Below are 72,089 nucleotides of genomic sequence, written 5' to 3' on the forward strand. Positions count from 1 at the left end.
GAGCTTTCATATTTGAATCATGCTCTCTTGCACTCTGTGGATAGGGAGCTCTAAGCCAGTATCCAAGCATTCCAAACTCATGGAATCACTTGCATAGAAGGTTTTAGAGTGTAACACATTTATAGTGTACATTTTTTTCACCCACTATGGGGTAAAACATCCTATTTTTTCTCTTTAGCGCACTATATTTCTTGTATTTTTAGCATTTTTGTTCATATTTTCTTTTTTTATAGTCACAACTTTTGGGCAATACTCAGCCAATATCATGTAACATTTGTTGTATTGAAGTGCAATACTTTTTTGGTAAAAGTATCGCATGCTCTTAGTAACTCTATCACCTTCGTATTTTAAGTTTTGTTGCTTGGCTTAAGAAAAAAATTTGTGTAAGAGAAAACTATTGCATGTGTATATTGAGAAGTATCATGAGATAGTCTTCCAACATAAACTATTGCCTGGCTTGAATTTTCTTGTTTGAGTGATTTGGTCATTTTATTCAATTATCACTTATTGTTTTCTAGATTTACTAGGTCTATGGTTGTTTGATAGTATGCTATTAATAGATTTCATGCTATTTGCAGACTAACTCATGGGGCTAAGAGTTGTGTTTGTAAGTTTTTGCCTTGAGATGTTTGTATAATCACCTAAAAAAGAATGGTTGTCAAAGCTTCAAATTCACAAGGGCCATAAAAATCCAAACTTGCTTGTATTTCCTTTATTTGATGTGTGGTAATACTGCTAGTTGTTTTACTTTCATAGGCACATTAAATTTGCAATTAAGGTCCTTTGGTGATAGCAGAGTATGGTCATCACCCTTGTGATGAATCAAAAATCTAGACTTGACTCTAGATTTTGAAAACAAGGGGATAATTGGATCTTCTTGGCATGTTTGGGGGAAGTGATCAAGATAGGAGAGTATGCTCTTCACCCTTTTGGTGTATCACAAATCTTGACTTTTGAGAGTGAATCTAATCTATGGTAGTTAGAATCATTTAGAGAGCTTGCTCTTGGGAAACCAAGAGGAATGACCCAAGTGGGGACAAGCAAACTCAGCTATTCCAACCCACTATAAACTCAAGGCTATCAAGGACACAAAACCTTGGTAGATGAATTGGTTTTCTTCACTTAGTGTGATTGAGTGTGGGATTGCAACCATGAGGAGATCACTAGGCAAGAATGCTTAAGGTGCTCTTGTGACTATGAGGTCTATTACCCACTGATAGGTAGGGTGTCTTGTAATTGGGTGCAAGAGGAACATTATAAATGAAAGCCCTTTCTAAACACTCTAAGTTAGTAGCCACCTTATTTTTCCGCTCAACTTCTTGGTGCAAGGATCGATCCTAATGGATTACCTATATCACCCCAAGATTTTACGCTCACCGTCTATGTTTCCTTGGTTTTACTAATGTCACTTCCATGACAAAGCCAATATCTCTTGTGGGAAACCACTTGGTGTGAGGTGAAGGAGCACTTAGCATGGGCCAAGTTGTTGAGCAATGAATCGTGACTCTAAGGTAGACTACTTGGATAATATTTTTGAATGTTTTGACTTGTGTAAATGTTCTTAGAAATCAAAAATCTTGATAAAATCGGTAGGAAGGTTGTTCTAATATCACAAATGTATATTGGATAGATTGTTTTGACCCTTGTTCAATTGTTTGAGACATGCTAAAAACCCCTACTTTTTGCAAACCTTGTTGTTATTGGACACAAACTAAAATTTGAAAATGTCTGATCTAAAAATTATTTGACTATCAAACTGAAACACAACAAATTGGACTCAAAACTTTTTCTTTTTTTTTAAACATAAAATTGGCACTTTATCACACTCTCTAGAGAAATATCATGCAATATTTATTTTCACAAATTGTGTTGCCATATTGTTATAAAGTTTGTTTTCCTACTACACTAAAATATATCATCACACCTTGTGTGAATTTTTTCCCAAAAGAAAAGTGTTGCACGGGTATCATAAACTGTCATACAATATATTGTGCTATCCTACTATCACTTGTGTTCTAAAATAATATCACCTGAGCCTTTTTACAGTCAAAATAGAGTCTGTGTTCCACTTTATCTAATCTAGGGTCTTGTCACTTCAATCCTTTCTAGTCCTGCTCACACATCTATATGTTAGGTGTTGTACCAAGTTGAAAATATGGGTTTAGTCTATCAATGTAAGTAACAAAACAAGATTGATGATCACTTATCAAAATCTAGTTACCGTTCTATGCTAGCTATTCTCTATTGAGCTTCTTGCTCCCTTGCTTGGCTTGAGTAACTAGTGTTGTAAATTCTAAAGCACCTTTGACAAGCCATCTATTCTACCTTGACAAGTGATTATTCTTGATTGTAAGAGCTTAAAATCTGAAACACTTCTCTTATCCTATTAATCAAAGACATGTCCTTACATGTCAGTTATTACTAGGTTCCATGTTGGTAATGGTAGTCATTCCCCTTTCATTTTCTCATAGTTAGAGACTCCATCTAGGTGTCCTTGTGGAAAACCTTATGTGGAAGACCCTAATTCTAGTCAAGCATAGACAACGTACATCTGGCACAATCTGCTTTATAGTTTTGAGAACCCATTTGGAACCCCCTTGGACACACCCATGGGTGGAAACACTTTGACCAACAAGCATCTTGATGAAATCAAATGCCACTTAGAAGAGAAAGAACATAAAAATGAAAGACCTTTAGAAATTATTCATGCTAGGGAAAGAGGAGATCAACAAGCTAAAGCTAACTATCATACACATGATGAGGAAATTGGAGGAGACTATTATCACAATCCTTTTGAACATATTCCCATTGATGGCAACAATGGATACCAAATACCTCCAAGGACTCCTAGTGTCAATAGGAGAGAATGTACATCACCACCCAAACAATCAAAATCACATCATGAAAGTTAGGATGAGATCACTAGTGAAGATGTTGTAATATTTCAACAAGACAAACCCACTCAAAAACTTATGCTAAAAGCTTTAGAGAAAAATGGGGATCAATACTTCAAATATATGACAATGAAAGGATGGAAACTTCACCAAGATTTTTATGTGTGATGAATGATCAAAAAGTGAGAGCCTAATGAAGCTAAAACCTTGAGAGAAGAAATGCAAGAACTAAAGAAATAACTTGCACAATTGCAAAGTTCTAAAGAGACACCTAAAACTTCATTTATTGAATCAATATGTGCTCTTCCATTTGATAGGAGTTTATACATGCCTCAATTTTCTAAGGATATAGAGGTTCCTAAGTATGAAAAATATGATGGCAATGTTGATCCTCATGATCATGTGAGGCATTTCTATGCTATTAGCATGGATTTCATGCATGAAGAATCTTATCTTATGTGTTTGTTTCCTAGAAGTTGTAAGAGGGAAAGCTACGGAGTGTTTCACAAAATTAACTCCCCCTCTCAAAACATTTGACGAGCTTGCACAACTCTTTATCCAAAAATACTCTTATAACATTCAACATCCTATAACTATGTTCGTATTATGCCAAATTCAACAAAAATAGGGAGAATTTTTGGCTATCTTCAATGATGGAGATACTTATACTTGAGGTACCCTCAACACATTCTTGAACCTAATAAAATTGACATTTTTTTCAACACACTTATACTTGAACTATACTTCGACTTAAGAAAATAGTTGTTCACATCCTTTAAAGAAATGGTTGATAGTGCATATTGCATTGAGGATATTGCTATCAAGAAGGGTGAAATTGTTGTGAATAAAGACAAAAAGAACAATGGAAATGGAAAAGAAAAGGGATAACCTTGGAATAAAAACAGATATGTTGTCAATGATGGAGTAGTGGAAACTCCTAAGACCAAGGAACCTATGTTTAACCTTTCCAATGTCATCCATGCTACAAAATAAAAAGAAGGTTTGAAACCATAAACATCAGACAAGAGCTCTCAATTTACCAAAAAATGACATGTTTATACACCGATGGTTGAGCCTTACAAAGTGGTCTTAAAAATCTTGATTGGAAACAAGCTAGTTACACTACCAGATAATTCATGTCCCTATAAACCACCCATTAGATCATGTTGGTGGTGAGAGGATCATGTTTGTAGTTATCACAGAAGCAAAGGAAACAACACTAAAAATTGTTTTAAGCTTAAAGATGTTATCCAAGATCTCATCAAGACTGGTAAAGTTGTCACATATGGTCTTGTTAAAAATTTTGACCATAAAGCTTTCAAACAACCTTTGCCTAAATATCAGAAAGGTGAAACTTCCAAATCTCCTAAGAAGAATCATGATGCCAAGATTAGCTATATCTATGTTGACACAGACAACATTATAGAAATGCTTGAGCCCATTGAGTATCTATGCATGGAAAGTCCCAATGATGACAACTGACTTGAGGATGAAAGACCCAAAGTTGTCTTGAAAATGTGAAATGCTCCCCAGCACCATAATGACACTAAACCCTAAGGTGGTACTTTGAGTGGTTGAATCTTCCTCTTCACAGAGTGAACCTCTTAACATGGTCACTAGGGGACAATCTAAAGTTGTTCTAAAAGTTGCTCATGATCCTAAGGATGCATTATCTTCTAAACAAACAATTACTTCTAGGATCTCCAATTATGACTTTGTCAACCAACTACAATGTACACTGTGTCAAATTTCCATTTTTGAGTTGTTAGAATTATCCCCTTAGTACAAGGATTTCCTTGAAAAAGCTTTACATTTGGCCAATGTTCCCACAGATATTGATATAGAAAGATTCAAAGCTATTGTGAACCATATCTCTTCACCTCACCACCTCACCTTTTCTGAAGAAGATGACCATGCTCTCAGTCATCCCCATAACCTTTCTCTCCATGTCAAAGTCCAAATCTTTTGTACTTACATTCATCAAGTCTTGATAGACAATGGTGCAAGGTTGAACATCATTTCATTCAATGTGATCCAATAGTTAGGCATGTCTGAATTTTCCATTGACTCTAGGTGCAAGATCACTATAAAAGCCTATGATGAGGTTGAAAGACCTTCTAAAGGTCTAACTATGCTTCCAATTAGAGTTGGTCTAGTTGAGAAACATGTCATTTTCCAAGTCCTGAAGATACCACTTGCATACAATTTGTTGTTGGGATGACCATGGATTCATGATATGCAAGCAGTACCTTCTATGTACCATGAGCGCATCAAATTCCCTTTCAATGGTACTAAGATAGTTACCCCTAGTGACAACTCAATATCTATCAATACATTATCTGCTACAAAAACACTGGTTCCACATAATCACTCTTCTCATGAGCTGACACCATCCTTTAAAAAGTGTATACAAAAATTGAAAATGATGAGCCTTAGCATGGGTGAATACACTCTAGGATCTATTATTGCTTTACTTGTTTCCCCTCAGTCTTATGGGAAACCTGCTACCAAAAAGAGGCCTTTTGCTTCTATGATGACTCATTTTGGCACCTTTGTGCAATCCTCAGTTCCCTTAGAAGTAGGAAAAGAAGAACAAGAAATGAAATATTGGATCTATAGGGAAGAGGAAGATGAGGAGGATTTCATAGTTACTATTCCCATCTCTCCTAAATGTTATGGAAAAGGATATAAATTTCTTGCAAACATGGGGTATTAGGGCCACAGATCCTTAACTAGTAATAAAAAAAGCTCTAGTTGAACCTTTAAGTCATACTCAGGGTCATGACACTCAAGATACTATTGGCCTAGGTTTTGGGCTAGAAGATGAAATACGAAAATTTTATCAAAGAGCACCAATGTCTAGTGATTTAGAGGATGGTGATCCTCCCTTTCTTGCTACAAAATTTATATATTATTTCAATCTTTTATTTTTTGAAACATAAAATCCTCTAACCTGGGAAATAATCAACTCAAAACCACCTATGACATGACTTTTCTTGATTCCATGGCTTGCAGCAACCTTTAAACCTAGCAATAAGGCCTCATATTTGGCAATATTATTGGTACATGAAAATTTTAGAGTAAAGGAATACCTAAATGTATTTTTATCTGGGGAAACAAAAACTATTCTTTCTCTTGATCTTTCCTTTGAACTTGTTCCATCAAAATGCATGCTCCAAAGATTTGGTGAATCCATATAACATGTGACCTCTTGTCTTATTAGTGCTGGTAGTTTCTCAACTTCTTGAATAATCAATTCAGCTCTAAAAGCATTCAATTTTCTATCTAAGAAAGAAGTTATATCCTTATCAATACTATCTTCAAAAATGTAAGTTACCCTTGGCTCTTTGTTTACTCTGATAGCCTTTTTCCCTACCTAGAAAGTAGCATATGACAAATCACACTACAAACTACCTCCCATCACAAAAATCCACTTCCTAGAGAGTAACATCCCATACTAAGGGGGAATATCTACTACAAGGACTAACATAGTTAGTTCTTCATCAACATAAGCATAAGGTTTGAAAGGTAAAGCATTGATAGTACCTATGACAGGTACTTCCTTGGTATCCATTTCCTTACACCTACCTTGCTTAGTGTCTAATTTTAAACCAAGGTTCTCCATAACCTTAAAAGGAATTATGGTATTTGATGCACTAGAGTCAATCATACAATTCTTTAAAGTTTTACCTTTTATGATTAAGCCGAGGAAAAAAGGGTCAATGTCTTGCAGGTATGCAACTGATGAATTATCCAAATACATTTAGGGTATTTGAGACATGACTCCCTTATCCTCCTTTTCTTTTACTAAGGCTGGGAGTTGTTGTATAACTATTGGTTCTTGTGTAACAACATTATTATTTCCTATCCCCCTAACCAAGAAAGAGCCTTATTTTTGTGTTTTTTATCCTAAACATTTTTGATAAAGGAACCTTGATAGTAATTTGTCATAACATTGAAATCATGTCAACTAGATCATAATTGGTAGGTTTGATATTAATACCTATGGGTATAGAAGTTTGCACAACAAATGACTCCTTTTGCTTGATAATGTCAGAGACTGGTCTTTTATCTGGTGCATTTGGCTTGATAGCTTCAATTTCTTGAAAATGTACATTATTTTTTGGTTCCCACTTCTTATTTTTGTTGTCCTTGATCTTAGAAGTCTTAGGAGTGTCCTTATTTTTATTAGTAACCTTTGCATTGGTGTCCTTGATAAAAATACCAGCTGGCTTTATTGAAGTACCATTGACAATTTTGTTCCTTAAATTGTAAGTGCTTTGGGCTTGAGCCACCATTTGAGAAGTGTTCTTGTCAATTTCATCCTTGAAAGGCTTTCTCAAATCTATGTGATCCATGGCAGTCAATGTGTTGCATGTAATTCTCTCATCCTAATCTTCACTATCAGAAAATACTTGCTAATGATGCATAAGATATAAACTTCCTTTTTCTATAACATCATGTTCATATTCCTCAATGTTAGACTCTCCATCATTTTCACAAAGGTGGACCATATTGCATGTCACATCCTCTTGAATTTCTTCTTCACCTTCCTCATTATTTTGTACTTGTTGATTTGCAAAAACAATTGAGATACAACACAATAGTCAAGGGAATGGGGGGACTGACAAGCAATACACCAAGGCATTTCCTTTGCCATATTCATAGAATTTCTTTGGAAAGGATCCGGTGTTCCTTTATCTTTGTTTGATTGAATGGGGTTTGGAACTAGCTTATCATCCTTCCACTGAGTAGTATAAGGGTATTTTTGCATCCTAGGTTGCCTATTAAAATTATTATTAAAAGGATCCTTCTCTACAACATTTGATTTATTTTCTTGGTAAGTTGAAGGACTAAATTTCTTGAGTAAACTTAAAACTTTCCCCATTTTATCCTCTTTAGGCTTCTTTCCTATAATATTCTTTTCATTATCTTTCTTACTTCTAGGATTAAACAACTTGGGGTCATCCCTTTTTCCAAGTTTACTAGGAGCCCTTCTATTATTTTCAATGTTTACAACCATTATTAAGCATCCCTTAATGTTTTTGGGTCCTTTTCCCTGATATCATAGGCCATCTTTCTATCAAAAGCATTAAAATAAGTAGTAAGACAAACATCTTCATTCAACCTGATAACTTGGAATAACTTGTACATACCTTTTTGAAATCTCACATTGAAATCAAAGGCTGACTCTTAGGGTTCTTCTTGATATTGTTGAATTAATTTAGCATGAAACCAACATTGGTCTTATCACCATACTATCCTTTGAAAAAAATTTCAAGATCATTCCATGACTTGATACTATCATCTAGTAGTCTTCTGAACCAATCTCTGGCATCCTTAGTGAATGAATGAACAAAAAGTTTCATCACTACATCTTCATATTCCACTTCATAATTATTTAGCATATCAATGAACTTTCTAAGATGGTCTTCACCAGTAATAGCATTATTTCTAGCAAACTTTGTGACCTTGTCTCTAAGGTCATTTGAGATGAGATGAGGAAAACTAGGGATACCTAAGAAAAACATCTATCTATATTTTCCCATATAAATTGGTCTCCTTTGTTAAATTGGAACACTTGAGGTACCTGCTCCAATAGGCTGACTTTGGATAGGAATCTAAGTCTATTGGGTTTTTTGAGTAAGAAGGATTTGACAAGTTGTAGCAGAAGTTGAAATAGGGGTTAATTGTGAAGAGCTTTGACCTATTGTCAGAGGACCAACACTAGGTATAGCAAGAGCAACTTGTGAAGATTGACCAAGTTGAAAGGCTAGGGTAGAGTTTGAATTAATGAATTGGATCTTTCTCCTAGTCTCAGTTGATTGAGCTTCATTCTCTACTTTCTGAAGTTCCTTTGCTAAATCTCCTTTTTCCTTTTTAGCCTTTTCAAATTCTAGATCAAGCTTTGACATGACAAAGGAAGTGGTCTTACTAGGAGGATGGGGCTCATTAATTTGTATCACAAAAATTTTTTTTTTTCCCTTGTCTAATTCTTTCTTATTCACATATTGCACTCTAGTCTCTAATGGTTTGTAAGGTTGAATCTATGCAACAACAGGGGCCTCATTTTCTTTAAGAAGGTGCTTGTACTTTTGAACAATTGACTTTAAAAAATCCATATATCCAAAGATATCATAGTGTAAATTAGAAGATCTCTCCTCCAATTTATTGTTTTGTTCTTGTAGGGAAGCCATTCTCCTAAGTAAGTTATCTCTTTCAATAATGGTATTCAAAATAATTTTTTCTTTTTCTTTTTCCAAGTGCATATGTCTGGCTTCCTCTTCTACAACTCTCCTCCTAAGAAGGACAAGTTCTAGATACAACTCCTCATGGCCTATAGTACTAGCTTCAGAATCCACTAGATCATCTAAATCTATGAGGTTTGATACATATGGTTCTTGTCCAGGACTAAAACTTGTATCCAAGTTTTCCCTAAAATCCTAACTATGGTTTATTTCATTTGCCAAGTTTGGTCTATAAGGGATACCTCCATAGGAGACATAGTTTTATCATGAAAGACTCATTCCTTCCTCAATGGAGTTGTGAATGTCTCCCCCAATAGTGTAACTTCTTTTGATTTAGTGCTCTTAGAAGATGACTCTTTTTCTACCACAAGGTGATATAATGATTGGGCTGGAATATTACCTTTGGGAACCCATGTAGGATTAGACACAGATTTCTTTTTGTTTTGGTTCTTTCTTCCCCTAGAAGGTAACTTAGCAAATAGTGGAATTTTAGGGTGGTCCTTTGTAAAGGCATGTGTACTCTTCTTCTTCTCAGCCATTTGTTTAGGATTTTCCTAAAATTTATAGTACTAGCTACCAAAACCTTAGACTTGAATCACCACCCTATGAAGGGAAAATAAAATAAAGCCTGAGAAATGAAGAATAATACTAAAGATTTGTAACAATAACCTTGATATAAAGTCAGAATGAAAACCCTACTATACAAAATGATGTAGAGTAGTCCCCAGCAGAGTTGACATTTTATTGGAGTTCTTTCTGGGTAAGGAACATATTAGGTGGGTTTAAACCTAATACTAGAAAGCATAAGATACGGACAAGCCTAAGGATGAGCTAAATCCTATATTCAATAGGGCTAAATCTTAGTTTTGGACCAACATTAATAGAGTCATCAGGACTCACTTCAATTTAGGCTCTACAGGGCCAAGGTGGGAGAACCTTAGGGATTGATCTTATTAACTTGATACTCTTCTTCTTTCAGACTATCCCCTATAGTAGAAATGGTCAATATTCTTCTATCATTTGCTACTAAACTTCTTGAGCATAGTAGCTAACTACAACCAAAAAGTAGATGCAAATAAGCTTAACTCTTAGTACATGAAATAGTAAATTGATTTGTTGTTATGAATTTCCTGCAATTAGTGAATCATCAACTTGCTCTTGAACTTTTAATAGACCAGTGTCTTATCTAATGGGATATAGAGGAAAAGATTAGCATATTTGGACCTTTCTAATCAACTTGTGATTAAAATTGTCAACATTTAACTCTAAGTTTCATTGTTACCATATCCTTTTCACATACCCTAAACCTTATCAATTATAGAAGCAATTACCTAATTTTTTAAATTAGTAGCAATCAATAAAAGACATATAATTTGTATGAATTGCATTAAACTAATTGAAATTTTTTCATATCAATCTCAAGATATGAATATATGAGAAAGGAGACAAAACTCAAAGATAAAGATATTTAAGGGAAAATCCTTCTTATTAAGATGTTTATAATACTAACAAAGACTCATAATACCACTTAGAAAACAAGCCATTGGTACCAAATATTCACTTTTCATATTCAAATATGCAATAACTAAAATCATTCACATAATTATAGAACAAATGGATAGACTGTAAAATAAAACATGATAATGAGAAAATTCTATAGATGATGACCTCTACTCCTCATCTTGGAAATCCATATATAGGATTGCAACACGCTACAGATGAGAGGACACATTTCAAACCAAGAATGGATACAAAAATGTGGAAAGATGGGAACAAAAAGGTATGTTGAACATTCTTCAAAAGATCAATCAGAAAAGGAAAAGTAGTTGAGATAGCAAGTGAACATTTATGTCATTCTTTTTTATTTTTCTCTTCTTTGTCCTTCACTACTCTGTATGAGAAATACTCAACAACTTCTTGCAGGTAGAGCTTTAATTTCTCTTACTGTTTCCCAAACATAAATTTCCCTTTTTATAGGTCACTCTTTAGTTTTGACCTTCTGTAAATCCTAACTGGCTTTTCTCCACCTAAAATCCATAATTGCTTTAGATTCAACAATAAATTTATTCAAATCTATTTCTATCTTAAAAAGGGAATCAATTAATTTATTGTATGGGACATTTGAAGTATCTTCAAAAACTAACATTGCAGCCTCTTGAGTTAAAATGATACCAAAGGAATTAGACCAATCCTACCAATCTATCACTATGTTAGTAGCATCACAAATTGATGGTATATAGGGCTATACTCCCTGAGATAAAACCTTCAATTTTCTTTGTATAATTTGTAATTTTCTAGTGAAGAAACCAATCAATTCCTTGGCTATTTCCAAACCCTCCTTCACTATGATTATTTCGTCAAGAAAATTTGGCTTTTTAGCCATTAGTACAATGAGCCTCTCCAAGAACTAAGTGTATGACCCCGAAAGATTAAATGTGGGTGACAGCCATGAAAGTGCCTCATTGAAAAATTGCTCAGCACTTTGTAAAGCAATGTAAAATTTATGAGCATGTTGTGACATATTTTTTAGAATTTCAATCCTATACCTCATCAAACTCTTAAGGATATATGTCCTTGTCTCATCTCACTAATGAGTAGATTGAGCATCAATGCTCATTCACCTAGTTTTTATTTTTCCCTCTTCCCCCAAATCTTTTGTTTGTGTTGGGGCTGAAGTTGTGTTCTTAGTTGGTTGTTGTTGATCTTCATGTTCTTGTCCCTATTTTGCAATAACTACCTACTTTACCTATACAAGTTGCTCCCTAAGAGATGCAACTTCATTTTCAAGTGCTTGGACCTTGGCCTCAAGCTTTATAATCCTCTCTTTTTACAAATGGATTTTTCTAAGCTCATCTTCATAGAGCTTTCTTACATCAATGTAATCATGTATGGACTTAGAAAGCCTAGTCTCCATCTCCTCTACCTTGGTTTCATTCATAAATAAAAAATGTTTCATGGCCTTAGAAATCTCTATGTTTGAGGTTCCCTATAGAGTCCATACAATCATATTACCTTGTTTAGTAATTTTTACATCCATTAATTTTGGCTTATTTGAAGATGTATCCATACTCCAAACTACTAGAAATTTGGTATCTATGTTGAAACATGTTCCCCTCTACAATCCATTAGCACCAAATACTTCATATGAAATGGCATTTTCTTTCCTTCTTATTTGATCAAGCATAAAATCTTATTCTAGATCCCATCCAGGCACTACTAACATGTCACTCCTCTATACAAGATCTCTTACCTCCTCTAGAGTCATGACTTCACTATTAGGATCATAAGCCTACAATTTCTCCACTAGTTATAGTTTTTGTTCATATGATTACCTTGGCTTCATCTTTAGTATCAGCTCACTCTATTTTATCTCATACAAAAAGCTCTTGAACTTAGTGGATCTAATGAATTCATCATCTTCTAAGAACTATTGGGCTTGAATGATGCTATCATCAAAACTTGCTACTACTAGTTCCAAGTCAGTGAGTGTACCCTCAACTGCATTAATTCTATCTTGGAGATAATTCTATCTAAAGTCAAAAAAATACTGACTAGTGCTAGGTAAAATCTGCAGTGTCCTCTACTTCACCTCTCCAGGCATATGGACAATCTTTTGTCTCTTATTTCTCTTTGTAACCGATGATGCTTTAGGGATATCTTCTTCTTCTATCTCTAGGGTCACATCAAATTTAGGGTTGTCTGGGCATATCCTATCTTCCTCTCCTATTGGTTCTTCAAGAATCTTAGCCATAATCTCAGCATGATTAGTTACCATCTTCTTGATCCTCAGAGGATACAAAATATCGATATAGAATCCCATAAATTGGGGATCTGTTCTCTTCATTTCTCTTTCCACCTTCAAAAAATCATCTAGCTTTTCTAGCCTATCAATTTCCTCACCCTTTGCAACTAGATTTGGAATAACATCCTTATGGGGTAATTCTATAAGGACTAGTTGATAAATTGTAATGATGGAGGAAGGTATGGATCTGGTCAAGGACCTCTTTTACAATTGTAAAATCACCCACCCTAAAACATCTACACAAGAAAGTGCCCTTGTGCACTTTGGGTCTTGGATACTCCCTGTTGACCATAAAAAATTGCCATATGAATTCTATTATATCCAATCTAGGAGGGATAAACTTTGGTAATATATGGGGTGGTTGAGGAAAACCATAGACTCTCATTAAAGAAAAAGTTGTAAATAAGAAAATGTTCCCCCAATTATGGTCTATTCTTTTTTCTTTAGGAGGTAGGATTGGTCTCAAAAGGCTTTTTAAAATCTTAGGTTCCCTAAAATAACCTAGATCTAACATTCTGATTATTACAACACTAAAATAATTTTAAAATGATATAGAATTAGAAAAATGATAATTACTATCCCATAACTATGTCCACAATTGAACTGATAGGTCTCCATTTGCCTCAAAAGTATGATCACTGAAATCAAAGCTCACATACTCTACATTCTTGTAGAGGATCAGGTACATCAGCAGTGAAGAGTGATGAAACTTAAAATCTCTTAATTCTCCACTTTGAGCCTAGGAAATGTTTTCTTTCATCACCTCCAAAATGTAAATAACATAATCATACCCCCCCCCACCCCATGGTAAGAATCTTGCACATCTCTAGCAATTATGAACTCAACTCCATAGAACACATCAATTCCAATTTTGCCAACCACCTTGTGGACACCATATATTGTTTTTACAAAATAGTTTTTAAATTTAGCCAAAGGCATCATTTTTTCTACATTCTTAGGATAATCACCCACATTCTTTAAATCCATGGGAATATGCTGTAGCATAGATTTCCTAGTGTAGGCCTTGATATTCTCGTCAAACTACCTCTACAAATCCTTCAAATCTATAGGCTAGCCCATAGCTCCATCCAATCCAAAAGCATCAATGAAATACTAATGATCAAGTGTACATAGAATATTTCCATATCGCTTATGGAAAGATTTGGTGGCTAGATTATAGAAATGAAATAGGGCCTTCATCAAGTCCACATCCACAAAAGCTTTTGAAAATATCAAATTAGCCAAATTCTTCTTCCATGGATTACACACAAGAATCTTCTTCACTTTTCTATAGTAGAAGTACTTGAAAAGTTCATAACCAATAACATGAGGGCACACTACATCTCTAAAAAGAGCCTATGGGTCAATAAAGGCATGGTCATGTGCAACATTAGCATTAGGAGAACCAGGAAAAAGCTTAATCCATTCTTCAACAAACCTATTTGGTTTCCTTTGTCATGATTTGCCCACCTTAGAAGTTGAAGTCTTTGCAACTCCCATATATGATGCTTGAATCTCTTCTACCTCTTTATCAGACATCTTTACAATATGTTAGTAAATAGGGAATGGAATCTTCTCTTAGGCTCTAAAACAACTATCTGTATATATTGAAAATTTTGCAACAATTCAAAGTCTCTTTCTCTACAAATAGTGAACTATTATTGACAAATAGGAAAACCTTTATAACTCAATAAAACAAAATCAACATTCATCTTTGCATTGATTTTTAGCATGTTTGAAAAATAATATCAGCTTATTCATTCACCTCAGGGGAGTTTCACCATTACTATCTAGTAATGCACTTTTGTTTCAAATTTAAATCTCATTGGTTGAGAAGCTTATTTTCATTTCTAGCTCAGAAAAGTGATTAGCACACTTCACGTCAAAATAGGGTCTATGATCTTATGATCATTATTGATGAAAGCACTCCTCATATTATCTTATAGCTAAAGAAAAAATTCCAAGATGTTACAAAACCCTTTGAAAAACTGTTGTCAAACATGTTCATAATAGATTGAAAGGAGATGGTTAAAGAGGGAGATTGTATGTTTCAATCATTGTTTTGTCATTGATGTCAAACCTACTATTTTTTGGTAAGACAATTGCTTATATGATTTAAGTACTATCACTTATTTTATTGATGAAGAGGATTTGATCAAAAGATGAAACAATAGCACCTAGAAGAAAGGTTGATTTATGATTATATAAAGGAGTGCAAGAATTAGTTAAGATAGTGATAAAATGATGTATTGATAATCTACTTAAGGATACGAAGGCTAGTTAGACTAAGAAAGTTTAGAAGAATAAGTCACACAAAGTTTGTTTGCAAAGCTTGACTGAGTGGATAGTAGGTGCCAAGAAAACTTAGTTCAAGCCAAGAAAAAAATCAGTTGGAGTCGAGTAAAACTATATTCTAGTGTATGCCGAGTAGAACAATGGATGTCAAGTAAAGTTTAGTTGATGCAGAGCACCAATAAGCTTTAGTTTGTGCTGAGTAATTACATAGAGGATGCCAAGCAATGAAATATGTGTAGAGCATCAGAAGTTAGATAATGTTGAGTGGATGCATTATTTGAAAGATCATGATTTTGATAGATCTGAGCTTAAAAGTTCATTTTATTAGATTATGTGAACTAGGTGGAAGATAAGGTTTATAAGTTGGTGGTGCAAAATTCAAGGTAAACCATTTTTAGGAAAATTAAAAGAGGATTCAAGGATAAGTTTCTATAAGAGATATGGAATGTGGGATAGATTCATTGTATCCTACCTAATCCATCCTAACCCTAAATTGGATGATGGAGAATGAGCAACAAAAGATTTTAATTTCCTATTTATAGGAATGGCTGATCAAAAGAAAAGATTGTCATGTGTGAGAACATAAGGAAGACAAGGAGTGAAGGGTTTTGCTTCATCAAGTGACCTAAGAGAAGAATCTACAATGGCATGTTAAGCAAAAAGGCTTAAGTGTATGAATGCTTGAAGGGTGAACAAGCTATCAAAGCTACAATGTATGAAGTCCAAGTAGAATGAAGGATTGAAAAATGATCTACAATTTGCAAATGAAGTTGTTAGTTGTTATCAAATTAGGCCTTACTATTACTCTCTAACAATTGTATCAGTCTAGGGTAAATCCTTTGGATTAAAGTTGACCTAACAATCATTTGTAAATCTTTTAACTGGGTGACATTCCAAGTGAATGGTCTAAAGTTCTCTAACAAGACCCACTCCTAATAGGGTGATTAAAATCCTTTAACAGGGTCACATTTAAAGTGTGTATTGTAACCTTTAACAAGGTTGACCTTTCATAGGGCATCACTTCAGAAGAGTGAAAAAGAGTAGCATGTTATTGGTGGTTTTTCCCAAATTGGGTTTCCATGTAAATCATTGTGTAAAGTGTGTTGATGAATCTGTTATGTTTCATGTTTACATTTTTGCAAGTTGATTTGACACTAACCTAGAATTTTTAAGTGATTGCATAATATAATGGATGCATGCATAATGATAAATATTTTATGGGTTCACTAAGCTATTAAAAAAATTATTTATACATCTAGACCTTGGATAACTGGTTCACCCTACCCCACACCCCCCCCCCCCCCCCCCCCCCCCCCCACTTAATTATTCAAAAGTATTCAAAAAATTGTTATTAGAGCCATCTACTTAAGAGGACTAGTTTGAAAGTACTAGAAGCACAAAGATCAAAATGTCAAAAAGAGAAGTATCAAAGCTTAATAGAGATAACTTTCCTACATGTAAAAGTTTGATGATCATTCACAATCTACCATTATCACTAAGTATATTGATCCTACTGGAGCCACAACTACTAAGGATATGAAAAAGAAGAAAGAACACAACTAGACAATGTTGGAGATTGACTCTACCCTAAGCTATGCCAAATTTGATTAAGTCAAAAGTCTTGATAGTGCAAAGAAAATGTGGGATGCCCTAACCACTATCTATGGAGGAGATGAAAATGTTCTAAGAGCTAAAGCAGAAAGTCATAGAGGTAAGTTTGATGATATGAGAAAGGAAGAAGGTGAAAATATTGTTCAATATGTTGCTAGGATAAAAGAAGTTGTTAATGCAATACGAGGAGCTATTGGTAATATAGATGATAAAACTATACGAAGTAAAGTTTTAAGAAGATTTTTGCCTATATTTTATATTAGAGTCTCTGCAATTCAAGAACTAAGATGTATTCTAGGGAATAACCTATCACTTGAAGCTTTGGTAGGTAGACTCACTATTTTTGAGCTATCTAATTTTGATAATTACAAACCTAAGAATATTGAATCTGCTTTCAAAGCTAAGGTGTAATTGAAAGAACCTTATGAGAAGAAGAAGAAGAAAAAGATAAAGTATGTGTCTAGTAATAGTGATACAAATGAGGAGGGCATAGAACATCTTGAAGCACTATTGACAAGAAGATTCCACAAAGGTAAAGGCAAGTTCAAAGGTAAATTACCTATCATTTGTTTCAATTGCAATGAGGTTGGTCATATTTTTGCTAAATGTCTAAAGAAGAACTATAGAGGTGGTGATAAGTACAAGAGTGGGAGAGATGAAGACAACAAGGACTACAAGGACAAAGGCAAAAACTCATGCTATAGACGAAACAAAAAATGATTCTAATAAACATGATGATGAAGTAGTGTATGTTGCAATGAAGGATGAATCTAATGAAGATGAGACAACAACAATTGTAACTTGTGTGAACAAGAATGATAGATGGATCATGGATAGTGGGTGTTCACATCACATGAATAGAGACAAAAGTAATTTCATAATTATCCTAAATTGTTATGATGGAAATAGTGTAAGATTTGGTACTGATGCACCGTGTTTGATAAAAGGAAAAGGTTCTATCAAACTCATAGATAAGATTTAATGTGAGAATGCTTACTATGTTGAAGGACTTAACTATAATTTGTTTATTGTGTCACAATTGAATAATTTGGGATGTAAGTTTGAGTTTGAAGAAGAGATTGCTAAGATATATGATGCTAATGGAAAATTAATTGGAAAGTGTGATCAAACTAGAAGTAATCTATTCTATCTTGACATAGAGCATGCTACTTGTCTTTTTGTAAATTTTGATGATGTGTGGCTATGGCACAAGAGGTTATGTCATGTAAATTTACATAACTTGGTTAGTATCAATAACATAAGAAAAGTTAGAGGTTTTCCTATGTTGAAGAAGCCTGATAAGATAATGTGCAAACAATATTAGTTAGGCAAAATGACAAAATCAAGTTATAAGATTAAAATGAATATTAGAGATTATTCATACTAACTTGTGTGGACCAATTGAAGTGCAAATCTGCAAAGGAGATAAGTACATAATGTTAATTGTTGATGATTATTCTAGGATGATGGTAGTTATGTTTCTAAAATAGAAGTTTGATGCTTTCTAAATGTTTAAATGGTACTTAGCAATATTTGAGAGGGAAATAGGTAAAATTTTGAAGTGTTTGAGATCTAAAAGAGGAGGAGAATTCACATCAAATGAGTTTGAAATGTTTTTTAATAATAGAGGAATCAAAAGATAGACATCTGCCCCTAGAATCCCTCCATAAAATGGAATTGCTGAAAGAAGGAATAGGTCTATAATGGATTGTGCTAGAACACTCATGATTGAGAAAAATGTTTCTTTGAAATACTAGATAGAACCTATAAGTATAGTTGTCTATACTTTGACCCACGTACAATTCAGGAAAGGTACTCATTCAACACCTTTTGAGTTATGGTATAGATACTCACCCAATGTAAAATACTATAAGGTATTTGGAAGAAAATGTTACATTCTTAAATACTTTAGGAATAGTAAACTTGATGCAAAAAGTGAAGAAGGTGTATTCCTAGGATATTCCACAAGAAGTAAAGCTTATAAGTGTATAAATACTAACACTAAAAAAGTTATGGAAAGTGCACATGTGAATTTTGATGAATATATAGAAGTACATGAGGCTAAACCTATGAAAGAACCTGAAGAATACAATTCATTTGTATACTTTTGTGAAGGTTTTCCTACTAAAGAAGATGTTGCAAATCAAGCTACGAACCAACAAAAAGTTTTAGTGACTGTTGAGTCACATACAATGAATGTCAAGTTGCATTTAGGAATTGAGCTACATTCATATGTTAAGCTATAGAATGAAGTTGAAGCCCATTCTAATTTTGAGATTAGTGTACTTGAAATAAATGTTGAATTACCTGATAGAGATGCACAAAATGATTCTAAAGCTGAAAGACAAAATGAAGAACCTAGAGATGAACCAAAATTGTCTAAATATGTGAAAAGACATCATCCTACTACATAAATTATTGGAGATAAAGATGCTAGAAAAATGATAACAAAATAGATTGAGAAATGATACATGTTTGTTGAGCATGAAGGAACCCAAATCACGAAGAGATGCATTAAAAGATGTAGACTGGAGTAAGGCTATCGAAGAAGAGATTGAACAAATAGATAAAAACAAAACATGAACTCTAGTTCCTGGACTAGAAGACAAAAATGTGATTGGCACCAAGTGGGTATTTAGGAACAAGCTAGATGAAAATGGTGAAGTCACAAGAAACAAAAAAAGATTAGTTTTAAAAGGATATTACATAAGAAGAAGGAACTGACTATGGAGAGACATTTCCTCCTGTTGCTAGATTGGAAGAAGTAAGAACATTACTTGTTTATTATGTATACAAAGGTTTCAAAGTTTATCAAATGGATGTTAAATATACATTTCTATATGGCATATTAGAGGAAGAAGTTTGCATAGAATAGCCAGAAGGATTTGTTGATGTTAACAATAAGAACATGGTATGTAAACTACACAAAGCTCTATATGGTTTGATACAAGCACCAAGAGCATGGTATGAGAGACTTCACAATTATCTTGTGAAGATTAGATTCTAAAGGACTGATGATAACAACAATCTATACATGAAGACAAAGAAAGGAAAATGTATTTTGTTATCTAAAATTTTTGTTGATGGTATCATATTTGGAGGCCAAGATGCTTTATGTAAAGATTTTGCAAATCAAATGAAGCAAGAATTTGAAATGTCTATGTTTGGAGAGATCTAGTTCTTTGTGGGTTTCCAAGTACAATTGATGAAATATGGTATATACATCACTCAGTAAAAATATGTCAAATAGATATTGAAAACTTTTGGATCAGAGGATTCCAAACCAGTAAGTACACCTATGGTGATAGGACACAAGTTTTCAAAGAATGATGATTTAGCTGAGGTGAATCAAACATTATATAGGTCTATGATTGGCAAGTTGCAATATGTAGTACATTATAGACCTAATATTGCATTATCTATAGGGATAGTTGCAAGATTCTTTGTTAATCCTAGGGAGAATCTTTTAATGGCATTAAAAATGATAATAGGATATCTAAAAGGAAAAAAAGAGTTTGGTCTATACTATAAGAAAAATGAGAAATTTGAATTAAGAGCCTATACTAATACTAATTGGGCTAGAAACATTGATGAAAGAAAGAGCACTAGTGGAGGAGAATTTTTCTTAAGGAAGAGGCTAGTTACATGGACTAGCAAGAAACAAAACTACACTTCACAATCTATTGTTGAAGCTAAATATGTTGTTGCTACTATAAATTGTACAAACATTGTATGGATCAAATAACTACTCAAAGGAATGAAGAAAGAAATCACAAAACTAGTGATAATTTATTGTGATAATGCAAGTGCTATCAATATATCAAAGAATCTAGTGATGCACACAAAGACTAAGCACATTGCAATCAAGTATCATTACTTCAGAGAGTTAGTTCAAGATAAAGAGGTCAAGATGGAATATGTCAACACAAAAGAAAAAATTGCTAATATCTTCACAAAAGCATTACCGAAGGATGTTCATGAGTATCTAAGAGGTAAAATAAGGGTGATACCCTTATCAAAAGCTATCTAAGTAATAAGAGGAGTACCTTGCATCAAACAAGTTGATTTTCATATGTTACAGATTGGTGCAAAGGATCTTACTTTAGGAGTTGCCTAAAATAATCAAAGAGCTGAAACTTTAAATCAATCACAAGCAAGCTGACAAAGGGAGAAATTGAAGAAACTAGAGAAGCCTATATCTACATGTTAAGATGACAAGTCTTTGGTATTTTTGTCAAAAAGAGAGAGATTTGTGATATTGTTATGAGGATTTAACTATGTGATTTTGAGTCAAACTCATTGACCCATGTTTCATGAGCAGTGATTCAAGATGAATCCATCTCTCATGAGAATAAATGGAACACTTAGCACTCTTCGGATCTAGGTGATGCTCATAGGGGTGAAGCATCGGGACTTCCTAGGAGGTCACCCATCCTAGTAGTACTCTAGCCTGAGCATGCTTAACTACCGAGTTTCCTCCATGGTTAAAATCAAAGCTTGCAACCCCATTTGTAAAACCTTCACCAAGTGTTGTGCCTTATGAACCATTCATTAGAAAGCCCCTTAATCTCATCAATTGATAAGTAGGAGATAATTTCCATAGCAAGTCAAATTGTGATGTTGTTATTAGGATTTAACTGTGTGATTTTGAGTCAAAATCATTGACCCATGTTTCATGAGTAGTGATTCAACATGAATCCATCTCTCATGAGAATAAATGGAACACTTAGCACTCTTTGGATCTAGGTGATGCTCATAGGGGTGAAGCACCGAGACTTCCCAGGAGGTCACCCATCCTAGTACTACTCCAATCTAAGCGCACTTAACTACAGAGTTTCCTCCATGGTTAAACCCAAAGCTTGGAACTTGTAAAAGCTTCACCAAGTGTTGTGCCTTATGAGCCATTCATTAGAAAGCCCCTTAAGCTCATCAATTGATAAGTAGGAGATAATTTTCACAGCAAGTCAAATTGTGATATTGCTATCCAGATTTAACTATGTGATTTTGAGTCAAACTCATTGACCCATGTTTCATGAGTAGTGATTCAACATAAATCCATCTCTAATGAGAATAAATGGAACACTTAGCACTCATTGGATCTAGGTGATGCTCACAGGGGTGAAGCACTAAGACTTCCTGGGAGATAGCAATATCACAATTTGACTTGCTATTGAAATTATCTCCTACTTATCAAGAGAGAGATTTACTAATCAAGGGAGATAATAGTAAGGGAGAGATTCACTTATTAGAGAGGGAGATAGTAAAATGCATGACATAATTGTTGATTAAGAAAATACAAGATAGAGAGAGATAGTTATTGATCACAGGAACAAAGAAAGAGAAATCCTAACATCTACCTAGTGAGAGGAAGATATGATAAGAAGAAACTCAAAGAGAGTTATAAGGAAGAGTTTTGTAACCTGTGAAAAAAATGGAAGCTGTTGATAAAAGGAAAGATTTCAATACAAGGAATTATTTTCTTTTTGGTATTGTCTTACTATTTTAACCTAGTTAGTTTGGTTGAATGAGGTGTTTACCATTTGGTTGATTAGTTTGGTTTGCTCTCAATGCCAAAGAGGGAGATTGTTGATAATAGATTGAAAGGAGATAGTTAAAGAGGGAGAGTATATGTTTCAATCATTTTTTTGTCACTAATGTCAAACCTACTATTTGCTGGTAAGACAACTACTTATATGATTTAAGTACTATCACTTGTTTGATTGATGAAGACGATTTGATCAAAATATATAACAATAGCACCTAGAGAAAAGGTTGATTTATGATTATGTAAAGGAGTACAAGAATCAGTTAAGACAGTGATAACATGATGTATTGATAATCTACTTAAGGTTACAAAGGTTGGTTACACTAAGAAAGTTTAGAAGAATAAGTTACACAAAGTTTTTCTGCAAAGCTTGACCAAGTGGATAGTAGGTGTTGAGAAAAGTCAATGCAAGCCGAGCAAAAAATTAGTTGGAGCCAAGTAAAAGTATATTCTAGTGTATGCTGAGTAGAACAGTGGATGTCGAGTAAAGTTTAGTTGATGTCGAGCACCAGTAAACTTTAGTTTGTGGCAAGTAATTTTATAGAGGATGTCAAGCAAAGTAATATGTGTTGAGCATTAGAAGTTAGATAATACAAAGTGGCTTCATTATTTGAAAGATCATGTATTTGATAGACCTTAGTCAACAAGTTTATTTTCTTGGATTACATGAACTAGGTGCAAGATAAGGTTGATGAGCTAGTGGCATAGAATTCAAGGTAAACCATTTTTGGGCGAATTCAAAGAGGATTCAAGGAGTTTCTAGAAGAGATATGGAATGTGGGATAGATTCATTGTATCCTACCTAATCCACCCTAACCCTAAATTAGATGATGGAGAATGAGTGGAAAAATATCTAAGTTTCCTATTTATAGGAATTGTTGGTTAGAAGAAAAAGGTTGTTATGTGTGAGAACCTAAGGAAGACAAGGAGTCAAAGGTTTTTCTTCATCAAGTGACCTAAGAGAAGAATCTATAATGGCATGTTAAGCAATAAGGCTTAATGGTATGAAAGCTTGAAGGGTAAACAAGCTATCAAAGTTGCAATGTATGAAGGCCAAGTAGAATGGAGGACTGAACAATGATCTATAATCTACAAATGAAGTTGTAAGTTGTTATCATATCAAGCCTTAAAATTACTCTCTAACAATTGTATCAGTCTAGGTTAAATCTTTTATATTAAGGTTGACCTAACGATCATTTATAAATCCTTCAATCAGGTGGCATTCCAAGTGAATGGTCTAAATTCCTCTAACAAGGCTCACTCTTAATAGGGTGATTAAAATCCTTTAACAGGGTCACATTTAACAATTTGTATTATAACCTTTAATAGGGTTGGCCTTTCATAGGGAATCACTTCAGAAAAGTGAAAAAGAGTAGCATGTTACTAGTGGTTTTTCCCAAATTAGGTTTCCATGTAAATCATTGTGTCAAGTGTTTTCATGAATCTATTATGTTTCATATTTACATTTATGCAAGTTGATTTGATAGTAACCTACAAGTTTTAAGTGATTCCATAATCTTATGGATGCATGGATGATGATAAATGTTTTATGGATTCACTAAACTATGAAAACTTTTATTTATACATCTAGACCTTGGATAACTGATTCATCCCTCCCAGTTATTCTAAAGTATTTCAATAGAATAGCGAGCATAGTAGTGAAAACCTAGCAAAAATGATCATCCTAGTGAAAACCTAGCAATAGGCACTTTGTTGTATCACCAAAAAAATCAAAAAAGTCTTGAAAAAATCTACTAAGTGGTGAAAACCTAGAAATAGGTGCTAATTGAGACCCTTGCACCTATTCTATCAGTCTAAGTCACCCACTTTGCAACACATTTCCTAGCATGGGATTGTTTCTTGTCCTCATCTTGGGGGCATAGTTTCTTAGCTTGTTGAGGTGTCCTTTTGCATTACAATTTCTTTGAAAACTCACAAAATATGTTTCTCAACACTACCCCCCACAATCGAACTTGACATCAAGTGTTTCTCAACATTTCTCATATAGTTTACCTATAGGCTTGGATGTCTCGTGATATCTCTTACTATCATAATTAAGTCTTAAAGAATTGGCCAAGTGACTTACAAAAACACACTTAAACATTTAAATGGATAAGCTATGATGAACTTTATCTTCTTTGTGTCTTGTCTATGCTGATTTCTTTGCTATTTGTTCCCTCCCTAATAGTCTTTCAAGGATGTCATGGACTAGAAGACTGGGGGCACAGGGCATGTTTTGTAATGCCTTGCCCAGAGATCCTTGGAACAAGGATTCAATTCAAGCCAAGATATATATATATATATATATATATATATATATATATATATATATATATATATATATATATATATATATATATATATATATATATATATATATATATATATATATATATATATATATACAAGTATGAATGCACATGTCAACATCATATAGGGATCACATAGATCACAATGGAAGACTTCACCAACAATCTAAGCAACCAATGAATCTCCAAATGCCACTTTCGAACAAAATGACTGACAACAGGAGACACATACTTGAAACTGAATCGAAACATAAAAAATTCAAAATGAGACTCCAAAGGATTGAATAACACCTAAGAGGGTACCCAAAATAATTCCCAAAAAGTCTAGGTCTTATTGAAAAGTGCCCACTGTCTACCCACATAGGTTTTCACAAAAGCCAGGCAATACTTTAAATCAGCACGGGGTTATACTTTATAGTATCATGCAAAATTTCTCAAGAAGGAGGGTGACACTTCTCTTCAAGACATATGATACTTTAGAAGTATCATACAATACTTCTTCAATGGGGGTGTGCTACTGGAAAGTATCACACAACAAAACTCCAAGAGGCATACGATACAAATAGGGTTTGTATGACAGATCTCCAATGGGTGTGTGACACTTTATTGTATCACACCATGCTGACACATGGTCTCCCAAGAAAGAAAGAAAACTACTCTAATGGTCAAAACAAGGAATGAAATGGGAAAAAAAACCTCCACATTAGGGAGTACTAGACCCACATAGATCGAGGAGTGAACACTCGAGTGCATAAACCACAAGATGCCATGAAATAGGAAAGATGAACATCTATCCATCTAAACCATAGCAGTAAAGAATGTATTGAAAGCAACATCATAGTGAACATAAGAAACATCACAATGTACATAAATAAAATCATAATAACTAAACAATTGAACTAAACATGTGGTTCCTCCCAACCATCAATAGCATCATAAGACCATCATGGATCCTAACCATCCCTCGTGCATAACATCCCAAGCCACTAATCAAATTATCGATACTATTGTAATAGATACGTCACTACTAAAACATGCTACAATATAAGCATAAGAAAATCTAACATGCTAGTAGTAAAGCATAAGATAATCCTACAAGTAGATAGCATTACCTATCACATGCTAATCATCATAATAAGAAAATCTAACATGCTAACCAATAAGAAATAGATAATCCAATACAACAATTCACATCATTTAGTCATATGCTAAACATCATAATATAGAAATGCATCAAATAAACTAACACCATCTAAACATAATATCCAAGCATTCCAATGAAAACATAAATGACAAGAAAGCATACTCCAGAACTCAAAGTATCAAGTGAAAACATCTAGCAACGATCACACTAGGAAAAAAGACCATCTCTATACACCAATCCCTAGCAGTGGTATAGGTAGCTATACCTCCCAACCACATGACACCCATAGGTCCACACCCACTATACTGATGGAGATAAAGAATTAACCACAAAAACACACAAAATGATCATCCATGGCTAACACTCACGCTAGACAGTATGATGGTTGTAACCAAGAACCTAAGACAATGCAAGGAGTAAAGGTCCTAGACATACACTCAAAAGGCTACTAAGTAGGGGTTGACATCATGGAGAGTCACTTGACATCGAAAAGCCCAAGCTTGGATCATGTAGATTTAGCATTCCTCAATGGAATGGCTCGATACAAGCAATTTATTATCTTAAGTTTTATTAACACTCACACATTTTCTTTAGTTATCACTTACTTAAAACTACCTCTACCATACCTATGGCATCATGATTTCTAGGCTATGAGATAGGAGCCCTCTCCATATTCTACCCTACCCTACCCATGCTCATCCTACAAAAAGTACTTGTGGGCATGCATACCCCCATCCTAACCCCAATGATCATAACTTTCGACAAGTCCACGGAAGGGTAGGCTTCACAGGTCACCTGAAAAATATGTACACGCACATACTCATGTGTGGGACACCACCATCATGAAGATCAAAGCACAAGGACTAGATGAGAATACAATGCAAAACAAAACACCCAACCAAAAGAAAATTGAGAGGATGGATTCTACACAAAACCCAAAGCCAATAAAACCATACATCATTAAATCACTCTATCGGCCTCAATCTAGGAGTATGAATTCTACATGAATCCCAATGATGCAAAAAGACCAAACATCATGAACTCACTCAACTAGCCTCAATCCGAGAGTATGGATTCTTCACAAATTCAAGTGTCCATGAAACAATAATAGAGGTCCAAGAGAAACCATAACAACAGGTATAAAAATCATCAATCAAACAAAAATTGGGAGTACGGATGTGACACGCATCCCAATGCAAACACAAAAGTGCAATAGTGCTCTAATTGATATCCAAATAGATCAGCCAAGTCCAAGACCCACATTGTGCCAAGAAAACTTGAGAAAATAGGGTGACATGCAAAACAAGGCAAAAACCCTAAAATGTGGAAATCTTCAAAATTAAAACCAATTTGGCCTTTGGGCACAAAAATCCCAAAAATCCAAAAATAATTGAGTTTAGACACCATATCCACAAATGGCCAGCATAATAGCGTAAAACTCCAAACCCTCATCTCAAAAAATAGGGAAATGTTCATACTCGCCCAACCGGGTAGAACTAACATACAAAAATGGAGGGGAACACTAGTTCTCAACCTACAAACAAATGGCTACCAAAAATAGAAGCAAAAAAGGAGCCGAAACAATAAAACAAGAAAGCCCTACCTCACAGCCAAAAGGGCAAAACAAAATTCTAAACCATAAAATAAATAGCCCGCAGAAGTAGCTAAAAATCGCAGCAATCCAAGGTTTCCTCGAGCTGGATCCAACGAGCTCAACCTCGTGATGATCCCATGCCCATAGCTCCCACAAAAAACAAAACAGTAAATCCTTATGAAGAGGATTTTGGGTTTTACTCTCAAACTTTCTAATTCAAAAGTGAGAAGTGAGGAATTAAATTCCTTTTTGAGTATTTATTCACTTTTTGAGTGAATAATTGATTAGGGCAAATAACTAGCCAACCTGGTTAAATCTCAAATTGACCCAAATAAAAAATAGGCTATTCCTATAAATAGGAATTCATCTATGGAAAAGCTGCCAGAAATTAAAATAAATCAATTAAAAAGTCCAAAAACCTAAAAACACATAAATTTCCTTAACAACTTTAGTGACAAAGCGAACCTCTAAATGCACAAACATGCTCACTAGTCTAATCACATAATGCAAATTAGTTCGAATAATATAATCACTAAAAGGATTAATTAAATAATTAAAATAAGGATACACCAACCATACAGGGACGACATTGGTAAAATATGAATAGTTGAATCATTAACTTCATGTGCCACTGCCAAGGATATAAATCCTACACACTATTTACTTATTACACTTACTTAAGTTTACTTAGGTTAATGCATTATTTATTTATTTTTCATTATTTTATTATTTTTATTTGTGAGACACTTAGGAGTTTGTGCACCTTTGTGTGCTGTCATGTAGACAACACAGGAGTACGCAACTCTATTTAAGCACATGGTGTCTATAACACTGTTTTGCATGTCACACCCTTGTAGGCTTATTCTCTCATCACCGTACTTACTTCTGTGCTTAATGGAGGATAACCCATATCTAGTGGAGATGTGCTTGGTTGTATGACATATCATGTTGCTGATTACAAGGCATTCTAGATTTATCTTAGAGGCCTTTATATATAGGCACTCCTAGTGTACTTTTACATTACATGAATTATGGCATATTGAATACATTGTCATTCTGATCATACTCTCTCTCTCTTTGGTCTACTATGTGCTTGTGTTTTAGTTCTTAGTTCCTGGGTGAATTTTTCCCTTAGGAAAATTCTTACATGGTATCAGAGCAACTTGGAGATTTTCTCATCACATAGTCGTTCAAGACCATGCTTGCTTCATCATCTCAGCTTGAATCTAGAGTGCTATAGAAATTCAGAGTGTCTAGAGCTAGATCTGACCTCGCCATTGCATCTAAAATGTTGAATTGGTGAAAATTTACTATAAACATGCCTATCTTGGCCTAAAGTCAACCATGAGGAAAGTTTTTTTTGAAAATAAAAACTCGGAGGCCCTGATTCGCAGCTCGGGTATGGTCATTATTTTGAGATCTGTAATTTAATTTTAATTTGGATCTAAATTTTCTCTGTATTTCTTTCATATTTTTGCAAATTTACGAACACCCGCAGAGAAATTTTTTTTAGTAGACTCAGGCAGTGACACTCCAGATCTACCTTTTTTGGAGGTATTTTATTGGTTGGTCACAGGGCATTTTATTAAATTTGCGGCCAAACAATGGCTGTACTATATAGATCTGAGGAATTTGCAGTGGGCATCCAATTCACTAGAAACACATTCCTAGTGACCACCATCTACCTGGCGACAAGCCTTCAAATCTAACTACTCTTTCTTTGATCATACATAGACTTGTGCATAAAAAGTGCATAGACTTCATACATCCCACAAATGTGGGACTAAAGCCATGCACTTTTGGCAGCATTTTTTCAACCTTTCTAGCCTGCGTGATGTGGTATTCTAACATCTGGGAGGATTTCCGCCCCATGTAGCTTTCCCGACAAAATTTCCTACCACACAAAGGTTTTTGGTGAGAGCTACATTTTTCTTAGGAGGGAGAATTAAGATTTTTGACAAACTATTACTTTTGGTGTGTCTTTTCTTATTCTGGCATTCGAGTTGTAGAGTTCTCGCATCATAACCTCTAGTCTCTGGCACCTGCATTTGGCACAATTACAATTATGGCATTGTTTAGTGTACTTCGATAGTGATAGTTGAGTTTCCTGATAGGGGATCCCTGCAAGGACATGCGTCCTCTCCTGGCTCGATACCACACAGATAACAATCTATGGATAAGTCATAGAATACCCAGTGCTAACCCTACATTCTCCTACCATGTGTTAAGTTGACACACTAACTGCCAACTCAGCATAACTGGTACTACCACATCACCTAGTGGAAACTAGTCATTTTTGCCCACCTCAAAGCACCATGTCAAAATATGGATTTGATGCATCACTATTCCGTACAGTACAAAAATATGAGTTAGTGACCACATCATCTGCCATGTTAGCCCAACATGACATTTTTGCTGATGTCAGCAGAATAGTGTGTTAAAATTGATGGCCATTTGACCATCATTTCTAGGAAATTTACAACTTCAGTGATGGCCATTTGACCATCAAATTTATAGTTAACTTTTGTTCCAGACCCCTCTTCAGATTGCTTTTTAGTTTGGCAACCTAACTTCACGAGCCCATATCTCAGACATCTAGACTCCAATTCAGGTGCAATTATTTTTGAAATTGGGTAAAAATTTTTGAATTTTGAGTGGGGGTGTTGTTTTCTACTTTTGGTGCACAAATTTTTTAGAAATTGCATTTTTTGGTGACTGTACCTACATAATCCTACATTTTGTAACTTAAGAAGTTCCGTACAAGCACATTTGGTCAACTTTTTCAGGTTCTTTTTTTTTGAAAGTGTGTATTTTTTTGCCTACTTTCTAAATCTAAAGTCAGATTGTAGGATTGTGTGGACCAAATTCTCACTTTCAAAATTAGGCTTTTTAAAGCATTTTAAAGCTTTGATTATTTTTTAGAATTTTTGTAAATCTAAGCTATAATGCTTAAGTGACAGATTTCAACCTCATAAGGCAGTTGTAAAAGAAAAATCACAAAGTTCACCTTTTTCTTTTGACAAGTGGCTTATTGTAAACACACTACTTATAAAGTGCCAACATCATCTATTTTGGGGGGGTCTTTTGATTGAGTGAAAAGGGAGGGTGTGTATTGTATTTTTGTGTCTTTACTTTGTGCTCTTTTCATTTTTGCATCATGGGTTTTAAATGTCCTCCTTTAACTTCATGCAACTGTTCTACATGGAAAGATATTGCATGGAGTAGATTAATAGAAAAAGGATATGGTCTTTATGTTGATGGTAAAATTACCAAAATTATTGATGCTAAAGAACTCATTGATTAGCAAAGACAAGACCAAAAGGCTTTAGGTGGTAGTAGGAGTTGTGTACAAGGGGTTCTTCTCTTTCACATTAAAAATTGTTCAGAATCTAAAGAAGCTTGGGATAAAATTGAACAGTTGTATGGTAAAGTGGATGAAGAAAAGGGATTTTAGATTGAAGATGATCTAATTCTCTTAGATCCTAAGAATTATGACATAATTCAAGATTACATCATCAAAGTCAATGAGTATAGGGCACTTCTAAAAGATTGTGGAAATCCCATGAAGGATGGCAGGTTGATTCATCACATCCTCAAGCGGCTACCTTCTGAGTATGTTAACTTTGTTTTGAGTTTCAATACTCACAGGTTAATCATGGTATCTGCTTACCAGAAGCCTTCCTTTGATGCATTTGTAGACATGTTGATTTTTGAACAATCTCACTTGGTGGATTTTGGACTTCTTAAGTCATCAAAGACAAAAGCCTTGGTGGCTAGTGATGATCACAAATCTAGTCAAAGGGGGAAAAGCAACAACAAGAAGAAGTAGTGGAAGCAAAAAACACAATCTAAGACACAAAAATCCTCCTCTCAACAAGTCAGTTCTTCTTCAAACAAGAAGGGAAGTAATGAAAAGAAGGATAAATTCTTTTGTGCATACTGTAAAAAGCCAAACCATGACGAGCATCATTGTAAGACAAAAAGAATCGATGAGTTAGAAAACCTACTCAAGAAGAACAAGATTCAACTGCCAAGTACTTCGAAGGATTCAACTCCAACCTCTTCAAAAGGTAAAGGTCAAGCACTTATGGGAAACACAAGTTCTTCTTTGGAATGGATACTTGACTTAGGTGCCTCTTACCACATGGGTTCTTCAAAAGAAGACTTTTCTTCATTGAAGCAGTCAAAGGTGCCACACATCTTCATGGGAGATGATGTTAAGATGGAAGTTTAAGGGAAATGACATGTGGAAATGGAAGATGGGGAATTCAAAGATGTTCTCTATGTTCCAAATCTAAGCTCCAATCTCCTATCAATTTACCAAATCACTCATCTAGGAGATGGTCATAAGATTGAGTTCCTTCTAGATTCAGTGATGGTGCAAAGTCTCAAAGATGATTCATTGGTAGTAGTGGGGAAAGTCAATAATGACAAGAGGTTATACTCCTCCCATTTTGTTCCTAAGAGTCCTTCTCAAGCCTTTTTGACTTACTCTACTTCAAACATCAACTTATGGTATGAGCGGTTTGGTCAACTTGACTTCTACTCTCTTTAACAACTTTGCTCAAAACACATGGTCAAAGGTCTACCTAATATCAGCTTTTCTAAAGGAGAGTGTTCATCTTGTTTAGTGGATATAAATCTTAAGGAGAAGTATGATAAAGGAAAGTCTTCTTGAGCTCCAGTTGTTCTTCAGCTAGTTCACATGGTATTAGCTAGACCCTTTGTAGTAACTTCAGTCAGCCAAGGCTACTACATACTCACATTTGTTGATGACTTTTTGAGATTCACTTGGGTCTACTTCCTTCATGACAAGAATGAAGTGGTTCATAAGCTTCAAGACTTCAAGGCTCATGTTGAAAACAAGTCAAGGAAAGCCATCCAAGTATTAAGGGCAGATAATGAGAATAGATATGTAGACAAAAGACTTAAGAACTTTTGCAAAATTGAGGGGATTGATCTTCAGAACTCAGCAACATTTAGTCTACACAAGACATATGTTGTAGCTATGAGGATTAAGACTCTCAAGACCATGGCAAGTTGCATGATAAAGGCCAATTCTCTCAATCCTACACTTGAAGTTGAAGCCATTAGTAGTGCTACTCACATACTTAAAAGGTCTCCTCATCTAGCTTTAGTTGGCAAGACTCCTTTTGAGGCACGGTGTGGCAAAAAATCAATTATGAGTCACCTTAGAGTCTTTGGTTGTCCAACATGGGCAAACCTATCCTCTAGGAGTTGTAAGGCACCAACACCTAGGCCTTGTACCTTCATCGGTTATGAATACAATGTGAAGGCTTACAGACTAATGGATCCAAAGACACATGATATTTTTGTGGAGAAGGATGTTCACTTTGAGGAAAGTTCACCGAGCTTATCCTCTACTCCTCTCTACACATCATACATAGTGGAAACTGATAGTGACACCAGCAATAGTGCTTCAATAGGTTTAGACACATGGGGTTCGGTCGACAATTGTAGTGAGAGGTCACATCAGTCAAGTCCACATGCTTACATTGCCATAGTGAAAGGTCCATCTCATCATGGTACATCTCATCTTTCAGCTCTAGCTTCTGTTGACTTGGGAGACAGACTTGAGGACATACATCTTCTCATTGATGATGATTCTTCTATAGTTGTTGTGAAGGCTCACTCTAACCCTCATGTCCATTCTCCACATGATCAATCTTTACAGATTGGCATGATTGTGGATCCTTATGAACAAAAATTAGTGGAGGTCTCTTTGTTAGTTGAGGAGATAGATGGTTTAGTGGAATAGGTTCAACAGACATCCTTGCCAGATCTACATTCATTCTTTTTAGCACAGTTGGAAGGGGTGAACATTAGCATCAGTATAGGGATACTTGAGCATGTTTTAGGGCCACCATACATATTTAGGAGTGTACCTTTGCCATTGTTTCTTCCTAAAGGGAGGAACACCATTCTGCATTCTTGGACCAACTTCTTCATCAGAGCAGCTTTCACTTGTTGGCATTCTTCTTTTGCGGGGGGGAGGGGGGGGGGGGGGGGGGGGGGACCTATTATGTCTCTCTTCCTTCTCTCATTCTCTTATGTATATATTGGATATATGTCGTAATGGGGGGGTCTTGATTACTCTATCCATCGATGCATCCTTATTTATCTCTCTTTTTGGGGGAGGGTTTTTCCCATGAGGTTTTCCCTCTTTCCCCGCTTTATGGGAGATTTCATCTTCATTATGTACATGGGTATGTAACATGGCCTAGTAGCTGGGACCCATTATTCATCTTCATCCTAGTTTCATAAGATTAAGGCCATTCCCCTAAGTTGCACTTAAGGGGGGTTGTTGGTGTAAATAAGTATTTACTTATTACACTTACTTAAGTTTACTTAGGTTAATGCATTATTTATTTATTTTGCATTATTTTATTATTTTTATTTGTGAGACACTTAGGAGTTTGCACACCTTTGTGTGTTTTCATGTAGACAACACAGGAGTAAGCAACTCTATTTAAGCACATGGTGTCTACAACACTATTTTGCATGTCACACCCTTGTAGGCTTATCCTCTCATCACCACACTTACTTCCGTAATTAATGGAAGATAACTCATATCTGGTGGAGATGTGCTTGGTTGTATGACATATCATGTAGCTAATTATGAGGCATTCTAGATGTATCTTAGAGGCCTCTATATACAGGCACTCCTAGTGTACTTTTACATTGCATGAATTATGGCATATTGAATACATTATCATTCTGATCATAGTCTCTCTCTCTCTTTGGTCTATTGTGTGCTTGTGTTTGAGTTCTTAGTTCCTGGGTGAATTTTTCCCTTAGGAAATTTTTTACAAACACAATCAAGTTCAATTGCATATAATAACATAGCTGAAGCAATAAATGTATTAAATCACCTAATTTAATCATTTATTTAATTATATAAAAATAATCTATTTATATCACTCACGTTCGCATAAAGCATAAAAAAATAGCAATGAAGTAAATAATTGTAGCATTCAATCCATCTCATAACATAATCAAAGATATGTCCAAATATTGAATAAAAAGATATCATCATAAAACACACTGTCATCTCAAAATGGCATCATCATGCAATATGACCAAATGAATAGCATAGTAGTCTAAAATCTGTGGTACTAAAATCCAAGTATAACATTTGACCCTTAGGTCACCTCACATGTAAAACATAACATAATTAGATATCCACAACAAATAACCAATGAACCCAAAAAGGACAATCCATTTCTAATTATTAAGCATTTAATAATGGTTGTTTAAACAACAACAAAAAGGCACTTAAAAACACATAAGAAAACATCATCATAAACATGACTAACCATTGCTGTAGGAACCTAGTCCAAGGTAGCAAGTAATAGTACATAGTGCCATCTCTACACACCACTTAGGGTACTCATGGAACAACATCATGATACCACATTGATCCTAGTAACCAATGGCACAAACCTTAGTGAACCATAAATCACATCATAATCTCACAATCAGCCAAAGAATAATCAAAGCAACTGATACATAACATAAATCAAATCACCTCTATGGTGTAGACCACTCATGGTCACAATCATGATCCATCACAAAAAAAGATCAAGAAGATTGTATCCATCAAGATGACTTATAGAAGTCAAATGGTAGAGGCACTACATGTTTTCTTGCTTTCTACTTGTGGGTATACTTTGTTTTTCTACAGTGTTTAAAGCATTCATGCTTGTCCTATTTGACACTTCAACTTACAAATGTTTCATCCTTGACTATTTTTACAAGACTACACTAGAGATTTATCCTTGCACTTATGCCTTGATATAGGTGTAATCTTGCTATATCAAACCTAGGGAATCTAATTGCATAACCATCTTGACTTACATATCTTTGATGCTTAGATTGGATTTCAATATTCCTATTTGATATTGATTATATTCATATTCTCATAGTTACACTAGTGATGGTTGTATGATCTCATAATGTCCCTAATAAACAGTCAATGATGAAATAAGAGTCTAAATGTTATGCATTGGTTGTTGGTAAACCAATTTTCATATTAGCTTGCATTTTAGGTTCATTCTCTAGCTTAGTCTTGTACTTTCATATATGGGGAGACCTCTCTCTTTATTTTTTCATGAACATATTGGCTAACTACTTTCATATCTTACTTTGCTTTCTTTTGGATCATGTTTTTTCATCTTCTTGATCTTTCGCCTCACCTCTTTGCTATCTTTTCATCACAAGGGGTTAATATGAAAATCACCATTGATCTATCCAAGTGTTACATATTTCAAACATGTAAGTCTATATTATACACATGAGAGCTAAACATCATAAATGAGAGAGATCCATGAACATAAAAGCATCACATAAGCATGAGCTAGAAATTGAAACAAGTATACAAAATTTGTTGATCAAATCTTGTATCTCATATATATATATATATATATATATATATATATATATATATATATATATATATATATATATATATATATATATATATATATATATATATATATATATATATATATATATATTTATACACACATATATATATACACACATATATATATACACACATATATATATATACACACATATATATATACATATATATATATATATACATATATATATATATATATATATACATATATATATATATGTACATATATATGTATATATATATGTATGTGTGTATATATATGTACATTATACATGTATATATGTACATATATACATGTATATATATGTACAAATATAAATCTACATATGTACATATATATCTGTACATTTATATATATGTAATATATATGTACATATATATCTGTACATATATATATGTGTGTATATATATGTACAGATATATATGTACATATATATATGTACAAATATATATGTACATATATATATATATACATGTATACATGTATACATGTATATATGTATATATATGTACATATATATACACATATATATGTGTATATATATATATGTAGACATGTACATATATATATATATATACATATATATCTATACATACATATATATATGTATATATATGTGTACAAATATATATGTGTGTGTGTGTGTGTGTGTGTGTATATATATATATATATATATATCAATGTGTCACAATATACAAATGTGGGATCCAAAATATGGATATCTATCTCAAAAATACATGGGGTACAATCAAAACTATCAAAATTGGCCTATGACTAACTCGCATCCTCTATAGCTGGTGGTGGTTGTAGTGACGGAGCTTATCTCCTATATGGTGCCTACACTACACCCCCTAATCTCCCAGCTCTCTCTAAGTATATAGGTGCTCATCAATTCACAGGGATTGCAACAATATATACCTCATGATAGTATGTTTCCCTAGTTGTCTGCCACTCCATCTCTCGTTGAGCCTCTACTAAATCATCTCTCAAAGACCACTCTCATCTATCCACCTCTGCACATGCATCCACTAGCTATTGGTCTTGCACATCAATGGTCACTCTAGCTACCTATAGCTCAACCTCTAGAGCTCAAATCCTAGCATCTTGATCATCTCCCCCCTAGCTAGTTGCTCCACCTACACCTTCACTTGCATCACTCATTGTTGCCTTAGTGGAACCTCCTCCTCCTTTGTGGCCTATGCCTACATCTATCTCCTCCCTAATTAGGAAGTACTCCTGACCTCCATCTATCTCCTGCCCCCTCCTCCTTTTCCTCCTCCTCCACCTTCATCTCCTCTGTGCCCTAATGCTATGAGTAGAGCATCCAACTCTTTGAACTAAGGGAATGGATGCCTCTACCTCTCATATAGGTATATTGGGTCCACTCCTACATCTAAGAAATTTGATTGATAATCTCAAGGTGTTTGTAGTGTCTTAAATGGTTATCTAATAGTCTAACAGGTGTAGCCAACCTCATGCCTTATCTGAGTAGAATTGACCATAGGTCATCATCTCTACTAAGACTACCTATCACTCTACAAACTATTGCCATACCTAGCTAATCACAAAATGCTCCACTATCTCAAAGTTCTTTCCCACCAGTGATCTACTATAACACATGTAATCCAACTCCCAAGAGTTAGACCATTTGTTGCATTCTTAATACGATCACCACTCAAATGCTTTCAGCTCATCAAATATATGTGAATAGTATGTAACATCCCCACTATGACTCTATGGTACAAATCATGTGTATCCAAAAATTTAGGGATAGCTAGGCTCCTATAGCTAAACCTATGGTTGGATGACAACAATGTGCTCCCATACCCATGCTTATGCTAGCATTGCTCCACATGCCCAAGAGTGACCCTCATGATATACTATCTCATATAGCTTGTGGTACATATCAACAAGTATGGCTGGTCCCCATGCCATTCTATGAGGCCGCGTAGTTAGGTCTACCACTAGTCTACCCCATCCTAGTGGGAACTAGCCCCTATTAGTAACTAGAGCCTATGCCACTATTGAACATAAAAAACTTGACAGTGGGTAATTAGTGCCATACTCATCAATGAGTCACTCCCAACTAAGATGGTGGTATAGGATGGTAACATCCTAGAACATCTCCTATATTAATGCCCTCCCCTCTACTAGGGTTTGATCATAGTATACCTATGGCATATAACCAAAACTTACATCAACATACCTCACATAGATCTCAAAATTTTTGAAAAACCAAAACAATGATCAAACTTAGAACTCACCAAATCTCCATGGTAGGGTACTTGAAGAATGTGGTACACATCATCAAAACTAATTGTTGCCTCTCTAGTAGGAAGGTGGAAGGTGTTGTTCTTGCTATGTTATTGCTTAGCTAGCACAATCAACAACCTGTGATTTGCCCATTTATGGGGCATTTGTGTAACCCATCCCAATCCCATAATCATAATGGCTTCCCTCTCACCATCATCAAGGTTTTGTAAAACCTACAACCCCACAACTTTTGGGGCTCTAATGAGAAGGGCTAGAAATATTATCTGCAACACAAAATAGGAAAACATCAACACAATTTAACAAACATGAAATATCCAACAAAAAAATGCAAAAAATAGATTGGGCAACATTTCTTCCTATAATCAAGTGATACAATTTGCTAATTAAATGTTGTGTGGTGTTTCTTAAAATACTCAGGTGATACTTTATTCTCGGGCAACATTTTACACTAGTTCATGTGACATTTGGGCATGTCTCATATGACAAAACTTAAACAAACTGTGCAAAACAATTTTTCATATAAAGTATCATGTGATATTTTTTAGAGTAGTTGTGTAATAATTTTTAATATATCATGTGATATTCAATATAAAATCCCTAAAATGTGCAAAAAAATCTCATAAATGCTCAAAAAAGTGACAAAAAGTTGAAAACTTATTCGCGCCTCATAGTCAGCTGGCTGGTTGTGTAATCAACTATGCTCAAAATGATGTCTGTGAGTTAGAATGTTCATTAAATCCATGATGCTTTCTTGAGCACTCACAAGCTCTCAAAAATAAAAAAATACAAAATGATTTGAAAATGAAACTTGGAACCCTTATATAGCCTCTTGACCTAACTTTGACCCATTTTAAAAACTCCTTAGAATTCTGTGAAAATTGCACCCCTAGCTAATTTTGATGTCCTAGATCCATTTTCATAATCAAAATCAAAATCTAAGTTCATCTTGATAGTCAAAATCTCATTTTAAAATTATACCTTCTTCTTTGTGGTTAGTAGACCTTTGAGGTCTAATCTTCAAATCATTATTGGGGCATCTTCATGTCTTCATCATTTCTACACTTCATATCTTCTTCTATTCACATTTTCATGTCTAAAATCACATTTCTACTTGATTTGACCTAATTTTCATGCTTTATTCTTGGTGGTCAACTTTGGTCAAATAGGGGCATTCTTTCCTTTCTTATGGTCACTCTTTGATCTTAATCATCTATCTATCATCTTGGACATTGTTATATCTCTATTTACTCATATCCAGGTCATTTCTACATTTCCATTACCTCATTTCAATTTCGTACCTGAGGGGGCATAAATACTCTATCATCACTTGCTATAGCTATCTATTTCTTAGGAGCATATGTCTAACCTTTTCATTTGTTCTTGATCTATCTACTTTCCTTGGTGTTAACATTCTTCTTGAGTGCTAACATCATCTCTTTCCTAAGTGTTCATTACTACTGCTATCAGACTATACATTTAGGATTTTCCATCTCTTCCTATGTTTTGTTCTTTAGAATAAAATATCTCTATCTATTGATGCCTACTTGGCTTCTATTTTCTTTGATGTAATGTGTTCCCAGATTGATAACCCATTAGTCAAAGAGGGGAAAATGTAATCACCTAAAGATTGTCATCCAGACTATTAACCCCCTTCTTAGCATTTTGGCTAGTTTCATTAATCATTTAGCTAAACCAAATTTCTAATAATCAATTAATTTGATTATAACCTATAGTTTGACTATACTATCCTAAGTTCATTATTTGATTAAAAGAACACATACCCTTTTAATTAAATAAAAGTCCCCTTTCTTCTAACCCACTCATTGTGTACACATAAATTCTTATTTCTAATTTACAAATTAAAAGAAAAGGCTTTGTCTTATATCGGAATTCAACTTCTATTTTATTGGTTGACTTGCTTATGCACATGGATCACTCCTATTTTCAAACTCCACCCTTGATCTTCCACCATCTTGACCTTGATCTCTTCCATTCATACAACTTTAAAAGAAAGATCTCTCCCCTTGTCAAATGATCCATTGATCTTTTGAGTATTCTTATGTTGTAGGTTTTCTAACAAGTTTCTTTGGAGCTTTGTGGAGAACTTCTCATCCCTTGTCTCATTATCTCATCCATCACATACTAGCTTAAGATCATATGGCATTTTTGTATAGTTTCATGTTAGTTTAGTTTCTTTGCAATAGCTTAAATCACTTAGTAATTAGCTTGGATCTTGTAACACTCTCATCTTGTTTAACATATTTGCATTTTTCATTTCATCTTAGCTTACTTCATATTTACATTGCATTCTTGAGGAACTCCTTCTGTACATTTGCATTCTTGCATCTTGTCTTTGGAACCTCTCATTTTGTGGTTTACTAGCAAGAAAAGTATCTCTAAGGCTCAGCTGAGAGCCTCCATATTTGAATCATACTCTCTTACACTTCATGGATAGGGACCTCTAAGCCAATATGCAAGCATTCTAAACTCATGGAATCACTTGGATAGAAGGGTTTAGAGTGTGACACATTTATAGTGTATAGGTAGTTGGTCTATGTAGAAAGAGAGAAACAATATGATTTTGAAATATAGAAAGATTCCAATGGTGTGTTTCAAGCCATTATCCAAATCAAGGAAAATATGATGATTTTGCATCCTTTTAGTCATGGTTGTCCTCTCAAGTCCTTAGATTGGAATATCACTAAAAAATGGAACCTTGTGAAGTGTCATAATAATTATGAAATAATTGTGGTTAAAATAAGTAGAAATATAAAATGTCCACCTAACCCCTTATTATCGGTTGTTGATCATATGATTGACAATGATTTCATGGTATCTCATATTTGTGGAGTGTAGTCTAGTGATGTGGTTTTGGATATTGAGAAATAGTTATTACAATATGACATTTATTATCAGTTTGTAGAGAAGGAAATGGATAAGAAGTATAACATTGTATTATAGGTTTGGTTCCTTGCTATCGTTTAGATCAAAACATGTATGGAGGAAATTAATATCTTCTACAAATATTTTCTATAGTGGCATGCCATATAGTAGCCAATTTTCAAATAGAATGTGAGTAGATCAAGAATGATCTTAGTGATATTAATAAATCCTATAGAATTATCAAGGATTTGAATGGTGCATACAAGAAAAGAGTCAATTAGCTACATATTGAGTTTCTACCTCAACAACAAAAATAAAGGGAAGACTTGATCAAGATATTTTGGCTTACAATCGATATGACTAAAGTTAGGATGGAGCAAAGTTGCCAATCTATTGGCTCAAGGAAAACCAATTTCTCAACACTATGGTATCAATATAAAAAAACAATAAAAACTTTTTGAACTTATCCAAGTGATTTGTTTTGCAAGATCTAATGCACTTTCTTGTACACAAAGCAGAGTCAAATATCAAGGAGGGAATTAGCCAGCCATAACAAAAGAAAATATTTTTACTACCACACCATACTGATACATAGAGATGTATGATAATTAAACTACTTTTTTCTTGCAAGCAATGGACACTTCATACTATGAGGAAATTAACCCTTACCTAATGATGACAAGGCAATGCCTACTTATCTCCTCTATGTGGATTGACCAAAAGTCTTCCCCTTAACATAGGGTAATGGATGCATAAATATTTTTATACTAAAAAAAATTATTCAAACACATTCCCCTATGATATATATACACAAAAAGCATAGAGGGATATTATATATATATAATGTCCTTGAGATTGGTCAAGGACAGGAGAGTGGAAGAGTTTCCATGGGCAAGGAGTAAAATTAGATTAAAAACAAGCATGAGATTACCATCCCATACACCTCCAAATGTTCTTGATTTTGCCACCTCATGGAATATTTTAGCTACCCAACATGTTTAGCACAAGAGTATGTTGGCAAATGGGAAATCATCATCACTAAATAAGAAAATCATGTACTATCATAGATCTAACTTAAGTTGCTAAACCTTTTCAAAGGAACCTATACTAATACCAACTATAAGGGAGACAAGAGGGTCCTTTGATGTTCAATATTCCTAATCAATACCTCTTATAATGGTTATAACTGATGGGTGATTATGATGATCATTTGAAAAATACATAAGGTGAAATTCTTGATATGCTTGCTAACTAATAAGTTAATGTAGATACAAAAAATTCCCTATCATGGGACTAGTAAGTATAAAATTTAAACCAATTTCCTCCAATTAATATTGACTGTAATATACAATATACTCTTTTATTAATAATCTATTTTGGTAAGTCTATTACTTTCATTTCACTACTAATTGCTAAAAATTACTAATCTTTTTCATAGGGAGATATGGATACACCATAAGGAATAGGCAGGGATGTACCTCACACGCCTTCTTTAGCAAAGGTAAACCTTAATCAGTGTAATTGTACAAATTATATGGAAACAAATTTCATATTTCTATGTTCTTTTCTTTATGGATTTGGAGTTATTTTAATGGACTTTTACTGATATTGATGTCACATCTTGATGCTTATTCATAGGGAAAAGCACAAATGAGAGCAGATCAAATGTGATCTAAAATTTGGGTGTCATTTTTATGTGACATCATGCGTAGCATTGACCCCATCTTCATGGCCCGTAAGCTTGTAAAAAATATATTGATGAAATTCTTAACCTTGTCCTCAACTGAAACTATAATGTCCCATTGAAAGATCCTTGGAACAAGGATTGAATACAAGCCAAGATAAAAAAAATTATTACAAGTATAAGTGCACATGACAACATCATACATGGATCACAAAGATCACAATGAAAGACTTCCCCAACAATCTCAGCAACCAATGAATCTCCAAACATCACTACTAAACTAACACACACAAACTGAAGAACAAAAACCAAAGATGACATCAAAACACAAAATCTCTAATTTGTCAAATCGTGGAACCAAAAGCAATCCTAAAGGGTACTCAAAATTCTAAGTTGCATTCCACAAAGAACAGCAAAGAGGCCCCCTATTTTTTGCATGAGAGAATAACAACTGAGAGTCTCACATGAGGAAACACCTCTTTGTGTGAGAAAATACATAGAGCCATGTGAGGAAACACCATCTCATGTCAGGACATGCTTGGCCTAGCAGCCAAAATAGCCAAATTGGTGTGGGTTTTCATACAAGGATTTGCCAAGCTACACAAGGAAACCCAACACACCATGCAAAAAATTGCATTCTCACACAAGAAAGTACAATTTCATGTGAGGATACAAATCAGCAAGACAAAAAACATAAAGGTAAAAAGATAGGAAATAAATTCCCTCCACACTAGGAGTACTGGATCCACATAAATCGAGGAATGAACACTAGAGTACATAAGAAACAAGATGCCATGAACATGGTAGAGGATCATCTATCCATCTAAACCATAGTAGTAAAAGAACATACTAGAATCAACATCACAATAAATAGAAGTAACATCACAATAAGTGAAAAACCAAACTAAGTATGTGGTTCCTCACAACCATTAATAGCATCATAAGACCATCATGGATCCTAGCCATCCCCCATATATAACATCCCAAACTACCGACCAGATCATCGATGTTATCTTATGAGGACATCGCTAGTAAAATGTGCTACAACATAAGAATAAGAAAATCTAACATGCTAAACCAATAAGCAATAGATACACTAATGAAGCAATTAACATCATCTAATCATATGTTAAACATCATAATATGGGAATGCATCAAATAGACTAACATCATCTAAACATGATATCCAAGCATTCCAATGAAAGTGTAAATCACAAGAAAGCATACTCTGAAACCCAAAGTATCGAGTGAAAACATCTAGCAATAGTTGCACTAGAACAAAAGACCATCTCTATATACTAGCCCCTAGCAATGGTATGGGTAGCTATTGTAATACCCCAAAATTGGCTCATTGCCATGATACCAATTCTGGTCTATTTCTAACCAATCCTAAAGTCCTATTCCATTAAGGAAATTCTTATTTAGCTACTCGCTACTTGACTTAATTGTCAAATGCAGAAAACCCTAATTTGCATTCATCACATTTCTTATTCAATTCCTATAGTACGTACTCATATTAGTCACATTAAACCTACTTGATTTAATTATAATTTAATTTAAAAGTATTTATACTTTATTAAATTAAGTTATCTCCTAGGGCTAATGTACTATGGGATTAAATTTATTTAATTTAATAAATACACCTATCTTGATTAATTAAATGTAATTATTTAATTAAATGGAAAAGGTATTTCTAATTAATTAAAGAAAATTATTTAATTAAATGGAAGGCTATTCTTTAATTAATTAAACAAATTGATTTAATTAAATATGAGTAATTCCTAATTAATTAAATATAGTTATCTAATTAAATAAGAAAAGTGTCTCTAACTAATTAAATAGAATTATTTAATTAAATAGAAAAGGTAATTATGAGAGCATATCTCATTTTATTAAATTAAATATCTCACCAAAATCTCTCTTCAGTTCAAAAAAAGGAAATTCCTAGTTCACTATTGATCAAAAAGGAATTAAATCAGTTAACTCTTTATTCTACTCAAATTAAATCAGTTAACTCCCTTTAATTTGGGAATCTTCCTTTATGACTGAACTTCACCTTTAATCTTGACCGTTGATTGAAATCAATCTCAACCATCGGATGTTTTCAAGAAAATCTATATAAGAGACCCTCCTCTTTTCATTTCAGGTGCTTGATTGTGCATTCATTTGAGTTCATTATTTTCATAAGATATTCATTTTCTAGTTTAATCTCATTTAGCATAATATGCATATGTTTTAGCATAGCTTTCTTTTACATGTTCTTAGATTAAACATGCATACTCCATTCTAGATTAATATGCATTCTCATATAGATTAGTGGCATTTTCTTTCAAATCCTTCATTCGTAGAGGGTCTAGTTGTGTAACACCTCAAATTTGAGGATATCTAACAAGAAATTCCCTTTAGATAGAAGGCAACAAGTCACCTTGCCATCTAATTTTCGGATGAACAATCCAATGTTCATTCTAGGATGAATCCACAAATAAAGACTGTGTTGAAGTGTGTGTGTTAGCATAGGCTGCATTTTCATGCATACATTTATGGCACCCACTGTGGGGCAGGGAAAATCAATTTTTCTCTCCTCTTTCTGCATTTTTTAAATAATTTTTTTGTTCTCTGTCCGTATTGTTCTGTACAAATTCAAGAATCTTCATGCGAGACTATTCATTTTCACATGACAATCCAGAATCTTCCCACAAAGATTCTTTCTGTATCACGCGAGAAAGTGCCAGAGTGTGCAAAACTTTGCATGACACCTTTTTTGCGTAGGTCGTAAAATAATTTTGCGTGGGTTGTAAAACTTTTTCGGGTGGACTGTCAAGAATTTCGTGCGAGACTCTGCTGATAGAAGCTATTTTTTGCATTGATTTTTTGTGTTTTCTAGTTTTTCTACTAACTGCTCACTATTATTGGTTTTTCTGTGATTTTTGATTTTTTTTTGGAACAACATAATAGCAGTTTGTAGGACAATTGGAAAACCATGATAAAGTTGCTAAAAATAGGTAAAACATCTACTAAGCGTGTTGTGAGGATTACTAGGTAATTCTCTTTGACTAATAAGACTTCATTTGGACCTAAAAAGAACATCTCTCATGTCAAGCTTGTGTGTATTTCCTTCCATGTTCTTATTTTACAACACATGCATAATTTGATACTAGTTTGTGACCTCCATTAGTTTTCATCTAGTAGGCTTAGTTACTAGTGATAGATCTAATTAGCTATCTTGGGTTATTGGACTAGCTAATCCGCTAGCCCCTCATTTCACCCTATGGTTGTAAGATCAGCACCACGTTAAAGGGGAGAAGTCTACAGGAAAGAAGTGTTAAATGCTCCACAAGGCAACCCTTTTGTGCTTTCTAGAACTCACTAGTTTCTGAATTGTGGACTTGTGTTGGCTTGTGTGAGGGGTTAAATGTTCCACATCTTTGGACTCACCTCACATTAGTTAAAGCATTAAGTGTACCACCTTGTGCTCTTTGATTTCTTTTGGATAGATTTGCTTTCAAGAATTAACATCTGTACACATATAGTAATTAGGCCCCATGAACACTATTTGTGGATCTTGATGGAGTGGGTTCCTAGTGAAACTCCTCTCTATGACGAATTCCTTGTAGGTGGGGAGGATACTTTGAGCATCTTGCAAATAGATGAGTTTTTAACTTGTTGATTAAGGCATTCTTTCTCCAAAGAGGTTGATAGATCCCTGGTAGTTGACATCATAGATCTTTAAGAGATACTCTTTGTTTAGTGTGTTGAATTAATTTGTCTGCTTTGATTGGGCTAAAAGTGAAAAGGTGTCAAAAACCTTGAATCTGGAAGCTAAGTCCCCTTGTGGTACACTATTGTGAGTCAGTTACCTTTAGAGAGGGTTAACCATAGAAGACAATCCCTCTACAAGGCAAACTGCATGGACAGAACCTCAAGCGGTAATAGCCATTTTTGATGTGGTAGTGAAAACTGCTATATAAATGTCCTTGTGGAAGAAATCTCCACGGGTGTGGTTCATTGTGGGTTGTCAGATCTCCCCAACAACTCTTGAAGATTAAGTTCTCAGAATGTGTTGAAACCTTGGTGTGCCAGGATTGGAGGTCACCCCTATGAGTCATAAAAGTTGTAAAGTCAAAACATTACTAAAAACCTTAGAGAGGCCAAACTTTTCACTTTCTACGAATGTGTGCAATGATTGCAAAACTCTTTGAAAACATACACAAATAGCTCTCCTAGGGATTAGCACAAACTAAGTCAATTGATTGTTCATGCGTAAGGTTGCTTTTGCCCTTGCTCATTGTTTTCAAACGTGCTTGGAATCGCTTGTTTGTTGTTCTACATACCTGTTTATCTACTTGGTTACTAAAATGATCAAAATTTGTCAAAATCAGTTGCTGTTGTAAAACTAGTCTACCTTCTTGTGCAAAATCATTTTGGTCTCGAGTGAAATCATTTGGTCCTCACACAAAATCATTTTGTTCTCGCGTGAAATTAAACTGCTTTTATGAGTCTTTGTGTAGCCCAGTGAACTTATTCGCACGAAATTAAAATTACTGTCACTGAACTTCACGTGAGCTAGAAAAATTCTTTGCGCAGTCTTTGAAACTTCTTCATGTGACTTGTAAAGGTTTTTTGCACAAGATCTTGTGTCAGCATTACCAATTTGGGTCTATTTTAGCTATCTATAGCCTACATGCTATCTTTTTTTGCATCTTTTTATTGCTCATTGTTTGCACATAGTCCTAAAACAGTGACACTTTTCTTAGCCAAAGACTTGTGTCTTGTACTTTGACTAGTGTCATCTCATAAGTAATTTTTTTGGTCCTTGTCTTAATGCTTGTCATACTTTGTGTCACATTGGTCATAATCTATAGCTGTTCTAGCCTTTAAATTAGACCATTTGTGCCTTAGTGAACAAAATTCTTACTATTATCTTGTCCTTTTTGAGACTCAGTCTTAGCGTAGTCCTTGTCCAAGTTCTAGCTCCTTGTCCTTGTCTATGACTATCACAACCAAAAGTGGCAACGTGTTTTATCCCTATAACTTTAAATGTGGTCATGCTAGGGGTCATAACTATGGCAGAGGTCACTTACCTTTCGTTATGCAATCTATATGCAGTTCGGCTAGTGAGGCATCTTCACAATCTCCCTCACCTGCCAGGTTATCTTGTGTTCAACAAACATTTTCCAAAAATTTGCAACAAATTAAGAATCCTTTTTACCAAAAGGATACTGAGATAGGTAGGGGTCCTGCATTTCCAAACACAATGTATGATCCTTTCTCCAGAGACCCTTTTGAAACACAGCACATTGAAACTAAACATGTTGCTATAATGACTAATCATGAACCTGAACATGGTAGTCATAGTCAATATCAAGAACCACCTAGGAATGATAAAGAGAAAGAGAAATACTATGACACTGATGAGGAATAGGAAAATGTGGAAATACTCCCTAAACACATAGCAAAATTTTGAAGAGACAAAAAAATTTAGAAGGTCATGGGAATCCTAATCAACAAAGAGAAAGAAAAATAATTTCTCAAACTTGCCCAAGAGGGAGTAAAGTTACCTTCTCATTTCAATGTGGAAACCATTGTCAAAACTGAAGAAGAAACTAAGACTTCCAAAATCCAAAAACAATTGAAAATTATGCAAAACCAATTGGCTTAGATGATGCATGAGAAAGAGAAACCCACAAAGACATACACATTGGACACTCTTTGTTCATTTCCATTTGACAAAAGCATAAACATGTCTCCTTTCCCATGAGGTGTAGAGCTACCCAAATATGATAAGTACTTTGGTACTACTAATCCCCAAGATCACTTGCCGAAATTTGGTGCTTTGTCTATGGATTTTATACACAATCAAACATACCTCATGCGTTTATTCCCTAGAAGCCTAGGTGGTTAGGCTTTGGTGTGGTTCTCACATTTATCTTTTGGTATCAAGACATTTGACAAAATTGCCAATTCATTTGTTTAGCAATATTCTCATAATATACAACACCCTATCAATATTCGAGATGTATGCAACCTTAAATAGAAGGTTGGTAAACCTTTCCTCATTTACCTCCAATGGTGGAGACAATTGTACACTAAGTATTCTTGCAAAATTTTAGAAACGGAAAAGCTTGACATTTTCACTAACAACCTCCTACTTGATTTTGGATATAGAGTCCAATTTCAAGGTCCACATACCTTTGAAGACATGATTACATAGGCTATCTATATCGAGGAATTTATGGTTAAGAAAGGTGAACTCACTCTTTAGAGAGACACAAAAAAAGGTTCCACTTTCAACAAGGATAAAACTAAACATGTCAACAAGAACCGAGAAATTGTACATGATGGAGTTGTTGACAATGTCACACCCAAATTGGCCAAAGTGGCATTTAATCTCACATACTGCCTCAAAGCGACCAAAAATGCTGAGAAACCTCCCCCTGATAATAAGACATCTAGGAACAAACCAAGAAAATCATGGACAACATGCCCCAAGCGAGAGTATACACCTTTGGGGGAACCTTTGGATGTGGTTTACAAAACATTGCTACAACATAAGATTATTTCACCAATGGATAACCCTCGTCCCTATGATCCACAACCATGTCCACCATGGTGGAATGAGACCACATTTGGTGAGTATCACCAAAACAAGGGACAAAAAACCAGAAACTGTATAAACTTATGTCATAAAGTCTAGGACATGATTGATGCTAGTGATCTTGTGGTAGATGGACATAACAAAAACTCAGACCACAAGGTGTTCAAAGAACCTTTCCCAGCTTATGAAAAAGGAGAGACTTTGAAACCAGAGCCCTATAATAAGGTCAACTATACATATTCCAATGATGATAATGTCATCACATGGTTGAACCTATAGATTCTAAATACTGTGATGTTATTACTATAAAGGGAAAGCAAGATAATGACAAACCCAAGACACCATTTTTCTTGAGGGGCCCTACTTCCAATGAAATGGATAATGCATCTTCACAACATTGTGCTAACACTATTACTCACTCTCATGCCAAGTTGGTGCACAAAGGCCCTGTGCCTCCTACTTCAAATCTTGAACAACATAAAGATAAACCCCTTGCTGGTCCATTCGATAAAGGTGCAAAACCCACAATGAACTTGACTGCAACTAGTTATAGTGTTCTCAATCAGTTGAAATGAACTAGTGCTCAAATTTCCATCTTTGAGCTACTTAAAATCTCGCTTGCTCACAGGAAAATTATGGAAAAAGCCCTCATTGGGGCAAATGTTCCTCAAGATCTTGATCTTGAGTGATTTCAATCCATGGTAGGTCACCTGACCTCACCTTATCTTATGACCTTCTTTGAGGAGGATGACAACTTGATGAATCACCCACACAATCAACCTTTGCATATTGAGGTTATGATCCACCAGACATGTGTTCCTTGGGTACTCATTGATAACAATGCTCACCTAAATATTGTCTTTGCTACTCTTCTCAGACAATTGGATTATTTTCAGAGGACTCTATTGATCCCTGATGAAAGATGACTATCAAAGCATATGATGAAGTGGAATGAAAGTCACCAGGTCTTGTGGTTTTACCAATTTGCATCGGTCTTGTCGAAAGGGATGTCGCCTATCAGGTGCTTGACATTCCCTTGGCCTACAACATTCTACTGGGACAACCATGGATACATGAGATGCGCGCTATGCCATCCACATACCACCAATGCATCAAATTCCCATTTCATGGCTCCGAAGTTACTATTCCTACCACTACTAGCTACACTTGCAATATGCTCAAAGCTGTTGAAAATTTTGTCCCTACTAATCGTGAGTCCACTGATTATCATGACAATAAGCTAAAAAAAATTGAGCAGTCATTTAAACTGAAAGAAACTGGTATGGGAGAGTACCACATGGATCCAGTGCTATCATTAACATCTCTCCCAAAGTCCCCTCAACATTTTGGGAGACCCTCAAAAGCAAAGAAGTTGTTCATGCTGACACCTCAAACCAAGTATAATGGTACTTTCATTAAGGCTACAGTTCCCTTAGAAGATGAAAGTGAAAATATAGCCATTGCTACATGGCTTTATAGAGAAGAAGCTCTAGTGGACCTAACAGAACAAGCTTGAGAAATCACTCCTAAGAAATATGGACCTAGTCTTAGGCTTATGAAGCATTTTGGTTACAAGGGAACTGGCCCTATTGGGTGCAATAACAATGGCCTAATTGATCCTATCAAAGCAAGAGCTTGAAGCAACCATGATACAATCGGCCTAGGGTTTAAGAAGGTCCCTTTCCATTTGGGATCAAATCAATTCATCCCCAAACCTGAGAGTTCATCTGAAAATGAGTCACAAGCTGAGTCAGATACTCAAGAAGAAGAATCTAATGATGAGGATTCCTACCCTCATCCTATTCCTTATGATCTTTCTAAATTCTTTGCTGAGCTAGATGAATTTATGCCACATGTTAGCACTATGGATGATACTAGTGATTCTTCTAAGGACAATACTGAGCAACTCAAATATCATTCAGAAAAGGGAGAATCTAGTCAGTCATGCCGTATTAAGTATTTGTGTAAGAATCCAGAGGCTGAAGGAGAGTATGTCTCTATCACTGTTGGAGAGTTCTATAGTCTCTCACCATGTAGCACTGATTCTCATGAATATGAGTTTGACAATCTTTCAGAAGCTACTACTGATAAAGACATTGACCAAGTGCATGTCTATGAAAATTGAATTAAAGTGGGTGAAACATCTAGGGTTAGGTCACGAGGGTCTGATCCAACTAGTGTCCTAGAGTTGTCAATTCTTGACATTAGTATTTTGAGGTGTTTGAACACACCTATGGATGAGGTCATCGTAGTTCTTGAATTGCTTGTCCATGCACTTAATGACTATACTATGAATGCAATTAAACTAGACACTACTCTCTCTCTCACACATCCTGAGCTTATAGACTAGAACCCCAATACATCTAACGAAGTCCCCATGTTCCAAAATGACTATGCTCTTTCCTGTTACCTAAATGCTATCAAACCTATAACATCTTCCACCAATGAGTAGAGCATCAACATGACTGAGGTTGACATCAAATATCTTAGTCACATAATTTTTTTTTTAAAATGCAAGAGGTCTGATGGTGAAAACCACATTGTAGCAGTGTCGGATCCCAAAAAAGTAAAAAGCAAAGATGTATCCAAGGGTGAAAACCTCTCTGAGGTTCCCATGGATGAGATATTTGATGTCCTTCCCAGTCACTTTTAGAAGAGATCATCAGTGTTAATATGAGCTGACATAGCTAATTAACTTGGGCACAGAAGAACATCCTCATATGATACATCTAGCGCAATCACTATCACCTGAAGAGAAAGAACAATTCATTACCTTTTTCAAGGAAAAGAAAATAAATTTTTCCTAGACATATTATGAAATTCTAGGATTAGATCTTGATCTTATCATGCATCATTTTTCCATAGCACCAAGCATTAAACTAGTTGAATAGAAGCTTCAAAAAATACACCCTCACATTGCATTGCTCGTCAAAGCAGAATTGGAGAAACTCCTAAAGGCTGGTTTCATCCATGCAATTGATTATGTTGAATGGATATCAAATATTGTTCCTATTTCCAAGCATGATAAATCTATCAGAGTTTGTACAGACTTCCATGATCTTAACATGGCATGTCCTAAAGATGACTTTTCGCTCCCTAATATTGATATGATCGTGGACATGATGGTTGGTTATGAGATGTACTCACTTATGGATGGTTTTTTTGGATATAATCAGATAAAAATTGCACTAGAAGATTAGAAGAAAATGGCTTTCACATGTGCATGGGGAACCTTTTGTTGGAATGTGATGCCATTTGGTTTAAATAATGCTGGTGCTACATATCAGCGAGCTATTACTACAATTTTTCATGATATGATGCATAGAACCATGGAGGACTACGTCGATGACACCCTAGTCAAAAGCACTAAATGCAATACTCATCTACAAGATTTGGGACCCATCCTAGATCATATGGAAAAATTCAATCTTTGGCTAAATTCTAAGAAATGCGCATTTGGTGTCACATTAGGGAAATTGTTGGGATATATTGTTTCTATAAAAGGAATTGAAGTAGATCCAAGCAATAATGGACATGCCACCACCTCAATACATCAGTCAGGTGAGAAGACTACAAGGAAGGCTTCAATCTATTCATAGGTTTATTTCATAATTGGTGGATAGATCACAACCCTTCACAAAGACCTTACATAAGGGTGTGAAATTCAATTGGAGCCAGGATTGTGAACAAAGCTTAACATAGATCAAACAATATCTTGTCAATCCACCAATCCTGATGCCTCCTATGCATGGGAAGCCTTTGCTTTTATACATTTTAGCCATTGAAACATCTTTGGGAATCTTGTTGGCTCAAGAAGACAATGACAACAAAGAAAGAGCTATTTATTACTTGAGCTGAACATTGGTATCTTATGAGAAGAACTATAACATTATTGAGAAAGCTTTCTTGGTAGTTGTCTTTGCTTCCTAGAAGTTGAGACACTACATGCTTGCCCACACTACATGGCTTGTGGCTAAAATATATCCATTAAAGTACTTGCTCAGTAAGGCAGCTCTCACAGGAAGATTGGCTAAATGGGTCATGATACTTAGTGAGTTTGACATCCAATATGTTGAATGCAAGGCTATAAAGGGACAAGCAATTGCAGACCAGTTGGTCGAGGCACCCATATAGAGTCTTCTACCAATAAACATTGATTTCCCAGATGAGTCAATTTTGACACTCACGTACCATACATGAGTTATGTTCTTCGATGGGTCCTTCACACAACAATGATCAGGTGCTGGATTACTCTTTATTACACCATAGAGATACTCATTGCCCAAAGCGTACAAGATTCTGTTTCCTTCTACAAATAACATTGCTGAATATGAGGCTTTGATCAATGACATGAAAATTACAACTGAATGGAGAGTGGATCAGTTAGACATCTTTGGTGACTCTCAGCTTGTTATCAATCAGGTAAATGATGTGTATCAAACAAAGGATGAGAAATTGATTCCTTACAAGTGCATGGTTGATGACTTGAAGAAGTATTTTGCACACATTACCTTCCAAGAAGTTCCACGAGTAGATAATAAAGCAACTAATGCCATGGCCACTCTGGTCTCCCTACTACAAATGCCAGAAAATGATCTCTGACATGACTTCTTGGTGGAAGTGTTACACTACCCAGCCTATGACACACCTGATTCCAGGATGATCTATTCTATTATAGGGAAAGAATCATCTCGCTACCATCACATCTATTCCTACCTTCATAATCAAACCATTTTGGAAGGTCTGACTCAGAATGAGAAATGTTACCTAATTCGTAATGCTTCACATTATGTCATTATTGCTAACAATTTGTATAGGAGAGGTCTCAACATAACACTCCTTAGGTGTTTAGAACTCAACGAGTCCAAATGCGCACTAATTGACATTCATGAAGACATTTTTGGATCTCATTCCAATGGCTTGACACTAGCTCGCAAACTCCTTTATGCTGGTTACTACTGGCCTAAAATGGAGCAAGAAGCTATTAAGTATGCTAGGTCCTGCAAGCAATGTCTACTACATGGAAATCTCATTCACACTCGAGCCAGAGAGCTAATTCCCTCTACTACAACATGCCCATTTCAACAATGGGCCTTTGACTTGGTAGGGCAGATTCACCCAACCTCTTCTAATAGAAATAAGTTCATCATCAAAGCTATAGATTATTTCACAAAGTGGGTAGAGGCAGTCCCTCTCACAGTTGTTGATGGCAAAACTGTAGCACTTTTCATCACAAACTATATCATCTGTAGATATGGTGTATCATCCTCAATCATTACTGAAAATAGAGGACAATTCAAGAATAAAGACCTCAAGGAATTGTGCAAGAAATTCAAGATCACACAACATTGGTCTTCCATTTATTACCCCCAAGGTAATGGCCAGGTTGAGGTATCCAATAAGGAAATCCTCAAAATTCTTCATTGCACAGTCTGTAAGTCAGGGAGAGATTGGCATCTCCAGATCAACCTAGCCCTATGGGCATATAGGACAAGCATTGGAACTCCAACGGGCACAACTCCCTTTGCATTGGTGTATGGGGTGGATGTTGTGCTTCCAATAGAAGTCAAGATTCCTACCTTGAGAATCTCTACGAAGGGTCTTATCACTGATGATGAGTACAAGATAGCTCGGCTTCAAGAGCTTGTGTTACTGGATGAACAATGACAAGTGGCATGTGATCATCTACGAGCATATCAACAAAGAATGACCAAGAGTTACAATCGAAGGGTTAGGCCACATGACTTCCTACTGGGTGACCTTTTATTGAGAGAGAACCCTAAGAATCAACAACAGAAAGTGCAAAAGGGAAAGTTTGAACTAAATTGGCTAGGTCCTTACATCATTACTGCAGTATATGGATCTGGCACCTATCAGCTTTCTACAACCAAAGGAGAAATGTTTAAAGAGCCTGTCAACACTCTCCACCTGAAGCAGTTTTATAGTTGATTTAATCTCAGCATGCTCTCTGTACATATCTATATGTTGTGAAAAAAATCTAAAAATTAGAAAAAGTCCTGAAAAAAATTGTTACCCTAGTGAAAACCTAGCAATAGGTGCCTTAGTAACACCAAAAAAAAAAAGAGAGCAAAATACAAAAAAATTGAAAAAAAAAGGTGCCATTGGTGAAAACCTAGAAACAGGCATCATGGTAGCAAGAAAAGGAAAATAAAGCCAAGAACATGAAAACCTGGTAAAAAGGCACCTCTTGTTCCCAATGCTCCATCTTGTAGTGCATCTTCTAGCTATTCTGTACAGTCACTTTCCTGCTTTTCCTTCTTTACACTCATGTATCCATGGATTGAGTCTTGTCATAGCTCGAGGACATTCCTCTCTAGTATCATGCTTTTTGAGATTCTCCTCATAGAATCTCCTTCACGAAAGTCACCAGTGGTTCTTACTATGTCTTCCTACTGTCTCTAGTGTCACTATTTTTGAGATTCTCCTCATAGAATCTCCTTCACAACAGTCACCAGTGGTTCTCACTATGTCTACCTACTATCACTAGTGTCACTCTTTTCAAGATTCTCCTCATAGAATCTCTTTCACAATAGTCACTAGTTGTTTTAGCTGTCTGCCTACTGTTGCTAAGGTCATGTATCTAGATTATTTTATGGAAAATCTCTTGCGTCAGTCACCAATCATCCTGGCTATGTCTATCTACTGTTGCTCAATCTTTCTTAGGTTCTTCATCATGAAGATTCCTCTTTGACCTCAGTCACTAGTCATTCTAACTATGTCTGCTTGCAGTCATCACCCTATTAAAGAAATTTCTTTCAAACATATTCCAGACACTAATACTTGACATCAATCCAAAAACATTGAACTCAAAAATGATATACTTGTTTGTATATGCTGAGCATTTTCTTTGTTTGCTTTGTTTTTCTTTATCATATCCCCTCGAGAAACTTGAGGCTGTCATCTTTGACTAGAGAAGTAATGACTGGGGGCATGATCTTTTCTTTGCTTTTTGTTTGTGATTTAGTTCGAATAAGTTGATTTATTCCTATAAGAGGGGTGTCCATTATAAGAGCCTCCATCACATATTGGATGGCCATGTGTACCTTGACTCCTTTTATACAAATACACCAATAATGTTGGTTCTTTTCCTTGTTTGTTGGAGTAAACTCTTTATGCTACAGTAAATACTGATACTCGTCCTGCTAAGTGAACATACGGGTCACTACAAGTATATCTAGCACACTTCTATCTCAAGTTATGAATGCAAGGGTCGTTGTAGACAGAATGAATACTAAATACTTAGCATAAGAGGGATCTCTCATGTATCTGGTGTGCCTATCATGCAAGCAACATTCAGGTCATTCTAGCGTTTATGCTCTAATGCTTATGTTAACTTGCTACATTAAAAGGGACAAATGTTCCAGTCATTCTAGCTTCTTGTGCCTTGAATGCTTACATTTAATCCCAACAAACCAATAATGTATGTTATATTCATATTTCCATGATTGCAATGTCAGTGGAAATTGTATAACATATGAGTTTTATTTATATCTAGTGATGATTAAATATCGAGGCTTGGTAACCAGATCGAGGGTTGCATTTAACATAGCCTTGCATTACATACTTCATTTGCATAAGCACGCAATTTGATGGTCATTCTATTCCTACCCTTTTTAATGAAGGATTGGGGGGAATCTCCACATGCATCAGATTCCTCCACGGTTGCACAAGCGTTTGGTTCGTCGATTCACACTCCTCAATGGAATACCTATGACTGTTAAACAAAAACATGCAACATTACGTGAGATGTCAATCCATACATATGCATTCTATTTATGTACAACATACATCTCATGTACATCAAAGTAAAGCAAAATAGACAATGACATGTACACAGGAATACTCAGCTCAAGATCTCATATATATATATATATATATATATATATATATATATATATATATATATATATATATATATATATATATATATATATATATATATATATATATATATATATATATATATATATATATATATATATATATATATATATATATATATATATATATATATATATATATATATATATATCAAAAGAATGGGTTAGTACAAAAATGTGTGCTACTTGAGCACAATCAATCAAAAATGATACATGTGGTGCTGGAACACCAATTAATACATAGCTAGGGATCAAAATAAAAAATCAGGCACAGAGTGTCTAACTCTGTCCCATAGCCTCACCTCTAGGAGGAGTAGGAACAACAAGTGGTAGAGTGGTGGTGGCATATCTAGTCTAGCAGGAGGTCATGTGCCCCCAGACTCTTGCACATACTGAGAAAAGCATTGCACCTAGAGTGTCTCATCTGGCACTGCACTAGTATATGCAGCATAGTAATATGCTACACGAGCTAACTAAAATTGGATCTCATCCTATGCTAGCTCCAATCTTTTCTCTACAGTCTCGGTGCACTCTCTCCAAAGATTTGTGTTTCGCTATCGCTCTACCAGTTGCACATTCCTGACTGCCACTGCAATCTATAACTCTCCCAACTGTTGGGAGGCCACACGAACCTGCTCTCAATACCATTGTACCATGTCCTACACTCCACCTACCAACTGATCCGGCATATCCTCATTTAACATCTTTGGTGCCTACCATTATGGAGGTGCCTACGACTGTGGTGGCACCTACTATTATGGAGCCTCTTGCTGAGGGGCCTCCTCCTCTGTCCTCTACCTACGGCATGGACTCAGCCCAATCCCATTGCCCCCAGCACCTGGGTATGATCCCATCTAACATGGGGGAATATGTATCTTCTGAACTTGGTCCCAGGCCCGTGACTATTGCTGTGGTTGAACTGGTAGTTGTGGCTATGCCTATTGCTACTAGGGCACCTGTCTCTTTTCCTACCCTACCATCCCAACTAGATCTATAAAATGTGGGAACAGATGGCTGATAAAAAATGCTTGATATGTAGGCATCATCCTGGCATCTACTACCTCTGGCTGGTAGTCCTACTGAATTGTAGCTAAGCTACAAATGTCTATTATGGATCACCCTAGATCCATCCATGCTAGTTAGCACTACTCAACATCCTTCTATAACCTGGCATAGGCATAGTACTTAGCAAAAATATCCTGTGGTCGGCCATACTGCTGCCACACTCTTGATATCACAAATCTCTTAATAACTGATGTCTTCCTGCTCGCCAAAGGTCAAGAACTGAACATCCATGGTAACTCTCTGGGAGCATCATCCTAGTCCTCTATCTCTCACCAGGGTCACCATACAACTGAAACCAGGTCATCAAGATGTATCCTCCACTGCTTTGTCTTACCTAGGTGGGCCTAGGTAATATGCCCTCGATATCTGCAAATATAGAGCTCCATGGGCTCTTTGGCATCCTCAAAAATTGACCTACATATGAGAAGATGTTCCTAGGCCCAAATTTGTAACACATATACTCTGGCTACCATGGTCTTCTTCTTGTGGAAGATGACCTCATGCATCTCATGGAAAAGGTGAGCCAGCATGCATTGACACCACCCAAAAATCTCAGGTGCCTCTAGCATCTTGTGGAGCATGACTCCCCACCCTCACTCCAAACCATGTTGTCCTCTGTCAGGACATAGGAATCAACTCAAAAATATAGCCAACACTGATGCTAGCCTATGCATGAGTCAATAAGTGTGCATCATCTCATCCTAGCTGATAGCCCTACCTCTCGGTAACTCCCTCCCAAATATAATGGACAGTGCCTCTGTCCCTTCTCAGGGCACTATATCGTAGACAACTCGGGCACCGTGGAAAGGAGTTTGCAAAATCCTCCATATGTCCTCTGGAGTGATAGTCATCTCACCCATTGGCAAGTGGGAGGTGTTCATCTTCGAATGGAAATGCTCAACCAATGCAGTCAGAAGGTCGTGATTCACCATCATGGCTAGAATCTGGCACAAAGAAGACAAACCCAATCGGGCAATGTGTGCCCGATCAGTGTCATCAAGACTCTGCAATAGCTCCCTATATGGTGGGAAATGCAACTTGAATGTGACATCACCAAAGACCTCCTACATGCACAACAAGAAAAAACAAAAGAACCAATCAGTATCAAGATGAAATGATACATCAGAACAAATTAAAATGCAATTTTTGAGTGCAAAAATCAAACTTTTACACATGACTGTCACAAAATTTCATGCAAAATTCATAAAATCTCGCACAAAATTCTATCAGTTTCACACAAAAACATTCTTTCTTCATGCGAAGAATCATGCCTTCACGCGAAAAAAGAGTTGTTTGCGTGAAGAAAGAACTGTCCACGCGAGAAAAGAGATTTTTGTGCAAGAAACGAATCACCTCATGCGAAGAATCTCTTCCTTTACACAAAACAGAATGTCTCCCATGTGAAGATCCTCCCTACTATGCACAAAGAAACAACAAACCTTGTTTCTTCGTGTGAAGAAAGAAGAACTTTGTGTGAAAGCTGATAGGTCTCGCATGAAGAGAGATTTGACCCCCTAAAAACATGCTAAAACATGCAATAAATGACCTTGAAATATGTATAAGAGAAAGTACAAAGGAGGGGAATCGATGACTCACCATTGGTTCATAGTCTGTAGGGTGGCTGTAACGTCTGGAGTGCTCAAATTAATGATGTTTCATGCTAACTGCCATGTCTCTCTCAGAGCTCAAATCAATAGAAGACAAAAAGCACAAATGAATTGAAAATGACCCCTTGGACCCTTATATAACTATTGACCCAAATTTTTCAAAGTGCTCGAATTTGCACAAAAATCACATCCCTAGCTAATTTGACCATTCTAGATCCATTTTTGGGATCAAATTCTAAATCTAACACACCTAAGAGCCTCAAAATGCATTTTAAAATTTTGGGGACTGACACTATGTTTTGGAGATAGTCTTCTAAATGCTATTACTCTCAGGTATCTAGTTGTTCTATCTAGATCCTTAAAGGTTAAACTTCATTTTGAAGAAACCTTTTAAATGTTTATCAATTTCAGGTATCTAGACATTATGTTTGGATCCTTGAAGATTACGCTCTATTTTGGAGATAGTCTTCTAAATGCTATTACTCAAGGGTATCTAGGTGTTCTATCTGGATCCTTAAAGGTTAAACTTCCTTCTGAAGAAACCTTTTAAATGCTTATCAATTTTAAGTATCTAGATGTTCTGTTTGGATCCTTAAAGATTACACTATGTTCTGGAGATAGTCTTTTAAATGCTACCAATCTTAGGTATCTAGGTGCTCTACTTGGATTCCTTGGGATTAAGCTCTGTTCTAGAGAAAGTCCTTAACAGCTTATCAATTGGTCTCCATGTCATCAACTTTGAAACCAATCTCTTCTTTGCATCATGCTTTCTGATTTTCATAATGCTTTCTGATTTTCTTTGAATTGAACATGCTACTCGCACGTTCATTTAAAGAGGGGCAAAATGTAATACCCCAAAATTGGCTCATTTCCATGATACCAATTCTGGTCTATTTCTGACCAATCCTAAAGTCCTATTCCATTAGGAAAATTCTTATTTGGCTACTCGCTACTTGACTTAATTTTCAGATGTAGAAAACCCTAATCTACATTCATCACATTTCTTATTTAATTCCTATAGTACGTACTCATATTAGTCACATTAAACCTACTTGATTTAATAATAATTTAATTTAAAAGTATTTATACTTTATTAAATTAAATTATCTCCTAGGGCTAATGTACTATGGGATTAAATTTAATAAATTTAATAAATATGCCTATCTTGATTAATTAAATGTAATTATTTAATTAAATGGGAAAGGTATTTATAATTAATTAAAGAAAATTATTTAATTAAATGGAAGGCTATTATTTAATTAATTAAACAAAGTTATTTAATTAAATAGGAGTAATTCCTAATTAATTAAATATAGTTATTTAATTAAATAAGAAAAGTCTCTCTAACTAATTAAATAGAATTATTTAATTAAATAGAAAAGGTAATTATGAGAGCATATCTCATTTTATTAAATTAAATATCTCACCACAATTTCTCTTCAGTTAAATAAAAGGAAATTTTCAGTTCACTATTGATAAAAAAGGAATTAAATCAGTTAACTCCTTATTCTTCTCAAATTAAATTAGTTAACTCCCTTTGATTTGGGAATCTTCCTTTATGACTGAACTTCACCTTTAATCTTGACCATTGATTGAAATCAATCTCAACCGTTGGATGTTTTCAAGAAAATCTATATAAGAGACCCTCCTCTCTTCATTTTAGGAGGAGGTTGAATGAGAATTTGCATCGAATTGCTGCTAGATTGTGCATTCATTTGAGCTCATTATTTTCATAAGATATTCATTTTCTAGTTTAATCTCATTTAGCATAATATGCATACATTTTAGCATAGCTTTCTTTTGCATGTTCTTAGATTAAACATGCATACTCCATTCTAGATTAATTTTCATTCTCATATAGATTAGTCGCATTTTCTTTCAAATCCTTCATTCGTAGAGGGTTTGGTTGCTTAACACCTCAAATATGAGGATATCTAACAATTAATTCCCTTTAGATAGAAGGCAACAGGTTTCCTTGCCAGCTGATTTTTGGATGAACAATCCAATGTTCATTTCGGGATGAATCTACAAATAAAAACCATGTTGAAGTGTGTGTGTTAGCATAGGCTACATTTTCATGCATACAGCTATGCCTCCCAACCATGTAAAACTCATAGGTTCACTCTTACTATGTTGATGGAGATAATGATGCAACCATAAACACACATAAAACACAATGTCCATGGCTAACACTAACACTAGACAGTAAGATGAATGAAACCAAGACAAAGATAATGCATAAGCTACAATTCTTGGTTAGACACAAAATAGGCTACTAAGTAGGGGTTGAAACCATACAGAGTCACTTGGCATCAATAAGCCCAAGCTAGTATTGATAGTTGAACTACTAAATGGGGAAACACACACATCAAGTAGCAATGGAAGGCACACAATCCCAACATTTTAATTATTTTAAGTTTTATTACCATTCACACATTTTTAATTTAGTTATCACTTATATAAAACTTCCTTTGCCAACTGGTAAATAGTAACGAGGCTATGAGATAGAAGCCCCTCCACGTGCTACCCTACCCTACCCATGCTCATCCAATGATGAGTACCTGTAGGCATGCATATTCCCAACCCAACCCCAATGATCATAGCTTCTATAAATACCACAAAAAGTTAGGACTTGCAAGTAACTTGACAAATGTACATGCACATACTCGTATGTGGCACACCACCATCACAAAGATCATAACACAAGGACTGGATGAGAACACAAGGAAAATATCACTCAAGTAAAAACAACTCGAGAGGATAGATTCTAAATGAATCCCAAGAAATAATAAAACCATACACCATGAACTCACTCTACTAGCCTCAATCTAGGAGGATGGATTCTACATGAATCGCAATGATGCAACAAGTCCAAACATCATGAACTCACTCAACTAGCCTCAATCTAGGATTATGGATTCTACATGAATCCCAATGTCCACAAAATAAAAATAAAGGTCCAAAAGAAACCATAACACCAGGTAAAAATCACTCAACTAAACATAAAGTCTAGATTATGAATGTAATGTGCATCCCAATGCTAATAAAAAACTACAAAAATGGTTTGACTAACATCCAAATGGATGATCCAAGTCCTCAACCAAACTCATGCCAAGAAAACTCAAGAAAATTAGGCGGCATGCAAACTGAGACAAAAAATCTCAAAACTCAAAAACTTCAAAATCAAAACCCATTTGATCTTAGGGCACAAAAGCCACAAATATCAAATAAAATCTAAGTTTGGAGTTCATATGTAAAAAAAACTGGCATAATGGTGCAAAATCTTAAACCCTCAACCTAAAAAATAGGGAAATACTCATACCCACCAAACTAGGTAGAGCTAGCATATGGAAACAAAGGGGAACACTAGTTCTTAGCCCCCTAACAAATGGCTACCAAAAAGAAAAGTAAAAATAGAGCTGAAACAATAAAATGGGAGAGCCCTACCTTACATCCAAAAGGGAAAAACAAGAATTTGAACCATAAAATAAAGTTTCTAATTCAAAAGTGAGAAGTGAGGAATTAAATTTCTTTTTGGATACTTATTCAATTTTCAAGTGAATAATCAATTAGGGCAAATAACCAGCCAACCTAGTTAAACCCTGAATTGACCCAAACGAAAATATTTTATTTCTAGTAATAGGAATTCATCTATGATAAAGCTTCCATAAATTAAATTCAATAAAATTAAAAGTCCAAAAACTCAAAAATACAAAAATTTCCTTAACAACTTCAACGACAATGCGGACCTCTAAATGCACAAACATGTTCACTAGTCTAATCACATAATGCAAATGAGTTTGGATTTAATAATCACTGAAAGGATTAATTAAAAAATTAAAATAAGTATACATAAACCATACAAGGACAATATTGGTAAAATATGAATGGTTGAATCACTAACATCATGTGCCACTACTAGAGATATAAATCCAGCACATTAAACAACACAATCAAGTGTAATTGCATATAATAACATAGCCGAAGCAATAAATGTATTAAATGACTAATTTAACCATTTATTCAATTATACCAAAATAATCTATTTACATTACTCACTTTCTCATAGAGCATAATAATGCAAGAATGAAGTAAATAACCATAGCATTAAATCCATCACATAACATAATCAGAGATATGTCCTAATACCGAATAGCTAGATATCATCATAAAACACATTGTCATCTCAAAATGGCATCATCATGCAATATGATCAACTGAACAACATAGTAGTCTAACATGTATGATATTGAAATCAAAGTATAACATCTAACCTCATCTCAAATGTAAAACATAACATGAGTAACAAGATATCTCTTGGATCAAAATATAATAAGGTAAATATTCACAACTCATAACCAATGAATCCAACATGGACAATCCATTTTTAATTATTTAAGCATTTAATAATGATTTTTAAAAAACATGAAAAGACACTTAAAAAAAATAAGTGAATAGTCTCATAAACATGACTAACCATTGCTACAAGAACCTAGTCTAGTGTAGCATAGTAATAGTATAGAGTGCAATCTCTGCACACATCTTAGAGTAATCATAGAACAACATCATGATACCATATTGATCTTGGTAACCATTGGAATAGACTTCAATGAACCATAAATCACATTATAATCTCATAAATTAGCCATAAGCATAATCAAGGCAACTAATATAGAACATAAATCCAATAACTTCAATTGGTGTAGACCACACATGGTCACAATTATGATCCCTTATCAAGGAGAGATCAACAAGGTTGCATTCATTAGGATGAATTACAAAAGTCAAATGCACTATAGAAACAAAACTAAAGAGATAGAGATATTGGACACAATTGTCTAATTATGTGTTGCCTTTGATGTTACAAAAATGTTGTATTAGTTGGCAGACAGTACTTACCGAGCTTAGTTGGTCAGCAAAGAAAATTTTAGAGTCTACAGAGCATTTCTAAAAAAATTTATATGGAAACAATGTCTACCAAGCTCACTTAGGCATCAAAAGATTCTGTGGTAGAAGTTAGTTTTAAACAAGCTAACATGGTTAATGAAGAAAAGTTAGTGTTTACTGAGTTCTCTCGGTCTCCAAAGGATTTTGCAAGATTTGCAGTGTTAACCAAGCTTCTGTTGGTTAACATAGGAAATTAGTTTAGGAACAGTGTTTATCAAGCAGGGTCAGCCAATGAAGGATTTTGATATTTTGGAAAATAAAGTTTAATTATTTCAAGTAATGATTATAGCTGATGAAGATAATGATTATTCGTAATTATAACTTGTAAATGAGCTGACTTGATAATTTGAATGGTATAAATAAAAGGTCAAGTTGAGAATTCAAAAGTGTAATGAGCGAGCATGCAAGTGTGAATAGGAAAGTGTGAGCAAACATTGAAAGATGGTCAGATATCCTTGAGCAGTAGCAAAGATTTATTTGATTAGGAAGGATCTAGTGAAGCAAAATAGAGATCTATATCAATAATTTAGTTGCATCTCATTCAAGTCATTTCATTGTTACTTTCTCACCATTGTAGTAGTGATTCCTAAATTTCTTAATAGAGTTGGTTTAATGACCATTTGTAAATCCTCTAACAAGGTGATAGTTCTATTGAATTGTTCTAAAGTCCTTTTGCAAGGCCACTCTTAGCAAGGTGATTGGATTTTCTAACAAGGTCATACCTAACAATGTCTTTTGTAACCTTTAACTAGGTTGGCTCTTAACAGAGCTCACTTCAAAAGAGTGAAAATCAGTAGCTAGTTACTTGATTTTCACATTAAATTTGGTTTCTCATGTGCTTATGCTATTTATTTCATACTTAAATGTTAATCATTGTGAATGCTTAGGATCTGTTAAAGATAACATACACTGCACCTACTGAGTTACAACATTTTCTGTATGGTTACCAAGTGACAATAGTAACTAGTTTTATTAGAAATCTAAGGGATATGTGGATTTATTTTTGTGGTAATTGATTCACCCCAACCCCACCCCCCCCTTGACCCCTTAGTTACTCCATGTATATTTCTAACAATTGGTATCAGAGCTTTTGGTTCTTGCAGGAAGGATTTCAAGGATCTAAGCTAAAGATTAGGATGTATTAGAGTTATTGGGTTTCCACATTAAATTTGGTGTCTCATTTGTTCATGCTATTTCTTTCATTCTTAAATGTTAATCATTGTGAATGCTTAGGATTTATTAAAGATAACATACACTGCATCTACCGAGTTATAACATTTTTCTGTATGGTTACTGAGTGACAATAGTAACTAGTTTTATCAGACATCTAAGAGATTTGTGGATTTAGTTTTGTGGTAACTGATTCACCTCCCCCCTCTTAGTTACTAAGTCTATATTTCCAACAATTGGTATTAGAGATTTTGATGCTTGCAAGAAGGATTTCAAGGATCTAAGCTAAAGATCAAGATGTCTTACAAGAGGGAAATTTCAAGGTTTCATAGGGAAAATTTTTTAGCATGGCAAGGTCTCATGAGACTCCATCTCACTTCCATTGGAGATACATGATTGAAGTATCTTGATGAAGAATATACAACTCCTTCTAGTACATTATCTATCAATGAAATTGCCAAGAAGAAGACTCATAACACCATGATGATAGAAATTGCATCTACCCTAAGCTATGAAGAATTTGATGATATCAAGGACTGCAAAACTACCTTTGAGATGTGGAACAATCTGAAAGATATCTATGGACAATTTGATTAGATGAGAATGAGAGAGGATGAAAACATTTCCAAATATGTTGAAAGGATCAAAGAAAGTGTCAGTGCAATCAGAGCTTCTGGAGGAGAGATCAAGTAGGAAATAGTTGTAAGTAAAGTTCTTAGAACATTGCTTCTCATTTATGCAATTAGAGTATCTACAATTTAAGAAAGAAGATGTGAAGCAAATCATAAGATAAATTTGGATGCCATATTAGGAATGTTGATAGCATTTGAGCTAGATAACTATGACAATTATGTTCTAGCTTTCAAGAACATTAAATTAGCATTTGAAGCCAAGCTTTCACTCAAGGAAAAGGGAAAAAAGATAAAGAACACTAAATCAAAAAGTGAAGAAGAATTAGAGGAGAGTTTTGACAGTGATCTTGAAGTACTTGAAGCTATACTTGCAAGGAAATATTATAGAGGAAAAAGAAAATACAAAGGTAAAGCTCCTCTAATCTATTTTTCATGTGAGGAAATTGGTCATATTGCATCTAGGTACCCAAACAAGAAAAAAAAGGATGAGAAGAAAGGACATAAGTGCAATGGGAAGAAAGAATTCAAGTCATTCAAGGACAAAGGTAAGAAAACATGTTTCATAGCTAAGGACGCTAAGGATTCTAATAATAGTGAAGATGAAATTGTTTACATTGTTGTGAAAGATGAATCTGATAATGATGAGGAAGATAAGATGGCACTTATCTCTCAAGTAAGAAAAAATGATACATGGATCATGGATAGTAGTTGTTCTCATCATATTACTGGTGACAAAAAAAAGTTTGAACATTTTGAAGACTATGATGGTGGTAGTGTAGGGTTTGGTAATAATGAACCTTGTTGCATAAAAAGAAGAGGCCAAATTTTATCAACCAAAGAACTTGTATGTGATAATGCCTATTGGTTTGAAGGACTAAAAAATATTTTTTTGAGTGTGGCATAGCTAATAAATATTGGATTCAAGGTGGAATTCATGCATGGAAAGGCAAGATGACTAGATGAAAAAGGAAAGATAATTGGATCAGGCATACAAACAAAAGGTAACTTGTTTTATCTTGAACTTGGTGAGTGCTCATGTTTTATTGCTCAAGTTGAAGAAAGTTGGCTATGGCATAGAAGGTTATGTCATGTGAATTTTGATAACATGGTAAAGATAAGAAAATTCAGGAAAGTAAGAGGCATTCCTAGTATAAAGAAACCTAATGTTGGTTTATGCAAGTATTTTTAGATTGGTAAGATGGGAAAGACTAGCTTTAAAAGTAAAAACTATTAGTCTAATTTTTTTTTGGAAATTGTGCATATTGATTTTTGTGGACCTATTGGAATTGAGAGCTATACTAGAGAAAAGTTCTTCATTCTTTTTGTTGATGACTCCTCTAGAATGATGACTATTATGTAGAGAAGTCAAAAGCATTTGAGAAGTTCAAATGGTATTTGGCTAGAGTAGAGAAGGAAACATGGAAAAGACTGAAATGTTTAAGATCAGACAGAGTTGGTGAGTTCATCTCCCATGAATTCAATAACTTTTGCATTGAAAGAGGAATCAAAAGAAAAGTATTAGCCCCTTGAACTCTTGAACAAAATGGAATAGTTGAAAGGAGGAACAAATATGTCATGGATTATGCAAGGACTCTAATGATTGAAAAGAACATTGCTATCAAATATTGGAAGGAAGCTATTAGGACTGTAGTTCATACCTTGAACTTAGTATAGTTGAAGAAGGACTTATTCAAAACCACCTATGAGTTATGGTATGGCTATAAACCCAATTTAAGTTACCTAAAAGTATTTGGAAGTAAATGTTATATCTTGAAAGAATCTAGAAAAGGAAAATTTGATGTGAAAGGTGATGAAGGCATATTTTTGGGATATTCTTGCAAGAGTAAGGCATATAGATGTTTGAATTTGTCTACTCACAAAATAATAGAAAGTGCATATGTGAAAGTTGATGAGTTTGTAGAAAGAACTAAAGAGGAAAGCAAAAAGGAACTAGAAGATTATAGGAGATTTTTTTTCATTGAACCTAATATAATGCCAGATACATCTATCAATTAGGAGAGTTTTACTTTTGAGTCTTCATTGTTCACTAAGTTGTAAAAGGTTCAAATTGAGTTGCAGGAACTGAAGTCACATTCATATGCTACCAAGCCAATTTCTACCGAGTCTGAGTAGCTAGAACTTGAACTTGAAGTGCCAGAGGACAATAATGAAATTCACTCAAAAGGGAAGGAACCTATATTGGCCAAGTATGTCAGGAGACATCATGCACCAGATTAGATTATTGGAGATAAATCTAAAGGTACTATGACAAGAAGTAAGTGAAAGGTACTTGTTTGCTTGTTGATTTTAAACCTAGAAATGTCAAAGATGCATTAGAAAATGAAAGTTGGATTGAGGCTATGAATGAAGAGATAGAGAAAATAGAGAAGAAAAAAACATGGACTCTTGTACTTAGGCCTAAAGATAAAAATATGATTCGAACTAAGTGGGTATTCAGGAATAACTAGTTAAATGAAGAGGGTAAGGTATCAAGGAACAAAGCTAGATTGGTATGTAAAGGCTACTCTCAAGAAGAAGGAATTGATTATGGAGAGAAATTTTCTCCCATTGCAAGATTGGAAAGTGTAAGGACATTACTTGAATATGCTACATATAAAGGATTTAAGGTATATCAGATGGATGTCAAATTTGCCTTTCTCAATGGTATTCTAGATGAAGAAGTCTACATTGAGCAACTTGAAGGTTTTGTTGATCTAGACAAAAAGGACATGGTCTACAAATTACACAAAGAATTTTATGGTTTGAAACAAGTCCCTAGAGCATGGTATGAGACAATGCATAACTATCTTATTTAGATTGGTTTTCAGAAACCTAATGATAATAGTAGCTTGTATATCAAGGAAGGACCAAATAACAAGATTAGTTTGGTAGAAATATTTGTGGATGATACTTTGTTTATAGGAAATGATGATCTATGCAAAGAATTTTTAGAGCAAATGAACAAAGAGTTTGAAATGTTTATGTTTGGTGAGATTAAATTCTTTTTTGTTCTTTAGATTTAGCAGAGCAAGAATGGTATCTACATCACTCAATCTAAGTATATTGAGGAGATACTCAAGAATTTCGGTATGAAAGATTCAAAACTAGTTGGAACTCCCATGTGTACTAGACTAAAGCTTACCAAAGATGATGATTCAAAAGAGGTAGATCAAGCCTTATATAGATCAATGATTGGAAAATTACACTATGTAGTTCATACAAGGCCTGATATTACCCTTGTAGTATGTATAGTGGCAAAATTTTTAGCAAAACCCAGAGAAAATCACATGATGGCAATCAAAAGGAACTTGAGATACTTGAAAGGCACTAAAGATTATGGATTGTAGTATAAATTTGGAGGAAATATAGACTTGAAAGTGTTACTAATGCCGATTGGACAGGAAACATTGATGAAAAAAAGAGTACAAGTGGTGGAGCATTATTTCTTAGAAAGAGGTTGGTATCTTGTACAAGTAAAAAGCAAAATTGCACATCCCAATTTACAGCAAAAGCAGAATATGTTGAAACAACAATGAACTATTCTAATATTGTTTGGTTCAAATAGTTATTAGAGGGCATGAAGGTTGAGATCAAAGAACCAATTGTGATATTTTTTGACAATACTAGTGCAATTAACATATCAAAGAGTCTAGTAATGCATTCCAAAACCTAGCACATTGCAATAAAATATCGCTTTGTTAGAGAACTGGTGTAGGATAAAAAAATCAAATTGGAATATGTCCATACAAAAGAATAGATTGCAGACATATTCACTAAGCCATTACCTAAGTATGCATTCTTGTATCTAAGAGGTAAGTTAGGGGTCATTCCCCTATCTAAAGCTCACTAAAATAAAATTTTAGTGATGCATCCATAGGAACCAAGTTGAAGATCTATTAGTTGATGTAGCATAGTCATGGGAACATTGCATATGAATCAATACTCAAGGGACATTGTTACTCATTTGGTATGTGTTGTCTTTGGCATGTGTTGTCAAAGAGGGAGAGTTTACTATCATATCTTTCTGAAATTTGAATTTGTTTGAGGAAGAGTTTTCTATTCTAAAAAGAAGCTATGTAATTCTTTCATAGAGGGAGATTACTGCATTGGAGAAGTTTGTGGCATAAAATCTAAGAGGGAGAAAAGTTCTGTCAGAAAAAGAATTGTTTTCAAATTTCATTGTACTATGACATGTTGTGTTGCCATCAATGCCAAAGAGGGAGTGATGCAGAGTGACATGCAAAAGGTAATGGATTCCCACAAAACTGATTCAAACTCCCAAGGTTCCTATTAGGTTCTAAGACACCTTAAAGGGCAAATACCACAAATATGGAATAGACCCTCAACTATCTCTTTGAACCCCACAAAGTGTTTCAACAGACTCAAAATGACATGTATAAATAGGTTTTACAATCCCAAAACCAAGTTCATGCACAAACCCAAGTTACCCCTCTTGACTAGGCTACTCTCTTCTTCGGATCAGCAGACCCTGTTTTCTTGACTTTTCTTCCAAACTTTACAAAACACCAAGCAAAAAAATATGATTTTTAGATACTCTTTTTAGATTTTTATAACATATTAAAAAAATCAGATATCACTATTTTGGAAAGATTGTACGGAATAGGACAGTTTTGTCTCAAAATTAGGCCTTTTAAGCCACTTTTACAAAGCAAGTACCCTTTAAACTTGTCCCCTGACTCTCAAACTTTCTACAGTATGGTATTTTGATGTCAAGCTAAGGATTCCTCAATGTTTCTTCCAAGTTGACCTTTCTAGGCACGATTTCCAACAAACCCTCTCATTAAATGGCATAAAACAAGGGCTTTATGGTTCTCCCACTTCCAATCACTTCTAGAATCTGTTCAAAGATGGAACACCATATTTATGGCATGCCCTAACTCCAAAAAATGTAAAAAACCTACCTCCTTAAGGTAGATTCTCTGCTGCTATACTTGTCCTTTTGGATTTTCCTTTTTTTTTCACACCTTAATTGCTTTGGTGGCCACCAATCACTGGTTAAATGCTCAATACAAGGTTAGTAATCATAATACATGTTAAATGGATGGTATTCCATGAAGAAACAGTAAACATTTCATGGAAATACCATGATTAATCAAAGAAAACTGTCAAAAATGCCTAAAATATGACTATTACAGCCAACAGTACAGAATTTTGATGACCAAATCTTCAAATCTGAGTGCAAAACCCTGTGAATCACCTCAATACATATCTAAAATGATATTACCATTCATTCCAATATCAAAAAATGCTTACAAAATAAAGGATTCTTCAAATTGCTCTTGAAATGAAGCACTTTTATTGCAAATTCTATAACAGTCTGTACTATCTTAAGGTACAGGTCGTACCAACACATATATATATGTTTAGTAGATAGTTCTCAACCTCCTTAACTAACTCCAATTCGTTTCACTACCTATCCCT

Source organism: Cupressus sempervirens, chromosome 1 (assembly GCF_028749045.1).
Source record: "Cupressus sempervirens isolate cs-2001-9-10 chromosome 1, ASM2874904v1, whole genome shotgun sequence".
In the NCBI taxonomy this organism is placed as follows: Eukaryota; Viridiplantae; Streptophyta; class Pinopsida; order Cupressales; family Cupressaceae; genus Cupressus; species Cupressus sempervirens.